General features: G+C 47.2%; 2 protein-coding genes across 2 annotated transcripts; one reads left to right on the plus strand and one right to left on the minus strand.

Annotated features, from left to right (window-relative positions):
* The first annotated feature begins 12,823 nt into the window (after nucleotides 1–12,823).
* On the plus strand, nucleotides 12,824–44,948 carry LOC144139539 (cytosolic Fe-S cluster assembly factor NUBP2-like). Its single transcript, XM_077671850.1, has 9 exons — nucleotides 12,824–12,898; nucleotides 13,359–13,483; nucleotides 15,268–15,356; nucleotides 17,843–17,952; nucleotides 22,764–22,918; nucleotides 30,580–30,690; nucleotides 31,684–31,753; nucleotides 38,139–38,293; nucleotides 44,756–44,948. The coding sequence occupies exons 1-8, from the start codon at nucleotides 12,883–12,885 to the stop codon at nucleotides 38,267–38,269; spliced, it is 807 nt and encodes a 268-aa protein (XP_077527976.1). The 5' UTR covers nucleotides 12,824–12,882; the 3' UTR covers nucleotides 38,270–38,293; nucleotides 44,756–44,948.
* Nucleotides 44,949–55,344: 10,396 nt separating this feature from the next.
* On the minus strand, nucleotides 55,345–65,906 carry LOC144139540 (uncharacterized). The gene is made up of 3 exons (XM_077671851.1): nucleotides 65,405–65,906; nucleotides 59,916–60,387; nucleotides 55,345–55,532 (listed from the first exon to the last, which is right to left on the minus strand). Exons 1-3 carry the CDS (start codon nucleotides 65,837–65,839, stop codon nucleotides 55,393–55,395), a joined length of 1,047 nt encoding a protein of 348 aa, XP_077527977.1. The 5' UTR covers nucleotides 65,840–65,906; the 3' UTR covers nucleotides 55,345–55,392.
* Nucleotides 65,907–71,716: the final 5,810 nt, after the last annotated feature.

A 71,716-nucleotide genomic window follows, 5' to 3' on the forward strand; every position in this document is an offset into this window, starting at 1 on the left:
ACAATATACGTTGACGAGGCACATATAATTTTGCATGTATTTGGGTTTCCTTTGAACAACAATGCGTAGTTTTGTGGTTTTTATGAGGCGGTCACATCACTTACTCGAAGCTCCAGATTTCCAGCCGATCCCTCAAGTGGTTATGTGCCCGAATAAAGTATAAACAATGACTTTTGTTCTACCCCTTCCAACATGCCGTGATAGCGCAGTGGTATCGCACTTAGCAGCTACATTGCAGACTCGGAATGAAACATGATCGGATGATATACGCGGTGTTCGTATTAACTGTTTGTAGTGGCACCCATTTTTCTGACCTGACAGCAGGGACGGACTCTTGAAAACTTTACCAATGAAGCAGTTTTTGTTCCTCTTTGACTGAGAGTTACAGAGCGTGTCGTATTTTTTACCGAGAATGAAACCGCCGTCTGTGGCGTACAGCAACCGAGCGGCGGAAACCGAGACAGGTCTCCCCGCGGGCCAGATTCGCGTGCGAAATTTGTTGTTTGTTTTGCATGCGGTCAGCACGGACATTGCAAGACACTGCAAGTCGGGCCGGAACGCACACACAGACGTTCTAAGGGTGGTGCTTGGAAACCTTGACAACCTGCCACAGAAACCCAAACGTGTAAGTCCAACAGAGACTTCAGACTCCCAAAGAATGGTCCGTGGGGAGAGGTACTCATTGGGGATGACTGATGATCCCTTCAGGCGCGAAGGAAATCTGGAATGGTGAAAAATATTTTTCCTTCATATTGTGAATATCTAAGGCTCTTAGATATTCTTAATACAATGATAGATATTCTTAAGGCTCTTAAAACAACGAATCAAGAAGAAGTGTAAAAAATGTTTCATGGTTAAAATTTTTCTTAGCGTCCACATTTGTGGGCATCGCGCCTCAAAGCAGTAATATGAGTGAGAGGCGACGAAGAAGATAGCAGACGGTCCCATTTCTGAAACTCGCAAGTTATCATTGCAGGAATACTACTTGTGTAGTCAATTTAGCACTAGTTCATCAGAAATTGTCTATTTAGAATGAAATAGGTAGGAGCAGTTGCTCGGAGACATCAAACAAAGAAACAAATTACACCATCTTTCCGTAGGGGAACCCTGTGTAGTATGCGAAGCAGCCATGGGGTCGACTGAAGTTCCCATTAGTTTTCTGTTCGTCGTTTCCGTTGACGTTCAGCTTCGCGTGCCTCCGTTGTATCAGTAGCTTCTTGACGTAGTTTGAATGAGTGAAGGACATAAGGCGCGTTCGTAGCACATGCTCCCGTCTCGGGTTGTAGCGCAGTGCAAAGAGCGACACGTACCTCCCGTTGTGGCCAGAGAGTCGCGGGGTCGAAACCGGGCGCCGCCTAACTATTTCTTTTTATAGTGGACTGCGCTGACGTTAGCCCAAACGCTGACGGGGCTGAAGAGAGGCGCATGCGCAGTAGAGTGCGAACGGCAGAAAACGACAGCGAGGGAGGGAGGGACACAGCCCCGAGCATGAGATGCTTCGCATCTAAAATGTCGCACTTCCTGCAGCGGACGCGCCTCTTGGACGAGCATTCCTCTTTCTTGCAGCGTTACGTACTAGGTGGGATCGTTTGCTGTGGCCAGTGACTTTCATTTGCTGTGGCCAGTGGCCATTTGGAACATCTCCAGGTCGCCATCTGAAGCATCTCCATTGGCTATTTTCATCAATACTTCTTCTGCTGTTGCATCGTGGACTTTATGACGTTTCGATGAATGATCTCGAAGTCCAGGAAACAAAACGTATCCGCTTAAACACCATTCGCTGCTGGCGGAACTGAGAAACAGCGAAATAGCAGGCTTTTAAAAAGGAGGCACTGAGGCGCAACGTCCACGATCGTGGACGCAAAATTTTGCCCTGCCTTTCAGTCATTCTAAATAGTTGCCTATTGCCAGTATCTTGATCAATTGCATGCTAGATATCTTAGCTATTACTGAGAAATGCAAAATTTCATGCCCGCTTGAAAGGTACGACGCAAAATACAAAAATAAGTGCCTTTTACGTGCCCCGACATAAAAAGTGGACGTGCGAATTTTTTTACTTTGGTTTACGATATTATTTTCAAGTAGCGCAACAAATGGCGCCACGGGTTCTTGCCACAACATGTAGAGATTAGGGAACCCTGTTTGCGCGTGAAAACCTCAGTTCTAGATACGGAGGTGTGAACTTGGCGTCCACTAATGGGGACATTGCGCCTGAAGGGGTTAAATTATGAACAGCTCGTTTTGACTCGGGTGCTGACATCGCAGTCATCAAGGTTGGCGACGTACCTACCGAAGTTTTGGGGCAGAATAGCGCGAAGGTGCCGCTCACCGGTGATTTCGGCAAATCAGTCACGGCAGATCTTATGTATATGCATCTGGGGCTCCCCGACACAATGGGAAGCGCCAGTGAGCGGATGCGAGTGCTCTGCGCGTTGACCGGAGAACTTGACCGTAGTGGAGGAGGCACTAGCCACACCCGATGTTTTTGAAAATCTGTGTGCGAATTCCCTGGATATGGCCACCGAGGTAAAGGAACAGGTGCGATGGGAAGAAGAAACGGTAGCGACGCAGATGACGCAGGAAGTTGCCGAAGGCGTGCGCATTAGAGATGGCGTGGGCTCACTTGCATCGGGGTAGGTCTGCGAGATCCATTTGGAAAGTGGAGGATTAAGCGGTACCGTTGGCACAACAGCGTCAAGCGGCGGCTCAGAGGCGCATGCGGCTTTGTACAAGCTCACTTTTCAGCGCCCAGCAGACGGGCAAAGCTTCAGGCCTATTGCAATTATCCTTCCTACGACTTCTGAGGAGGAAACAACTCCCAAAGAACCGGTGTCCATAATTATTGAGAAGAGGATCGTCACCATCATCATTATCATCATCACCAGCCTACCTACGCCCACTGCAGGGCAAAGGCATTTCCCATTATTCTCAATTTACCCCGGTACTGTGCTAACTGCGACCAATTTATCAACGCAAACTTCTTGATCTCATCTGCCCATCTAACTTTCTGCCACCCCCTGCAACGCTTGTCTTCTCTAGGGAGAAGAGAATAGACGTGGTTAAAATGCTCCCAGGGAATATTTTGTTAGCCGTTTATGGTGAGCGGCTGACGTGCCGGGGGAGCGGTCCTGGTGAGATCGAGCGCTTCCTCCCCGAAACAGCGGACCTAGAGCCACTAAATGAGCTCTAGGCGGAGCAGGAGAAAGACGAGCCTCTCGCGGAGGCCTGGCGTCAAAACGGGGACGCATGGCATGATAATTCAAGAAGCGCTGCTCTACCACAAGGATGTGTCAAAGTGCAAAACTTGTTTACAGCTCATGGTCCCAAAATCTCGGCGCGCCGAAGTGCTGAGATTAGTGCATGATTGTCCGTGTGTGCCGGCCACATCTGTAGTTTCAGATGTCTGGAAGCTCAGCCAAGCTCGTCACGAATGCCAGGTTCATTCTCGCAAGCTCGTGACGAACTGAGTTCCAGTGCCGCCACTTTCGAGACCGGGTACACCATTCGAAGTGGTATACCTGAATTGCATAGGGCCGATCGAGCCAGGTTCAGCGTGGGGTCATAAATACACACTAAGATTGGTCGACCTCTTCACTGGGTGGGCGGGGGTTATACCGCTAAGGTTGTTAACAGCAAAGGCCACATTCTAGGGTTTGATCAATGTGTTTTTCACGATGTGGCACACTGCAGTTAATACGTAGCGACCAAGGCACCAACTTCACCGCCAAGTTGACTGCGGAACTTATTGAGAGGTTGAGCGTGAGTGTGCGATTCGCGACACCAGATCATCCTCACATAATGGAATTGTGGAGAGGTGGAATGGTACCTTCAAGGCGGTGCTTCGCCATGTAAAAGATGTGCATGGTAGGGACTGGGATCGCTTTGTCCCGTGCCTACACTGAGCTGTTATGATTGAGTTGCTGACCCGGCATATACCCAATCCGGGACGTAGGTGCTGATTAGCGCGTTTTCGTCCCCAGCCCCCGAATCGGCCCGTACAACGTGCGACTCCTAATTGAAGACCGACCGTCAACAGTTACCAGCCACTGGAACGTCACCAGTAAAATCCGAGTGCTACAGTGACCCAAAAAAACAGTGTCTCTGTTACGGTTACTCCTTTCAAAAAGTATCTGATTGAAGTTATTTATGGGAAAATAATAACGCCGTTATTTCCCGTTGCGTACAAAAGTGGACCGAGTCGACCACAATGGACTGGACTGGACTGGAAAGGACTTTATTCACATCGATCCTGCAGTGGGCGAGGGTTTGTTATGACCCCCGTCCCGACGCGGCCGGACGTCGCATCTTCTTCGCTACCCTAATAGGTGCAGGCCCCTTTACGGAGTCCGGGCTTTTCGAGTGCAGTGAAGACCTGCTGGATGGCCCACTCTTGCTTCGTCTTGTCTCTTGATTCGATGGCTTCCTGTAGTTTTGCCGGGTACTCTTCGAAGCTGGCGCCTTCTGGGTCGGTGGCGCAGTCCCACATGATGTGCCACCGTTTGGCCGGCCCCTTTTTGCATACCTCGCATAGGCTGCTTGTGTACTCTTCTGGGTACATGCGGTGTAGTGCCGCCGGCGACGTGACCGACGTCGTCTGTAGCTGTCTGAGAATCGTCACCTCTTGGCGGCTCAGGGCCCGATGGGGCGGGGGGTATTGTCTTCTGGACAGTCGCGCGTTTTTTAGTGCTTCACCGTAACCTCGGGCCCTATCTTTGGTCTCTCTCCCCCATTCCCACTCGGGGCGGCTTTCCACTCTGGGGGCGCGGTGTGTTAGTGCGCGCGCCTCCCTGTGGGCCGTCTCGTTGTGGTTCGGTGCGTGCGACGAGCATTCGCCCGCGTGCGCCGGAATCCACCTGACTTCCACTCTCCGGCCTTCTCGGGTACTCGACTTCTTGATGATCTTGATTGCTTTGCTGCTTACGCGTCCGTTCGCCATGTTTCGGACGGCTTCTTGGAAGTCACTCAATATTGCGACCACAATGCAAAACAATTATTTATTCGACAAAAGAGCGACAAAAGGCGCGTAAAGGATGAAGCTACAAATGCTTTTCTGTCGGGCGTCTGCATGCCGGCTTTTAAGCGCATATTTTAGTTTTAAAAATCACGCACAAACTCGTCCGATGTTGTCTAAAGGATTCGTGAGAGTTTAGTAAAAGTCTCTAGCTGTTTGTTTGTCATACGCTGCTGTTTTCAGTGTAAATAAATAAAAACCGCGAAAGAACTGTAAACACGAAAAAAAAAACGCAGTTACGAAGCCGAAACGTTAGCATGGACCAGCACAAGAAGACGAACCGGAGGAAATGTTTTTGGATCTCTGAAGCTTCTCGGAGAACTATAGACGAAACTGAAATGAGGAAACATAATTGTGAGTTAAGCCAATTCAAAACCGCGTTTTCTTTTCTTTGACTCCGTCAGAGTATACTAGTAGCGACACGTAGTGCCTGTTTCAGTTGTTTTTTCGCCATCGCTGTCGCTTGGCGTTTCCGCATCTTCGTTCTTCACCAGTGAGCGGCTGCGCTCGTCGCCGAGTCATTGCAGTACCGAAAGTACTAGATGAGGCAAAGCTCCGCAACGAGCGAATGTGCCGCTCCCCTCCACGTAATCGCTGGTATCGCAAGGGGCACTGACGTCGGAAACACGCCCAGGCGCGCATCGAGCGGGCCGCTTTTCCCTGCAACAGAAATTCCAGCCATTTTCCGGCGATTTGTCTGTGACGTCACGGAATCTTGCTTACAGGTGTGATTGGCGGCCGCCGAAATAAGCCGCAGCCAAGGAACATGACTGGTCCGTTGTAGCTGGGCTTCTAGTTCCGTTTAATGATATCACTCGAACGCGAACGTGCCGTCAAAATACTGATAATAATTGTTCTATTCTCCCATATTACGTAACTGTGTCGGAAAATTTGAAAGTTTCCTGATATTTGTTTCGCTTTTCGGTTAAATAAGCGTATTTCGTGGCTGCAATGGAGCTGAGTCAGTCAACAAAAGCCACTTCTCTCAAATTTAACAAGGTTGTATTGTGTCTTCATGACCCCCTTTAAACAGGCGGTATGCGAAGAAATTAAACGTACGAGTCACGCAGCGAAGCCACCATTTTTCAGTGCGAGCAGTGTTTGGCAAAAATGAGAAAAGAATGGGGGAGGAAGTGTTTAGGGGAGGGCTGGCCCCAACTGAGAACTGCTTGCCGTTCCAGCATTTCCAGCGGCCTGCGGGCTTCATGACAAGGGTCCAATCCAAACTGGCCGGACGTACATTCTGTAAATCGTTAATTTAATATGGTGTCACGGCGCACACCAAATTTCTGTGACAATAGGCTGCTGAAGACCGAGACAGCCCAAGCTCCTTTTTGGTAGTAACGTAATATATCTGTGTACGCCAATTCAGAGTGCATTCGTGTAATATTACCATGTATTTTAAGGAATTAACCTGGGGAATGGTATGTTTCATGATAACTGAAAGAAATGGAGACTGCGCTATCCACCGCAAAAACAAGGAGTGCACGCGTAGCCAAGAACCGACCATTCACCCAAGCCTCTAAGGCGCATAAATAGAACTGCAGACATGGGTACAGCGGGTGGATGTCTGGCTGAGACGGCAAAAAACAATGTCGTCAGCGTAAACGTACAACTGAACGTCCGGATTTGTGTGCATGGAGCTCATGAAAATGTTAAAAAGCACGGTAGACAAATCAGAGCCCTGGGGGACACAACACCTCGGGTTTGACGGTATGCCGGAGAAGACAGGCCTTGCTGCGAACAAAAAAAGTCCGTAGACAGAAAATGACTAATCAATCAGATGATGTAGCCTGGGAAAGGATAACGCTTACTACTCAACGCTATCGTAAGTTTCGGCAACTTTCAGGGTGACCAGCACGGCGATTGCATTTTCGTAAGCTTGCCAACAGAATGCGGCTTTCCAAACGAATGGAGGCAGACCATATTGAACATCCCGGCGTGAGCCGTATCTCTTTTGAGCTCATGTTCTCTCATCCAATGATTTTTTTTCATATCCATTGAGTAAAATTCTTTCTACCAATTTTACCAAACTGCACTTTGGTGCAATGGGCCTAAAAATATTGGGAATCCCAAGCCTCGTTTTTTGAGGAGGAGACCAATCTTAGCCAGCCGCAACTCAGGTGCGACCCACGAATGCCGTAAGGAGCGGTTACCAAACTTACTAGAGTGGCGGCGAATTCACGGAACAGAAGTTTCAGCATATTAAATGTAATGTCATCATGTCCTGTAGCCGCGTCGGGGAACGACGCAATTCCTCCTGGAGTTCATTCAAAGTGATTTTTTTTCAAATTTGTCCTCCCTATATCCCGTAACGATGGATGGCCTTGTCTATGTGAAACGCAAGCTCAATCCTTGAGCGATTTTGCTGAGAAGATGTAGGGTTTCATCCGGGGTATCGATAAAAAAAATTAACGTTTGGTCGGAAGGGGCCACTTTCCAAGTGCGTAACAATTTAAGAACGGCACTTTGTGAGTCTTACAGAGGGAAAAAACGGTTAGCGAAAGTTTGTTTAAAAATGGTGCGAATGAACTCAAAGCTACTCCGATTCTCGACACACGTGGCTGCGAAGCATCCTCTTTCAAGCAACGCCGTTGCGTTTGAACTCTCGCGTGCACTCAGTACCAGCAGAGACTGCACGGACCATGCCTAGCCGGCGAGGCTGGGAATTTAAATTGTACTGATGCAGCGCTAAAGGGATTTAAAACCCCCGTATCCAAACGCGCTTCGCCAACTTCGGCCATTGAAGAAATATCAGTATGCAATTGTTTACCAAAGCGAGTCATATTTACGAATGAGGGGACATTGTGGTTGGGTATTCGCACGGGGCATAACATTTCGAAGAACACAGTAACGTGCTCACTATTTGTTGCATCAGAAATCGTTTCCCGCTCCGTTGCAAGAGTAGATCGAGTCAAGCCCACGACCTAATGTGATTGGCTCCTTTCCCTTGATCCATTGGATCCATTCCCTTGATTGCCTATCGCATGCATCCGTGGGGGAGCCCCAAGATACGTGGTGAAAATAACCCGCTTTAAATACTCCGCAAAGACGCCAAGGTGTGTACATGAGGCAAGAGTAGCACATAAGGGTTTCGTTGACCAGGTGGGAAATATGCATTAATCACAGTGAAGGGAAGACAGAGGTCAACTTCTAAAATTTCGCATTCCCTTGACGACAACGTAAAAGAAATAGACGACCTGCAGCAAAATGCGGACGGCGACAGATTTTTGGAGAGATGGCCGTGTTTCTCGAAACAGAAAAAAATATCCGGGGAGATCTTGGAGACTTGATCGTAAAGGTCAGGATTCCAGATGCAAAGATCACGCAAAGGCAGTTAATCTCTAGAAACAGGATCCGCCCTACGGCGACTCAAGCTCTGCAGAAGCGACTACAGTCAAACCTCGATATATCGAACACGGGTATATCGAATTATTGCCTATATCGAACACTTTCTATATCACGCGGGAAATCACATGCATTTTTAATTTTTTATTTCGAACTGGGACGGACATGAAATGGGTATATCGAACTCCGCCACCCCAGACTGCCCAGGCCGCTCGCGCTCTGTTGACAGGCGGCGGGCTACCCCGCAGTACCCTCGAGGATAGCGGTGGCGCGATGGGCGTTCCCGACTGCTGCGCATCGGTTGCACCGAAGCTGAATTAGACGGTGCAAAAGAAGAATGCGAACTTGAAGAAACCTGGGCCAGCTGCAGTGCTTTGTTGGGGCTGAGCCACGAAGAATGTGCATTGATGACTTAGTTGGCGGTGACGACAGCACCGGTACGACGGCGGAGTTGACGGGTGTGGAGATCCTAGCGGAGGTTACTGCTGAGCGCACAAACGAAGGCGCTGCCGAGGTTGTAGCCGCAAGCGCTGATAGCGCCACGCTCCCGACTTCGACCGAGGCTTCAGAGCTTGCGGCCCTACCGAACCGCTACTGCAGCGCTATAAAAGGCACCGGCATGTCGCTTGTGGAACGTTTGGACTACGTTGAGGAAGTCGTGTATAACACGCCAGGCTACCCTGCTGCAGTACTTTAAGCCAAAAGAATAAATACTTTGAAGCACCAAGTGAGTGTTTACTGCACAATTCGTTCATTTATTGATTTGTACCAGTTTATGAGGCGTTTTCTGCGTGATTATATATATCGAATTCTGGTTATATCGAACTATTTCGCGGGCACCGCGCTGTTCGATATATCGAGGTTTGACTGTACCTGTTTCAAAAATGCCCCAGAAGGAGAAGACCGAGCCATGCTTTTTTTTTTCGTTTTTGCTTTGATCCCATTATCTATTTTTACATGCATAAAGGCGCGAGTCCTCATGTTTCTGGATTTGGACTAAGGAATAGCAGTCTCCATCTCAGAAGAGCTGCCATCACAGGATAGGGATACCGGATGGGGAGTCATGCTTGAAAAGACTGTAGAGCTGGGTGGTTTATCTCAGTCTTGTGCCATACTAGTAACGCGTTACCGGTAACTAGTTAACTTTTTCAGTAACTTGTAACTGTAACTATAGTTACTTTTAAGTTAGAGTAACTTGTAACAGTAACACTGTTACTTTTTTACGCAGTAACTGTAACAGAAAATGCCTTTACAGTTACTCCCTTTTATGAAAGATCATCCAACAGATGCGAGGTGCACCACATACTCCAATCATTCACACGCCCTGTTCACGTCCTCTAGACCCGTCGGAGCACGACCACGCATGCTCTCACGGGCTTGCCCGCTCATCCGCAGCGAGTGCTGTACCCGCTCCCGTATCTGCAGCTGTCGCTGGAGGACACCCTACTCATCAAAAAAGATATTCTTCGGAGCTCCACGCCTGCCCTTCTTTCTCCGGGTAGGTCTGACCTTCCTCGCGGCTTAACCCGCCGTGAAGAGGTCGGGTTTCGGAGAATCCGCCTGGGCGTCGCACTGACGCCTGCTGTGAGAGCAACGTGGACTTCTAGTCCTGCAGACCCTTCCCCGACCTGCCCATACTGCCCTGCCCCTGCTGCTGAGGCGACATTGGGACACTTGCTAGGGACGTTTCCAGGGCTCCAACCGGCCCGAGCTCAACACATAGAGGCCACAGGACATCGCCCAGGCCGCCCTCCTTATATTCATTGGTTGACGTATGGCCCCCCTTTACAAGAAACTGCTGGAATACATTTCCAAAACTGGATTCTATAGTTTCCTGTAGTGCACCCGCATCATTGGGTTTTTTTTTCTTCCTTCTGTGTCGCACCTCTGTCGTGTTTTGTCAATTGTTTCCCTGTTACTTATGCCCTGTGGTAAAATGGCGCAATAAAAAAAAGCAGCATGCAGACTCGTTAAAGGCCGACGTGCAGTTTGCGCTTTCCACATTTTCGGACTTCCTTATTTCCCACATTCTCTCCAACTTTCTACAGCACGGCTCCCCTCACAGTTTATGGGAGAAGGCCGCTAAGAAGTTTTTTTTTTTCCTGCAGAAGACCAGCGTGGGTGTTGAAATTTTCCCGTCACCTTGAGTCGAACGGAAACAAAAAAAAAAATGAAACCGGCAATTGGATTCAGCCGAGGAGGAAGCTGGCCTACCCTTGTAAAGAAAGACCACGGCAGAGGGGCCTACTGAGAATAAGGTTGCCACCTTCCCGGTTTTGGACCGGCCCGACCGGTTTTTTAAACAGCGGGCCGGTTGCCGGTCCATATCTAAAACCAGCCGTCATCAGCCGGTTTTTTGGCTTTTGTGCCGTGATTATGCCCGTTTTGGCGTTTTATAAGCGTCAATTCAACAGCTAAGACGATAAATACGTGTCGACAAGCTGCGCAAAGACACGCGAGCAGAGAAAATATGCGGGCGAGCGCGCTGCCTCAGATGGAGGGGGACCTAAGGGAAGAACAAAATAACGAAATTCTACCGCCGCGGTCAGCAATTGCGGTTACTTTTCAGTGAAGCACATGCAGAGCGATTAACCAAGCTCTCAATCACTTTCAGTACAAACGTTATGTTGATTTCTCTCTAAGAAAACACTACAATAAATGGCACTGCATGTTAAAAAACATGGCGTCTTTTTTCAACACAATCCCCCCTTCCCCCCCCCCCCCCCCCCCGGAAGGCCCTTTTTTTTTTCGGGGAAAGGTGGTAACCCTAACTGAGAACGGGGTACCCATAAGGACACCCGGGGTGCATCAACAAGAACGTTGATGGGACAAAATGGGGCGTACACAACGATTCTTGGTGTCGGGCTTGAATGTGCTCCCTTTTTAGATTCCCTTCTACCGCCTGCACTTTTGACTTCCCGCACACCTTCATTGGTTTCTACTAAATAAACTGTCATTTGGTGTATCTATTAGTTTTATACAGTAACAAAAAAAGTAATACCACGGCACTCCTTCACAGTAACTGTAACTGCAACAAGTCTGTTTTGGAAACTGTAACTGTGACTGTAACAGAGCTACTTTTTGGCTTAGGTAACTGTAACTGCAACACTATTACTTTTTTCTGAGAATGTGCCCACGGCTGGTTTATCTAAGACTCTAATGAGACATAAGGGGTAGTCAAAGGGGCGCTGGCTCCAGAAGATTTTATTTCCTGACTACCCTAAGCTGAAGATGGGGTAGAAATTGTCGGGCAAGTTTCAAACGTAATTTAGCATACCCCGAAGTTTATTGCAGTATATACGCTTTTTAGCATTATACTTGTACTTTACCTGACAAAGGTGGCGTCGTTACTTGAATAAATTAGTATTGCAACTCGCATTAATATCCCTTCCGCGAGCGCCGTGTTCTTATATAAGAGCTCGTAATATAAGAACTTAATAAGAACTCGGCATCGTTGTGTTCCTACAAAATTTACTTATTTTTTATGGTACTAAATGGCGCGTAAATGATTGTAGTTTTTTTTTGTTTTTTTTTTTTACTTTTTGCACAGTAGTGGTGTGGTGGTGGTGGTGGTTGTGGGATCAGGCGGCGTTAGCCTGGCTGGATATGCCGGCAATTGCTCCGTCCAAGCTCCTCCTAATTAGCCAAAGGTAGTGTCCTTTCACCACAAGTTTGCCAGCTCCGTCTCCTCAAGGAAGCTCAGGAGAAGGCGTGACACGTCTCTTAGCAGTAAAATGTGTGTTTGTACTGTTTGACCATAGGCATTACACACATGGAACCTCCCATGTTAAGAAGTTTGGCGCGAATTCCCAAACGCCTTACCAATTCCGCTGATAATATCTTGCACCAGAAAAAATATGGTCTAATTTCATGGCGAGAAACCGTAGTTGTACATTAGGCAATTCTGTGGCGGGCCTCAGCCTCACTGCGTTTGTCGCATTGTGTACGGAAGTCACAGTGCGACAAACTTGATGTCGCCTTGATGCACTGATTCTCTGCGCTTTCGCTTCTCACGCACATGACTCTGGTCAAGCGTGGCCCGATGAAAACTGGCCAAGGATTATTTAACAGTGAGCAGGTCAGTAAATCACAGGCTTCTCTTGCTATCTCAGATTCGGAGTTTCTTGCCTTGTATATACTGGACAACTTTGTCCAACAGTGCCAGGTTTGAAAATAGGGTAATTTAGATAAGTCGTTTTATATGTGGTCGTGCGTACCTGAAACATGTAAAATAAATTAGCGCCAATGGGGCAATATCTTGCCCTTGAGTTCTGTGGCTAAAAGGTATATTCAAAACTCGCGCGTTGAAACTTAACAAAACGACAAATACTAGAAACTTACGATTGGTACTTTTAAAACCATTTTGGGTATTATAGCTAATAAAGTTGATATTTTTAGCCAGTGAGGTAATAACACTAACGGTTTTGCTTCTTCTAACGGCAAAAAGGACAAAAAGCGGGCGAACACCACGAGCGCGTCGTGAGACTTTTGAATCCAAATCCACAGCCATAACGTTCTCAAACATGGCAGGAGCAGGAGGTAAGTTGATGTACTTGATGTTAAAGTTTACGTTCAGTCCTGAAGTATTTAGCTTCTGCTCACAAGCATCACAAGCACCCTCTAAACGCTGTCTGAGCTGTGCCACACGTATTGTCTCATTGTACGTTCCGCCATTTATTCGTTAACCCAGAGAACCACCCGGCAGAAACCGAAACCGTTTCTAGCGTGACTGCACATGTTGCAAAAGTTCAAAACAACCAAATGTTCGATCTATTCGTAACTCTTCACGTACGAAAGCGATAAATGAATGTTGTCTTTGCGCGAGCCATCCTGTGAGGACTGTTGTGTTTCGTGTCATTTGACCGTCTCTTGGTTAGTCGATTTAACTGCATCGAAGAGTGAAATTTCACATCGTCTGCCCTGTTGTGTTTGTGCATTGTCGTGCTATTCGCTCCCTAACAAAGCGTGGTGCAAGACGAACGGTGATCGTGCCGTACAGGTGATGGCTCTCGAATCCTGGCCGGCGTACAGCACGTCATCCTCGTGCTGTCGGGAAAAGGCGGCGTCGGCAAAAGCACGGTGGCCGTCGAGTTGGCGCTCACACTGGTCGCCTCGGGAAAGAAGGTATAGGCCGGACCTGCGTGCAGTGCATTTAGGGGTCTCGACCAGACGTTACGAATCTAAGTGCGCTGTTGCTTTTCCATTTACGACTTTGTATTCTAGGGTATACTTGCGTGTTGAGATTAACTGCAGTACGCTAAGATTCGGGGGGTAGCTTGTGTTTGTTCATGTTGGATTGCGCTGACTTTTTACATGCGACGAAGAAAACTACGGACAAGCGCACACGACCAACTGATTTATTCACACGAAGTACACACGATTATATGAACGTGAGCATGACAACAGCAGAACAAAATAAATTCTGTTGCTAACCCATCCTATTATTAATCTCTGCATTATCCAGTGGAGGCATAACGCTATCAAAAACGGCGTGGCATAACGAATCGCGCGTGCGAACACGATTTACAGCAGAACCTCGTTGATACATTCCCGGTTCATACGATTTCCCGGTTAGTACGCTCTCAGTTGTGAACACTAAAAATTCCCCGTAGTACGCTTCTGACCGGATAGTACGTTTTTCTAGATGGTACGTTTCTCCCTCGCGTTTTTTAAAAGCATTTCAACGAGGTTCTATTGTATTTTGGTGTTGTCTTTTCACCCTCACCCATACCTTGATATAATTGTCTGGACCTTGTGGGACTAATCCAGCCGACAGTTTGCGCTTGTCTTGTAAATGTCCGCTGTGTGTCTTTCTTTGTCGTATGTAAAGAGTCAGCATAGTCCAACATTGACTATAATAATTTAGATTATTGGACGAGCTCTAAATATAATGGGCACAGTAGTGAATGCGCGCTACATCCATTTACGTCCTGCAAACCTGGAAACTCGGGGAAATTTTACAAGCATGTAGCAGTGATGTTTAATGCATTCAACATTGTGCGGGAAAGATTTTATCACTGCTTGCTTCACAAATTCTGTTGGTTACACACAAAAAAAAGGCCTAGCTTGTAATGCAGCCTGACTCGTGTGGAAATACTAACTTGTCTGACTGACTCGTCTGACTCGTGTGGAGATACTGGATTTGTGAATCCAGGCCAATCAGCTGCAAGTAATCAGTGCATTCTGACATTATTTTTCTGGATTGGTAATGTTGAGGTGTAAATCAATGTGTCACGTTACATTGAGCAAGGACTTTCATCTGATATTTTATAAAATACACACAGCCCATGTCCTTTTTTTGAATTCTGGCACGGCAATTTTGCATGCAGCAGCGCCGTGTACTGAAGCTAACAAGTGTGCCATAGTGTCTCTCTGTAAGAGAAGTGAAGCCTTAGGGGGAGGAGGGGGGGGGGGGGGCAGCTCAGTCCCACTTGTGACGGCTCCACTTTTTGAACAAGGGAGATGCAACTGGTACATTGAACACTATTGCTGCGATGAAAGTGTGCGTATTGTGAACTTGAGGTATGGCGGGGTACACAGTGGGCGACAACTGAGTTTGCGACAACTGGGCTGTCCTGTACATACAATAATGGCTCAGAAGTGCCTGCTGCCGCAGTTGCTACCAATTGCGAGGGCTGTTTTGGTTTTGTGCTGTCGTAAGGCTCGTAAAGATGCCAGTGTCTGCTTCTCTTCATCAACCAGTTTGTCAGATAGTGTGCTGGGCAAAGGATCGAGCCAGCCTCCAATCAGGCCTAGCAGGCCAACCACCCTGTGTTGTTCTGTGGTAGTAATCTGTTGATCGCCTCTGGTCCAGAAAACCCCCAATATTTTGTCAGAATAAAAAAAAAAAAGAACAGAACTGAATAAATAATCAAATGATTCATTGATTGTTCGTCTCCCGTGTTCAGGTGGGGCTCCTAGACGTTGACCTGTGCGGGCCCAGCATCCCCAAGATGCTCAACTTGGACGGACACAGCATCCACCAGTGCCCGCAGGGGTGCGTACTGCCGCCAATGCTTTTCATACATTGACCATGCATCAAAGCAGTCATAATCCACACATGTGACTGTGCTGCAGGGCAGTGAGTCACGGTTCTTGTAGTTCATTAGGATCTCTGAGTCAGCTTTCTGTTGTAGCATGACACTAATTTAAAAAGAAAACAAGATTTCTATGCCTCACGGATGATGTTTGTGCACACTACAAAATACACTGTAGTGTCCATGTCAGTAAAGCAGTAGGAAGCACCATTGCAGTGCCGTAAACCATCCCGATATGAAGTTTTTTGTGTGTATGATAAGGTAGTGGGGTGTGGGTCCACGCATTTGTTTGTTTGGTGATGTAATTAACTTTGGAAAGCTTCGCATTCCCCTTCATTGTTGTTCCCACTGAGGGGTTGTCTGTTTTTGAGGCAAAAATACCTTTGGTCCTGCCTTCTTTACTTTCATTGGTTTCAACCTGACATAGCTTGGAGCAGGTTTTGTTTTCCACCTTTTTATTGTTTTTTTAGGGTGAATGGAGAATAAATGAAGAAATAGAGGGTTGAGGACCTCTAAGTCAGCTTTCTGTTGTAACAGGGCTCAAATTTTTTGAAGAGCCAATTTCAGTACCACAGAAATTGACCAGGTCAAACAGCGTTCATCAGAGGAGAAACATTTCCTTAGCATAACCCTTCGAAAGAAAAATAAAGTCCTTGTTTATGTTGTTTGGCGTGCTGAAGGGACCTCTGGGGAGGAAAATGCTATGAACCGGCTCCATGGCTGTTCATGTACTGATGCATTTCAGTGTCATACCTGCCAGGTTTCCCGAATTTTCCGGGAGACTCCCGAATTTTTATGGTTTTGTAGGATTGTACGACCGAAACGAAAATCTCCCGAAAACGCACCCGTCTTTGGCCAAATCTTTTTCTCAGTCTGGCCACAATGCGCCGGAGGTATACCTGAACCCGACACCATTCGGCATCGTTATCAGTGAAGTGCTTAAAAAGCGTAGTCGGCCATGCACAGACGGTGAACCTGTTCGTCCCATTGTTAGTTTACTGTTGATAGAAGTGCAGCGCGACCGCTGCTTTCATTTCCGCACGAGCACGGCTGCTCTAGACGGCAGTTCTGAAGATTTAGCAAGTCTCCAGTGGTGTAGCTTGTTGTTAGTTTAGATGAAACAACAAAACAGTTCAGTTCCTGTTGTTTTGTATTGCGCTTGCAGTACTATTTCCAGGACTTTCTGAAAGGGTCGGCGGCAGCCACGTGGAACATTTAAGTGTTGTAGCTTGTTGGTAGTTTGGACAAAGAAACCGTTCATTTCCTGCTATGTTGTAAGTAAATAAAAAAAGTCTGTAAGGTTACCCATTCTGTTGTTGCTACAACACCCCCCCCCTGCTCAGATCTCCCTAATGCCATCCTGGCAAACCTGGCAGGTATGCAGTGTACCAAGTATTGACAAAGTCGAGAGCGCAAGTAGCTTTCATCATTCACAAATACCATTTCCTAGCCTTGCTTCACAGAGGACCTGGGCAACTGTGCTGCAGTTCACACCTAAGTGGCAGTACTGTTAAGAGTGCTTTCCAGAGTTACGAAGATTGGCCAGAGGGGGGTGCATGTTCGTATGTTAATATACATGTTGTTGCGACTAGTACTGCCACAGACAACACTGAAATCTGAACAGATGGGGTGATGTTTATTTGATCGGGAAGCTGAAGCCAAGCAAGGAACGGCTGCCGTGCTTGCCCATTGGGCTTCGTCTGCCTTCTTCCCTTTCATCCCCCTAGGATAAGGTCTGATGATGATCGCTGATAGTTCATTGCCAAATAATGAAAAGTACGCTACCTCTGTCACTCAAAAGAAAAATCTACAACCAGTTCATACTGCCGGCTATGACATACGGAGAAGAAACTTGGCACCTTACTAAACAACTAGAAAGCAAACTCGGGTTGGCTCAAGGGGCTATGGAATAAATGATGTCAGGATTAAAACTCGGGGGCAGGAAATGAGCTACCTGGATCAGAAAACAAACTCGAGTTGACGATATCATAGTTTAAGAAAAGAAAAAGAAATGAACTGGGGCTGGCCGTGGGGTGAGAAGAACCGACAAAAGGTGGACGATCAGGGTGACAGAGTGGATACCAAGAGGTGGGTCTAGGAGAAGGGGAAGGCCATTAATCCGATGTGGGGAGGAAATAAGAAAATTCGGGGTAAACTGTTGGCTCGAGCAGCGCAGGACAAGAGCGGTTGGAGGTCAGTGCGAGAGGCCTTAGTCCTGCAGTGGGCCTGAGCAGGCTGCTGCTGCTGCTGCTGCTGCTGCTGAAGATGATGTCATTCAGGTGGCCTCAAGATTGATCCGGAGCCCTCCACTACTGTGTGCCTCGTAGCCCAGTTGTAGCTTCGGTGTGTTGGGCCCTTCAGTGGGCTGGCAGCATGTTATAAATAAATGAATTAAATCACGATGGAGTTATAGCTGGGCTGCCTTTTTCCCCTTGGTTGCCTGCAGCTGGGTCCCCGTGTACACGGATGCCAGCCAGCGACTGGCCGTGATGTCCATCGGCTTTCTGCTGCCCAACAAGAACGACCCGGTCATCTGGAGGGGACCCAAGAAGCACGGTCAGTCACCCCTCACGTGCGTCACGCACCCTGACCAGGGCTTTTCGCTAGGGCTTTTAACAGCGATGCTTTTTAAAGGAGCCATGAAGAGAAAACACAAGTTGGGTTTATTAGAAAGACTGCTTAATCCCGATAACAATGACACCAATATCATCGCAATCTTCGAACAAATAACGGAGATATTAAGAAAACATGTGAAGCAGTCGCGACCTCCTAGCCAATTTCTCGCAACTTTTCTACGACATCACGGAACCTTGTTTGTGCGATTGGCGGCCGCCTAACTGACCTGTCACGACAACACATGACTGGACGTCTGTAATGGGGCCTCTAGTTCCATTTGACCGCATCACTTGAATGCCAACGTGCATTTAACGCACTGAAAATTATGTTTTATTGTTGGCCCGTATGACGTCATTCTTGCTCATAACACGTCACTGTGGCACAAAATTTGAAAGTTTTGAAATACTTGGTGCTTTTTTTTCGTTAAAAAAACATCTTTTCCGGCTGTAATGGAGCTGAGTGAGATACTGAATCCTAGTTCTTTCAATATAAACAGTCGTCTTTTCTCTTCATGGCTCCTTTAAGCTGGTGGTTGGGCCGGCGAACAAGCGCAGGAAAACCTCTTGGGGCAATCGCATCATTGCGCCCGCCGGGACTGCATCATAGCTTTGCCTCGGCGCACTCAGGCACGACTCGTGTCGCCACCTGTCGGAAGCGCGATACAACTGGTACAAGCGCGGCTTTGTAAATGCGTTGCAGGGTGGCTCGCTCTACATCACTTGTTGCAACAAGTGGTGCAATTTCGACGGTGCGAAGAGAAGAATCAAAGCCAAAGTGAAAGAAGCCAAAAGGCCAAGAAGCGATACCGTTAATCGACCTCTTTAAATAGCATCCTGCACGCCAGACCACGCAAGCCGAACGGTGGCCACTGGACGAGTTGAAAAATTTTGAGCAAACGTTCGTCCCGCTGCGCCCTACGCTACTTTTAGAGTTTCACCGCAAAGTCGGTGGGCACGCGTACATTGTACATATTTTAATGACCGAGTGTTCAGCGCTCTTTGGGGGCCAACGACCACACCACACAGAAAGCTTAACCGAGTCTCGAAGCGTAACCACGTGTAAACTTTGTCGACTTAAGAATAGGCTAGGTCTTGTGCAGCAGCCAGGCATCACCAATGGCTGGCTGCTGCACAAAGAATGACGACTTTAAGCTTTAGCTCAAGGCGATACTCGGCATTTGACGGCCCCTATATAAACTTACGGCAAACATTCAGCATATACTTAGCTCGCTTCTCTCTCTGCTTCGCCCCGTTACACTCAGTGTTCCCTCACCAATCATATACCAAATAACCGCTCAATTCCCAGCGGGTCGCAAACCTACCAGTGAACTCACTTGTAACATTTCTGGCTGAATCGAGTGACATGCGGACAAAAAACTTTCGCGTTAAATTATTCGCAAACAAACAAGGTAGCCCAAGAAAGACCATCTCTTTTGTAGTAACCACTGTCAAGTTCTAGCGTTGCCCTAGCCACTTACTAGTTCGTTTTATTTCTGGCCTCGTTACTTTTCAGGCCTTTTTTGTTCAAGCAGGCATTGCCCGTCAGTGCTTGTTTTCATTACTTCCTTTCTACATGCTAGTGCCAGAGTCTCCTTTATACAGCACGTGTTTTGCATTTGCAGAGGGCCTTGACAACTTTTTTAAAACCACCCATTGTTGCCAGGTGTGAAAACAAACGTTGACCATGCCCTCGCCACACAGGAGATGATGATAATGGTGGTGATTATGATGATAGAGGCCCTCCCTTTGTATTGGGGCATCGGTTGTCACCAAGCGACTTGCCTGTGTTATTCTACTTATTTGCCGCACCCTTCACTAACCTAATGGGTTACCCCCCCTCCCCCCCTCCGGTTATAAACAACTCCCCTCTTCCCCTGCTTTCCTGCCTTTGCATCCCTGTTTACCCCCTGCCCCCCCCCCCCCCCCCCCCCTTCAGTTCTAAATTCTATTTCGGTGTATTACTCATCCTACGTCCCACTCTCTTCCCTACTTTTCCTCCACCACCACTCCAGTCGCCTCTTCGTCACCTCTATGGCCTTGAAGTTGAGGTTCCCCCAGCCCCAAATCCCAATGCCTCCGTCAACGTCGCTTCCCCATCATCTTGCCGAGGTCGTATCTCTGTGCAGTCTATGACAATATCCCCTACGGTTTCCCGGTCCCTGCCACAGCATACACAAGTTTCGTCCTCTTGCCTGTAGTTAGCCGTGTATGCCCGTGTTCTCAGACACCCTGCCCGTGCTTCAAAGAGCAATGCACTGCCTCACGTATTGCCATAGAAACCTTCCTTCCTGATTTCTAGTTTCGCTGTTCTATAAGTATTCAGGGTTTTTTTTCCCCTTCCATTCTCTGCACCCAATTTGCCGTCTCTGCAGCTTTTACCTGCTTTTTAACTGTTGTGTAAACCCCACTTTCTCCTACGGACTTTCCGTACCGCTTGGTCAGCTTTCTGGTCCTCCGTCTCCACTGCATGTCCATGCCCCTCATATACAGGTACAATGTCACGTAGTCCATGTCACGTAGTCTCCAGGTCACGTACTCTATCTTCAAATTTTATCTTGCTCTGCGCCTCTCTTACGTCAAAGGACGACCAGCCCATATCCCCCTGTACCACTTCATTCGTAGTTTTGCTATGGGCCCCTAGGTCCAGCCTACCTACTGCCCTCTGATTTACCTCCAAGCCCGCTTGGGTCCCTGACTTCATGCACAGAACCGAATTTCCGAAAGTCAATCCTGGTACTATGACCCCAGGATTGGCGCCCTAATCCCAGGAGAACCTGGGATTAGGGCGCCACCAGAGATATCGGCCGAATTTCTGGCACTGAGCAGTCGGAAAGGCGTTATACAGGAGGCTATGGCTCAGCCAAGCCAAGCCAGTGTCAGTGGCCTTGTTTTTTTTTGTGTGTGTGTGTGTGCGCGACCAGCGGCATTAGCGGAAGGGTGGCTGATTTCACTGTCGCCTAAATGAAGTATAATTAACGCTGTCGAGCATTGGGTAAAACAGGCTGACATTGCCAGAAGTAGAGGCCTGTCTAAGCACACGGTCCTCTCAATTGTCAAGAACCAGGCCGCTGCCAATAAACGCGACTCCGGTGAGATTGAACGGCGCTATCGAATGTGCAAAGTGGTGCACCTAGAGTCGAGTCTGCCCTCGTCAGTTTTTTTTTAATGTAATAAAGAACTCAGGTTCAGTGAAGCTCGGCATTTGTTATTCCCACGCATGCATCCTTCCCGTTCTGTTCGGTGAAAAAGGTATGCCTCAGGTAGGGGTGTTGGTTCCCATACGTTGTGTGCAATCTGCCGGTGGCCGTGCGCAGTCCAGCTGGTCTAACTTTCGGTTTCACAGCTGTCCTTCATCAGATTATTTTGTATCGGCCGTTTTAATGACCAGACTAAAATCATAAAAAAATGTGGAACCTACCTTGGGGGAACGTCAGGCAGTGATTTGATTTGTTTGACGAATGGTTTTGGGGAATTCTGCCTCGTCACAGACGGATTTAAAAGAGCCTTGCTAATTCTGATGGCCACGACTGATTTTGGTAGCTGGTTAATAGTTGCTCGTAGTTATATTCTTGTTGCTTTATTTGCTCAGCTTATCATGCGTCTTTACACACTTGATCGCATGCTCTAGGCATTTTCCAGGGGCCGGTGCTAAGCTTTGGAAACGGTGTTTAGGCAGTTCTTTGCCCTTGCGCGAACACTGCGCAGAGTTGCTGCAGGCGTGTAGAAAGAACAAAGTGTCTATAGTATGTATATGCAATATCGGTCAGAGTACCCACTTTTGCGCTCATATACCCCCTCCCCCCTGGGTCGGATACTGCCTACCGTATTTGCACGATTCTAACAAGCACCCTTTTTCGCTAAAATTAGCTTTCATATTTGTGTGCGTGTTAGAATCAGGCTAAAAACCGAAATCGGCTCCAAAGAGGCCAGCAGCAGCTTTGCCATGGACACAAAGTGCTCCCGAAATCTAATTCTAGGTTTATGCGGTAGAATCAGGGTGAAGTAATTTTTTCAGAATTTTCCTATGTAAACATAGATGTGCGTTACAGTCGGTGGTGCGTTAGAATCGTGCAAATATGGTACTTCAGCTACAGCGGACGTTTTTTTCCACATTAACGTGCGTAGACTGAGCATGAAACTCTTGAGGTGTGAACATACCTCTCGGTGCCATGGACTGGGCATTTAAAGGGACAGACACCGGCAGTATACATAGAGGTTTTATATAGAGTGGTTTATGTAGAGGGGTAACCACAAGGAGTCCCTAAATAAACTGGTGGAAGTATTTTAATTTGGCAGTAAACTTTATGAAACCTGAAGGGTGGATCCATGTACTAGTAGTAGCACAAGCAGCTCCATTTTGTTTCAATGCGTGGTTCAAAAACTGCAGAAAGAAATAGAAAAGACTGTATTTTATTGTTTTATCAGAGGAAAAGTTTTTAGACACCGCTTTTTTGCCTTAAACCCTGTTAAACATATGTTGCCGCAAGTCTTGCTGTCACGGTTTCCAGCATTCCGTCTGGCAGCATACTCAAGGCTGGTACTTCTAAAAATTCCACTTTCAAACCTCTGTAGGGCCGTATCGGGGAAGCTGTTTCTGTTTAAGTGTTTCAGGTGATAGGCTTTCCTTTTGATTAGAAAGTGTATACTCCACAAAAAATGGGTCATCTGTCCCTTTAAGAGGCATCGTTTGTGAGGGGAGGGCTTTCAAAGTGAAGATGTCGATGTCCTGTCTGTGTCTGTCTGTGTGTGCAGCCATGATTCGGCAGTTCCTCGCCGATGTGTGCTGGGGTGAGTTGGACTACCTGGTGGTGGACACACCTCCTGGGACGTCTGACGAACACATGTCCACGGTGGAGGCGCTACGCGGCCTGAACCCGGACGGCGCACTCCTGGTCACCACGCCACAGGTGGGTATACCAGTACCAGTAGTGGCATACCGACAGCTCCTGAACAGAGTAAGAGAATTAGGTACTGCTGCTACCTGGGTGGCTGCCAGAATCACAAAAGTTGTGATGACTAATTCATGGTGCGGCCCAATTCGGCATGCAGTGTTGCCAACACCTTATGTATTTATTCATTCACTCATTCATTTATTTATTTGATTAGTTATGCAATACTGTGGGCCACAAATGGGCCAAAGCAGGAGTGGGGTGTTACAGTGAAGTTAGACGAATTATGCAATTTCTTGTGGGGAACCAAAATTGTATAATTTTGTTGTTTCCCAAACGGTAGAACCAGTGCTGCCACTTCACTTAGGAACCCAACTGGTACTCCCCTAAAGCACTGCTGGAAGAAAGATAAATGTGCTGACCAAGTGCCAAATAAAAATGAAATTCTTGGGTTTAAAGTGCTAGTTGATGCTGTTAATAGCACCAGCTTTGGTGTCATTGCCATTGAGCTGCCATCCACATCTCCCATGCGAAAACAGTTCTTAACAGTGGAGCTTTTGGTGGCTGTAATGTGTCCAGCGTTATCAAAGAACTCCGGGTCATAGTCACTCCTCGCATTTGCCACACTCGCGAGCACGCGTTTAAGGGGGCAGTTGGGTCTTTGGGGCCGAAAAACAGTCAAAAAAAGCGTTTTCTCAAAAATGGCATTTTTGGCCTCCACGGCCATTTTTCCATCAGTCTAAATTTCCTCACCAAAAGGCACCATATTTTGTTGTTACTATATTATAATAGCATTTTAAAGTGCACTCTACAGCTCAGCTCAGCGCAGAATTCGATGGTGAAATGGCACTTTTCTTGCAATGCAAAGCTAGCATTTCATCCTCAGATATCTTGGTACCCAGAGCAGGTACAACTTTAATTCTTTTTGCTTCTGATACCGAAATGTGTGGAGAATACAATGTTGGAAACAAATTTTTCAAATGGAGGCTTTGGAAAATTATTATTGGGTTCAATTGGCACCACCTGCGAGCCATTTCTGGCAGAGCGCAGGAGAAGCGAAGTTCCCTGTGGTGTAAAACAACCAAAAATAGCTGAATCAAAAAAGTTCTTCCTATGTTGTATTCTTTAGTCATTTGTCTGCCTAGCCACATGGTAATTGCCATTATGTATGGAGTGGTTATTTTGTAACTGTGACCCAAAATAATGTCAATTAATTCATAATTAACTCAAAATATAATCAACTTACAAAAACTCTAATGGCAGATTTGAAATCAGCACAAAAAACTCTATAATGCAGTGCAGTTTCATTAAAATTGGCTGGTAAATAAAAAAAATAGCTCTAAGACCAGTCTGCCCCCCTTAAAGAGGAGCGCCTGGTGTTGTCCAGGCTTGCGTGTGGCACTCACAAAGAATGTCAAGAAAACAGTTCATGCGCGTCCATGCCTCAAAAAGGGAGCACAACTCAGCTCCCACTACAGATGCCCAGTTCGCGAAGACAGTTATTGCTGGTTCTAGTCCGTGCTGACGTGTTCCACTCATGGAAAAAATGTGAAGGCGTGTGGACAAAGCGATCCGGGCCTGCCAGTCACGCATGAGGCAGACGACGATATAGATGGATAGGACGATTACTACTACAGTCTAGTCCACTTATAACAATATCCAAGTGCCAAGGAAATTCCATCGTTATAACCAATAATTGTTATAAGCATGTTGCAAAATGAAACGACGAAACAGAGCTCAAAACATTTTATTCGCATGCCAGCAAGGTCGTACTACTGCTAATTTGCGGAAAAGAAGCCACAGTCGGTCACCTTTGTTTGCCGCGTGTAAAGCTAGCACAATTTTTTTCCAAGAGCATCTATAGGTGCTTCACCTAGCTGAGGTAAATGTCCTTGGTGGAAACAAAGTCCCCGAAGGACTGTGTTGCGCATTGGGCCTCCTACGAAGACACTACCTGAGTTGGCTGTGCAACCGCGTCATTAGAGTCGCCACTGTTGCATTTTTGGTGCACAATACAACCAGATTCAATCGTTATAACCGATATCGTGGCACTGGAGCATTGTAATAAGCGGTTTATTTTACCATGGGAAGAATACAAAAGGTGACGGTACCATAGCTGTTCATCGTTATATCTGATATATTGTTATAAACGGTATCGTTACAAGTGGACTTGACTGTACTACCACAGCAGAAAGCGACGACGGAACATGTAAATGAAGAGTTTCAAACCTGATTGATTAATTGTAGGGTTTAACGCGCCAACGCAACGCAGGCGATGAGGTGCGCCGTAGTGGAGGGCTCCGGATTAACTGTGACCACCTGGGGTTCTTTAACGTGCGCCGAAATCTCGTACACATGGGCGTTTTTGCTTTTCGCCTCTATCAGAAAAGCGGCCGCCGTGGCCGGGAATTGAGCCCGTGACCTCGTGCTCAGCAGCGCAACGACTTAGCCACTGAGCCACCGCGGCGGGTAAAACCTAAAGCAGTGCAGGATGGTGTTTCCAATTCAGTGCTTACATAGAAATAAATCCTCCAGCTCCACTATAGTTCAAACCTTAACCAACTTAGTCAAAGCTTCGCCAATTTTTTGTCGTACTCCTAGGACTAACTACAAGTAACAAAGCTTTCACGAGGCTTCTGCATTGTACATAGGCACAAAATCACACGCACGCACACGCAATTGCTGTATAAAGGAGGAAAAGGCAGCTTTTGCGGTGAGCCATTATTTGTGTAGCAGGGGTCAAGGAATGACTCACAGTCCACTCCAGCATTTCTGCAAGCACCATATGCCACGTTCCCACGACATCAGGTCTCAAAGCTGTTGGTGAAACCACTGGAACAGAGTCCTCCCCACGGTGGGCAGAGGTGGAAATGCCACCCACTGCTCCACTCCACTGCCCAGTGCTTACAATAGCACCCCCCCCCCCTCCCCTCCTTCACATCTCCAACTGACCCACTGGAAATGCGCGCCTGGGGAACCAAAAAACAGCCACTGGGCCAGCAGCTCAAGGCCGCCCCTGCACATCTGAAAAGGAGTCTTAAATAGTCGCTTTGCAACTTCAGATTGCCAGCTGCGTGCAAATCAATACTTGTGCTTGTTGCATTCTTGTTTTGTTGAGGAGCTTCGACTCTAACCACGCTGTGGCACCACAGTACCTAACATTTGAGCATAGTTGTTTAATGTTTGTAATGAAAATTTAGTTACGGTTGAACCCGTTTACTAGAGGCACGTACGGGGGAGCAGTTTCTGTCTCTTATATGAGACGTCTCTTATAAGCAGGGAACCATGCTTTCACTAACTGATCAACCCCTAGTTCAATGTGGGCACAGTATGACTAAAATAAGCTTTAAAGAATGCTATAGCATGCTGCAAAAGGTTCTATCCAATGTATGTTTAGCCCCAGAATTCATGATATACAGTCAAACCTCGATGTAACGAAGTCGGTAAAATTCGCAATTCACTTCGTTACATTGAAATTTCGCTACATTGAAATTCGCGGTTATAATGAAAGATTAGCCACGTAAAGCAGTACCTGCAAGCAAAAACGTGACACGCATACACGGCTGGCGCACTGACATCGCCGCGAGGACCACCTGCACGATGTGGCAGCCGTGAAGCGAAGCAGGTGCAGGTAGCTCAAACTACTTACGATTGCCAGAATCGACCTCTTCACTTAAAAAAAGAAAAGGGCAACGCGCCGTCGGAGCTTAATCGTCTACACGGGCGTCAGCGTGAACTTTATGGCACGTTTTCTGCACGCAAAAACGCACCACGCAAGCCACAGGCACGCTGACGCGCAGCTGCGGCGACTACCTGCGCGGTGCGGGTAGCTCCAGCGACAGCTTCTAACCGCTCGCTAAAACGCAATAAGAGGGGTAAACGACGTTGTTCATGAGGGAAAGAAGCTGATAATGTGGGTGAAAACTGAACTGCAAAACATCGTACGCCCCACTTAGGAAAGGGCCCATCAAATATTGTCTGCAGTGTGAGGCCTAATCGTCTCTGGCATCCCCGAGCCGGCCGTGCCTAAGTGCTTCGAATTTCCCACCATGTGGTGCATGCCTCCCCATTGGTGCAAGTCGTCAGGCTGCTCCCACTGCCGTGCGCAGCGCTAGTAGTTTTTTCAGCTGAGGCAGAAACCGCCATCGGCGCGTAATCACGGTCATGGGCGTGAAAAAAACTCGCGCACAAGGCTCGTTGCAATCCACAAATGCGATCCACGCTCTTGCTGGAATGATGAAACACAACAACCACAAGCGAACACGAATGAAGGACAAAGTGGCGGCGGCACCTTACACAGTTTGTAGGCAAGGAGCTTGTAGGCACTACGCTCGCTCACGGACTCCGTGACTCGCGGCATTGGGCGGCCTGTGTAGCCGTTCGCGGTTTATTGAGACCCCGTTCCAGCGCTTGCGTCTCACCAGTTATACTTCTACAACCAAAATTTTGCGCCTTTTTCGGCAATCGGCACTTCGTTACGCAGTGGTTAAAAATGCATGGTGTGCAAACACTTGAGGTTAGAAAAAATTATGTGGTTCATTACATCGGGGGTTTCATTACATCGAGGTTTGACTGTAGTTCTGAATCTTTGTTTGCTTCATGACTGTACTTACACTGTTTTCTACAACACCTTCTTCTAGCTTTATCTTCTTTCACTGTCTGCAGAAAAAGCATTGTAGATGTCGAGTTCACAAGCCTGATGAATAGCCAGAGCGCACAGCTTCTTCCGATGTGTGCTCTGGCTATTCATCAGGCTTGCAGTTCTCAACGTCTACAATGCTTCTTGATTGGGAACCCCGCAGAATGCGCTCAGAAACACTCTGCATTTGTTAAAGTTATAACAAACAACGACTGCAGGCGTCTGTCGTCCCCCTGTGTTTCCACAACGGGCGCTGCTGCACTTAGCTCCACATCTAAACTTAAAATATCCGTTACAAGTGAGATTGTTTACCAGAATTCAAGGATAACTTCTCCTTTATAAACAACTGCGTATCTTCTACATCCAACGCGTGTCATAAAAGTGGTCAAAGTATTGGGGAAGATGGGGCGGCCACCCATGTGGATGAGTAGTCTCTCTTATACTTGACTGCCTCTTACATCCATGTCTCTTATAACAAGGTTCGGCTGCGTTACAGACAATTGGGCGATTAATAACTTTATTTCTAGCAAGAGCGAAAAGAGCACGAGACAAAAAGAAGAAGAGGGCACAAACAATGTTATTGAATTTCTTCCCCCCCCCCTCTTACTCTCCAATAACAAACTGCCCACCCCTCAAAATTTCCAGGAAGAGCTTTGCACAGCAAAGTGGAGTAGAAAGGGCGTCCCAAATGTGTGTGACTACATGGGAAGGCTGTGTATGCAACGTGTGACTGGTGCACACAGGCTGTGATTGGACGCTTTGAAGACAATGCAACCATGGGAAGGGGGGAAGAATGGAACTATGACTGTTGAAGTGTGTTTTTGTTCTCTACAAAAGTGTTTGGATACACTGTTAATGGACTGTAAATACTTGTGCAAATATTCGAATATTCATGCGAATATTCAAATGTTCGAAACGATTGCGAATATTCGAAACGAAGAAGATAACGCAGTCAGAAACTTTGGCTTTGGTTTGAATTGCTCTGTTAGAAAATTTTGAAAAAATTTTTGAAGTAAAGTTTGGAAACATGCAGTCTCCGCTAATGGTGAAGGGCTTTCCCGCACTGATCCGGTGACGTGCTGGTAAGCGGCAAGCAAAAGGTGCTTTGGGCCAACTCTGCCGTCCTGCTTCTGTTTTGGCATCCTGATAAGATAATTTGGCCGAACCTTTCCCGGTGAACATTATCTAGATAAGAAGGCTTAGCTGGGTACAATCTTGGAGCCCTTGGTTTTTTTTATTAAACAATGCGGTAATCAATTTTTTTTAACCTGTAATGTGCCCCCCTTTCCCTTTTTTACGGCGAAAAAAAACAAAATGAATTTCACAAGCTTTGTGTTTCTATACACCAATATATACAGCCTTCTTGACAAACAGGCATTGACACTCATGCACTTCCAGTTTGTTGCTTGCCTTGATTTTTGTCTCAACTGTTTTGCAAGTTTGTTTTAGGCATGACCCACCCCTCGATGAAACCCATATCTGAGGTTCTTGTGCACGTGTGCCGACATTTACGATGCAAGTGCTTTTTAAAAATAAAATTCGTGTGTTGTTGTACAGGGAAAAGGCCCGTGAGCGAGTTCATTGTTAACGCAATACCACCACATCATGAAGGCATGCAGAGGAGGTTGTATGAATCATGCTGTGAGTCAGGCTAACTGGTGTGACCAAACATGGTACTGTCTTTGGTTTGTTTTTTTTTTGTTTTTTTTTTAAGAGGAAAGTTGTGAATACCAGCAGCAGATTGTGTTAATCAATTGAACCAAAATGCTCATGGCAATGGTATCAATTCCACCTAGCAGAGCTATTGTTGGGCTACCTACATCACTGGCATCCACAGACCCCCCCCCCTCCTCGAAATGTTTTTAGCTTCCGAAAGGGTTATGCAAGACCATTAACTTTGCATTTTATTACACTACGGCTGTTGATTATTAAATTTCTGCTGCAAGGCACACAGCAGCCTTCCCGCGCTTCTATGTCTGCTCTTACCTGATGTTCAGCCGTTTTGCAATGTCGTTGGAAAAACAATAACAGAAGTGGGTGAAATGATTGAAAGGTCCTGTAGAGTACGCCCAGTGGCATACTGAATATTTTTTACTCTTACTATCGAGTTGCCTGACTGTGTCTTGTGTCAAGGTGCATTTTACGACCCAGCGAGTACTATGGAAAGGAGGTAGCTGAGCTCCAAAAATGTGTGAGAAGCACGCCCGCCCCACTTGAGTGTCTCCGACAGCACAGAGCACTGGCATTCAGTCACTGTATGGAACGATACTTTCTTACTAGAGGCAGTGCTAGAAGGTTTATCCGAACAATCACTGCAGTCAAAAACACGTGAATGGCGGGGCAGGTCTTAGTGATTCCTGAAGTATCTGTAACGTGCGATTACTGATAGCGTTGAAACGCATGGACATGTTGCACGGAACCAAAACCAAGACTGGTTGGAACAACTGTCCCAAAAATAAATCACGATGACTACATTCCAACGTGTACTTGTTGCAAATAGCACTTAAGTTTTTCCTAACGAAAGTGATAGCGTTGACGCAAACCCAAGAGCGTATGCATGATGTTTAAAATCTCGGACATTGTCCAATCACATCACAAGACGAGTTCGCATCGTATGAAGCGTCATGGGATATCGGGAAGGAGGGCGCTGAAGGGAGGACAGCGCTTTCAAATTGATTTTTCTACTAAATAAGGTTGCGCAAACGCGCCGAGGGTGGTCGAAACATGGCCTAGGTATTCCAGACTTCAATTCGCGAAAGTAATCTCACGGTGTTTCCAAGTCACTTCAGTGCCCCTTCAAGGGAGAAGCAGATTGAAGCGAGCAGTGATTGCCTGCGTGTCTACAAGCACACATAAACTATCAGCATACTCCGTGCTCTGAAAAGGCAGAACGAACCGTGAAATATTTTTGTTTTCGTCTCCCAGTGTTCCTCTTAGTTCAGGTGCCTTTAAAAGAGCCCTTAAAATCGCCCTCTTTTTCTTCCCCTCATAAGTGCCGTGTCTTGCACAAACCAGTCAATGCATGTGTGTGGTGGTGCAGGCCCTTTCTGTCGGAGACGTGCTCCGAGAGGTGACCTTCTGCCGCAAGACGGGGCTGCCCGTTCTGGGCATCGTGGAGAACATGAGCGGCTTCGTCTGCCCACACTGCTCGGTGAGCACATTGCTGCTGTTCGTTTTTCCCCCTTGCGTCCCTTTGCGTGGTGGACACGCCGTGTGAAGTTCCAGTTTATTTTGAGCGTTGTTTTATTTTGCCATACTTTGTATGCACTGTAACCCATTTATGACCCTACCAGCCGCTGCAAACTTTCAAATGTAGCAAGCATCTATTTGCAGTTTCCGTTTCTGTTGCGGGGATTCTATGTTGTAGGCAACTCTTCATATAAACCAAAAACGATAGATGTATTGCGAGTAATGATGGAGGAAATGTGCTTGGTGTATGTCAGGCTGTTTGGGGGGTGCAAGAGACAATAAAGTTTAAAAAGTTGAATTGAGGTAAGCAGGCAGTTACCCTTGCCTTGACAGTGACTGCCTGTCATGGCAAGGGTATCCCTAGAGAAGGCAAGTGTGGCAGGGGGCGGCAGAAAGTTAGGCAGGCGGATGAGATCAAAAAGTTTGTGTGGATAAATTGGTCACAGCTAGCACAGGACCGGGATAATTGGAGATCCATGGCAGAGGCCTTTGCCCTAGAGTGGGCGTAGGCAGGCTGATGAGGATGATGATTGTGATCCTTGCTGTTAACTGGTATTCTCAGCGCATACCGTTAATGGAATATCACTCAGGAAACAAAAGCAAAAAGGAGAGTCAGCATACCCACCTTAGCCCAGGCAGCGTAGAAACATGAACTGCAGAAACTAGATGTTTGTGTTTCTCGCATACAGCCAAAAAGCAAAAGTACGTCATGTGGGCGGGGTTTAGGTCTTGTGCCGTTTGGGAAGGCCATGCCCATGGCGGCAGTTTCAAAGCACTTGATCAAATGGGACCCTCCGTTTCCGATTAGCGTAGAAAGGTTTGGATTTAGCATCATAGTGGATGTTTAATCGCCGCTTCTGCTGGCAGCGTGGAGGACGATCCCTAGTGCAGTAAAAGAGCTGTGTATTGCATGCCCAAGTCTGAACGAGTGCTTCCATTGGCATTCCACCTACAGGAGTGCAGCAACATCTTTTCAAGTGGAGGCGGGGAGGAGTTGGCTAAGATGGTCGACGTGCCTTTCCTGGGTGAGCTACTGTGGTCCTTTTCCTTTTTTCACCTGTTCCATGATGTGGGACATTTATTGGTGTCAAGGTTGTCTTTGATTTGTGTTCGCACTTCAGACATTGAAGGAAGCAAAGTTCTTGTGCTGGCTTTAGCCAGCAGAAAGTGTGGCTGTTTTGGATTCTTTGTGATGCTGAAATGAAAGTCAGTACGGAAATCAAAGTTGGTGGTGAGTCACAAAGACATTTCCACAGCTGTGTCATGCTGGTCTCTAGTGAGGACTGCTCCCAGCATATTTATAGATCTGACTGAACACAATACAGCTCATTTGGCTGTACAGCAAAGCCCATACATGGTTTGACATCCATTGTGACTAAACAGTATCATCATCGTCCATCAAGGGGACCTTTCTCTCATGCTTTGGAGCTGTGCGGGAAAGCCAAATCTATTTATAAATGGATGCTGCAGCTAGTAGTGTTCCTGATGCAGTCATGGTTCAGAACCACTGCCTCGAAAGAGCCATGAAGACAAAGAACAAGTTTGGTTTATTTAAAAGATTGCCGTGCTACACGTATACTTCGCTGAAGTAAGCCGTATAATGAGAAAAACAGGCAACTCATTGGCTAACTACTCACACTAGAGGTATGACACAATACAGCATGCTTGTGCGATTGGATGAGGCCAACAAAATCAAACGTGGAATAAACAGGGAATTCAAAGTTGTAAAATGAGGTATATGCTCTTGAAATCAGTTTGGATTCCTTTTGTAGCAGTAGGGATGACGGGGTAAACAATAGAAGTTCTGAAAAAGCACGTAAACATATACACATTGCCCCCCGCCAACAATGTGAAACAGCATTGGCACACAGATCATTTTCTGACAAAGCACTTAACTCGCATAGGTGACACTGCCACTTACGTGACCCTGTTTGTCAAGTCCTGCCGAACATTTCACGAAACGATTATTATGAACAGTAACAGAATGCAGCGTGTAAAGGTACTGTCGATAGGAAAAGTGGGCAGTAGCTGTTAATTGAGTGGCGTTGTGCCTTCTAGGAAGGCTAACAGGAACTAAGCACGTTTTGGTATGGCTTCCTGTGTGGAAGAAGGCTCAATTCCAGTTCCTTTCCGATTGTAGCATTTGGATGCTTTGTGCAGTCGACACGCTAACTCAATTTTAGGCACCTGCCTCTCATATGTAATGGCTGATGTCACAGTTCTTGCAATGCTGCTAGAGAATTGAAATTTTTGCTGGAATTGTTAAATTTCTTCATGAATAAGGCGTCGTTTGCTGCCAGATAAGCGATGAAGTTACTTTTAGACATGCAGTCTTTTGCATAGAACAAAGCTTTATGCAGGGGTGAGGCAGCTGCGCATATTGCGCAGTTTTGATAAAAATTTGTTTTCCTGCGCCAGGCTGCTCCGGAAGCTTGAAAATTGCTAAAATTGCACCAAACTGCTCCAAAACAGTTTGAGAGTCACGGATTTTAATGCTCCCGTCAGTTTCAGTGTGGGAAAGTGCTTACTGATGGCATAATTTTCCAGCACCCCCAAGGTGATGCTGCTTGTAAAGGTTTAATTGATTGATGGTTCAGTAAAAAACCCGCATAAAATTCTCCCCGAGATAGTTTTGTCGAAATTCACAAGTCGCAATGTCGGGTTGCACGTTATATTCTGTGAGTTTTTAAATTTTCCTATCTAAAACGATTCCAAAGTCCTGTAGAAAAAATACTTATGTGTACTGATGGGACAAACTGGTGCCAGTTGATGAAAAAAACGAAAATTTTCGGAGCGCCGTACCTCCGGAACGACATCATTGGGAGCCGCCATCTTGGTGGGGTGAAGATTGGAAAACATGACCGCCGGGCAAAGCACGTGCTCGTGGTTCAGGCAGGGTGCTCTTCGCCAATTTCTACCATGGTTTGGGTTATGGGGGTGGCTAGGTTTACATGTATTATTTGATCTGTGGCGGGAAGTTGCGCGGCTCAAAAGACTGGAGTTCATCAAAAACAATGTGGTGCCTGTGAATTCACCGCGTTTTGGACTTGAATGTGCGGCGCGGTGCGTGCTTGCGTTGAATTGAAATTTCGGTCTGATTGCGGTGTAATAAAACGCGGAGTTATTGCTGCCTTTGACAGCGAGTGGCGGAAATGGAACGATCGACACTGGAGAAGTGGCAGCGCAGGCTACTTTGCCATAAAATGTTTAAGCAGTGTCCCATAGTGGGACATGCTATTATTGCATGCTAGGAATAATGGTTCATCTATCTAAAGTGAAATTTTTTTACCAAGGGGTAGGTGGCTAAACATACCAACGTCACTCAAATTACGATCGTAAGGGACATGCACCTTGGGGAATGAAATGGGAGAGCTGGTGTGGTGCGACAACTGTGACCTCTCTTTGCGCAACTTTTGCCGTGGCTCTACACTTGTGCGTATAGCCCAGTCTGGGATTACAGAAATAATAATTTCGGCATTCACATGACAATAAAAAGCCTTACAATTGCTTAGTTTTTCAATTCAATATTCTCAACGGTGCTCCACGCTATCTATTACTATGTATAAGCCTAAGAATTTAAAAATGGTTTGTGAAAAGTAGCGCAGTTCCTACCTTGTCATACTATGGTAGAAAAGACTTCATTGAGAGACTGTTTCAATGTTATGCACGTTAAAAACCGATTAAAAAGTGCACTTTACCCCCTTAAGTTGCCAAAAAATTTTATTTTTAGGCTCCTTAGGTGACATAATAAATGTCGTTTATCTGCTCCAAATCAAGGTTCTTCTACTCCAAAATGGAGATTTCGCTGCTCCAAAAACTGCCCCCAAATCTGATTCACCGGTCTCACCCCTGCTTACGTTGTATTCATGACTGCTTTATGGGGGATGAAAAGACAAAAAACAGCCTAATCCAATTTGACAGAACTAGTCTTTGGTTAGTTACTCAGCTCTTTTCCGGCCACAAGAGAAGTTTCTGAACGAAAAAAAAAATGAAAGAAATAGTGGAAAACTTCCAAATTTTCATCTACAGTGGTGCATTACGGGCAACAGGGTTGCAATAAAGGGGATCAATAATGACGTAGTTGTCAGTATATTAGCGGCATGTTAGCGTTTAAGTGATCCTATAAAGTGGAACTAAAGGCCCAACCATAATCGTCCCGTCATGATTTTTCGCGGGGGCTTTGGGCGGCGACTGCCTACAGTCAAACCCGTTTATAGCGAACTGCAATATGCACCGCGATTTGTTCGATATATCCAATAGTTCGATATAGCCGAACTCGCCTATAACGAGCTTATTGTTACGAGTTCGCATTGCGCGGTAGCCCCCCTCTGCAACTCCACCATCCCCGCATGCAGAAACGAACACAGTAAAGTAGCCATTAACCATACTCAAAATAATCCATATATTGCAATTAATAAAGCTTCTTGCCGCCTTCACTGCCGACTTTGCAAAAAAAAAGCGGTGATTTTTGTTTTCTATTTTGTTTTGGCAGCTACAACTAGCATAGCATTTTCTACACGAAACATTGTTTGGAGCAGTACAAGTCTGCGTTCTCCAAAATCGAGGAAGCATTGGCGGAGCACATCGACTGCTGAAAGCGCTTCGGACGGCTTTCTCTCTCGACATTATTGGCAACGTTGGCGAGCTCTTCCTACAGTTCACCAATGCTGCTGTCTTGGTCCGGACTCGCTGACTGGGCGGGTTCCGTCATAAGTCCCACGCGTCGGAAGTAGTTACGGAAAGTATTGGCCGTCATGTCGCTCCGCGCAAGGCACAATGTCCCAGTCGCAGGTCTTGCTCCGTGATCGCGGCCAATCCACATCTCAATCGCCGCTCCGAGACCATGCATTTCGGCGGCCATTCTAGGCGCGCGGAGTTCGATATATCAGATGTGAACTTCGCTATAAGGAATATGTTTCCCATGTATTTCCGTAACTGAAATATTTTTGTTTGATATATAGCATAATTCGCTCTATCCGGGTTCGTTATAGCCGGGTTTGACTGTATTGCCCAAACTAGATTCTGTGATGTTGGGGAGACCTCGCTATAAGGTGGTGGGGATGTCACCATTGGCTCATCTGTTTTCCTTAATATCTCTAGGGATGGGCGAATAGGGAATTTGAGGCTAGAAGCGAACAGTGATTTGGTCAAATAATTTCGAATTGAGCAGTTTGAATAGTACACATCCCAAATTAAAACGAGCAAATTGTGACCCAACTAAGAATTAGAACTGCCGTAAGCACAGCATTTTGTGAAACTATTGCCAGTTGAGTGTTTATTCAGAAATTCCATGCACAGCTTTCCTTTACTGTATTCACAAGATTTCGTGAAGAAATACTAGGAGCTTGACACGCGCCGGCAGAAGGAGCTCCCGCCGGCTGCTGACAAAATTTGCTACTGTCAAGAACAGCCTCACTCCTTGCTTCCGTGGCAGGAATCGAAAGGTACTTTCGTGCCTTCTAGCAACGGCAAAGGCACCAACACAAAAATAAGTAGTCACTAAAAAATAAAAGTGGCATGCAGTTGGTTCCAGAGTTTGTACCACCACCAAGAAGCTCAGCTAAAAACAAAGCACTGTAGCCATTAGTATCCGCGGCCGTAACCAATTAAAGTGCAAGTTACAGGCCGCCATTTTGAACAGTGTCCCGCTAATTCCGCTACGAATCGGCAGTACAAGTGTGCCGGCTTGGTGCTGCTGTGTCGGCAGTGATGTTGTTTCAGTGCAGCCTTTGAATGAAAAGTGTGGTGGCGGCCAAGAAGTCGTCGAACCTCTAGGCAAGGCAACAACTTGGCACTAATGATAAAAACGTCCACATTGGTGGAGTCTTGTGACAATCCTGGGATGACATCTCGGAAGGCTTGGCTGCCTATTCAGGAACCCCAAATAACTCAAAAATATCGAAAACTTGCATTTGGGTGGAGGCGAATAACAAATACAGAGCAATTCGATCGAATATTCGACGACACCGAATATTCGCCCATCCCTAGATACCTCAGTATGGTTTCCTTCCCCTCCAATTCGTGTCCTCGCGAGGCGGGCGGTGGTGATCCTTGGAGTTCCTTTTTGACCTGTTCTGCATTTTGGTGCAACGCTGTAGCAGTGATGAAGGCGATGACCCGTTGTGACGAAACGGAAACTTTTGTATTTACACTCTTTACAGTTGTTTACAAAGAGGATACTTCGAGCCCGTCGGTCGCTATTGCCCACCCGGATTGCCCAAACCGCGCACCTTTGCAATCAAAGGAAACCTCGTATTCGGGGGAGGAGGGCAAGCTCCTTCCGGCTGTGCTTCCCATGCAGCTGCCTGTTGCAGGCCTCGTGTGCAAGCGCGCCCAACAATACACGCCGCCTCAACCTAGCGCTTGCTTCAGCATGCCGGCGCATTGTGGCCGCCGCGCACAACTTCACTCAACAAAGCGCGGTCACCCTACCAGCAGCTCCCGTGATTGCCTCTGTGTTGCACTCAGGGCCAAAACACAGTACACAAGGGGGGCCCTCTGCGCCTGCGAAGCCGTTGCCCCGTTGCCTGCCCGGGCACGCAATCGTGACAGTAATGACGGGAACACCCGACCCTTACAACCTCCATCATTTGTTTGAAGTTTGTGATTGTATTGGTAACGTTGTGATCAGGACAATGTGGTCTTTTGAATGCACTAAACTTATATCCCTGTCACACGGCAAATCTAATGTCATTCAAACTGAATGACATTAGCTGTTAATGACATTCGGTCCGGTGGCACAGGTCTACACGGCGAAACAAATGTCGTTTGATTGTGATAGCGGTGATGATTAGCGGGCTCGCAAAACCTTAAAATTATATTTCAAGCGCATCTAGAATGTTTTCACGCATAATATTTCATAAAAAAATGTAACAAAGGAATATTTTTTAATAAAAATACCAAAACCACCGGCTTAGATGACATCAATAGACATCCCAAGCCGAGACAAGTCCGCAAAAAATCCGTATCAGGGTAGCGTGCGCACTGGGGCCAAGAGTTTTTTTGTTAGTACTTGCTTGTCTTTCTTTGTTTGAACAACGACACAAAGAAAAAAATATAAGTTTACTGACAGTTTTTAGAAACAGTATTCTTTGGTTTATTACTGAATTTTTGTGCCTAGTGACGCGCCACTGCGGTAGAGACCACTCATTTGGTCACTAACTGAGGTCCGCGACCTCAGTTAGCCGCTAAATGTCATTCACCTGAAATGTCATTCGGTATTCTCGTGTAGCGCCGAATTAATGACATTTAGAGCCAGTGACATTTGCTCTAAATGTCATTAGATTTGCCGTGTGACAGGGGTATTATATGTAGACTTTGTCTCTGCTTTCAGCCCCAAAAAGCTCTGCCAGTGGCTAAGTGGGCCTCATTGAGAGACAAAGCTCACCGGCGGCACTGTTCCCCTTGCAGGCCGCATTCCCCTGGAGCCCAGGCTTGCAGAGTGCATGGAACGGGGGACCAACTTCGTGGACCAGTTTGCGGACTCGGCTGCCGCCCTGGCCTTCAAGGACGTCGTAGACAAAGTGGTGGCTGCCAGGTGATCTGCGACTGGTCTACTAAACTGGGTACGTTTCCCCCTGGTGTTCAGACTCTGCGACGCACTCGTTTTAGTGCACCAGCAAAGACCACAGGCAGTGTGTGCAGGCAGTGGGGAGGACCAGGGTTGTAATTCATAGTCATGGCTGCCCTAGAGGTTTGTATTAATATATACTAGAAGCAAATCTGCCACCACTATCTAAATGAGCCACTGTTCAACGAGTGTGCCGTCGGCTACCAGGTAGGAAAAAGATCCCACTTCTCTCCGGGCATGGCTCATAGAAAGGCTGAAAAGTTGTCTTTGGCTGCGAAAAGGGGTATTATTGTGAACATTGTTTAAAGTTGCTTTAGTAGCAGAAGAGCGGAGCTCCAAAAAATTTATTTGTCAGGGACTATTCAGAGGCTTCATGTAGTGTGAACTAGAAAGCAAAATGTCACCCATTTTTGTTGGTTTTGGCTTCAGAAGCACGAAGAAGCTGTGTGGCTAGCCAATCCAAGTAGAAGAGGAACGTTGCCAGCTGCTGTGGCAACACCCAGTACAGCAGGTGATTGCAGCGGCAGATTTCTCTCTAGGATATTACATTATGAAACCCCATGGTATCCCATTTTTATACAGTAGAACCGTACTGATATGTCCCCCGGTCTTACGACGACCTGCTTCTTTCAATGGATCACCGTGGTCCGAGCAAACTCCCCATAGAAACAATGAATTAAAAACCGCGATTATATGACGCTCAGGTGTACGCGGTCCGCTTCATACAACGGACCCTATCGCGGACAGACCGGCGTTTTTCCCTTTTTTCACACCGCTTCGCTGCCTTGTCTCTACCCTTTTTCTTTATTCTTAACCCCCGTTTGACGCTGCTTGATCTGCGAAGGTCCACAGGTGGGCCAGACCACTTGCTGAACAGATGCAAACAAGCAAGTGGGTACTTGTGAGCAGAAGTTAGCTTTCGACGCCCCATGCGGCAGCAGTACGCCAATGCTCCAACCGCGAGAAATCGAAGTTCAGGTGGCTGGTGGAGCGTGAATTTGAAGCTCCCGTTGAGCCGCCACTGCCGAACATGAGAGAAAGTGTTTATTGAATGCAGAATATTTACATGGCCAAGTTTTGCCTCTCAGCAGAGGGCGCAGGTGTCCAACGAACGCAAAAACACATGCAACGCAACCCCACGGCAATGGTGGAACACCCGCTTTCCTCAACGACTCAATCCGAATTTCTTCCTTTCACGACACTCTCTCTCCCTCTATCTCTGCTCTCTGCTAATCAGTGTCTTTCATATTCGTGTTGTCACTCCACTCCTTTCCTTGCCGCTTTTGTTTTTCATCAGTGTCTCATACTGTCGTCGTTTCGCTTGACCTTGGCAATTTCACTGTCTCCTTTTCCCCTCTCAGTTTGCTTGACCAATTTCGGCCTTATCTTGCGAGCACAGGGTGCGGCGCTAGCGGGCTACCTCAGAGCCGTAGTGGGGAGAGGGGCACAAAATAGCCGTTTCTGTTTTGGTTTTTTAAACGAGGGATTTTAGCTGTATGTTCAGAAATGACATAAGAACACGCTAAATATGGCAGTTTAATTAAATAAGTTCTTAGCCTGCCTGTTGCGTGAGACCGTCTACTAAGCCGGCATTTACCCCCACTCTGGTCATAAGACCCCCCGGTCACACAACGCTTTCACACGGTCTGTTGAACGTCGTATTATGGGGGTTCCCCTGTATTTGGAAGCTTGGGCATGGCTGAAACAAAACAGTCAGCGGAATCAGTGGCGCCACACTATAGAGTTGCTTTCCCTGCATCGGCACAATGCTGGTGCTTATGAAATGGACAGAGCTCAGAATTCTGCCCCTGGTCTCTTTAAACGAGCACTGAACAGGGACCTAATGAATTTTTACTTGCGGGCTCATGTTATCTGTAAGTACGCTATGCGGTGCAGAGGCTAGATTATTTGTAAGGTATGGGAGGGTGTCTCTTGGGAATTACTGGAGTTGTAACGGCCTGTTCCTCCATAGATGCAGAGCCAGCAATTCTTGCACGATGCAGGGCTTTAATTAAATGTGGCTACAAAGCTGTGCCCCACATCTAAAGCAACCTAAACGATACCGTTTTTACTCGATTCTAAGCCGGTAGTATTTTTGAGAAAAGTGGGGCGCAAAAGTCTTGGGTTTGCTTACATTCAAGGATTTGTATTAAAACGAGCCAAGTGCTCATCCAAACCTGGAAACTAACAGACATTTGGTGCCAGAGCTCTTCAGTGTACACCAGTTGCGAAAACTCTCCTTCAGAATCGAGGCAGTGCGAGCACCCCTGCTTATGTTGAGGTTGAGGGGCAAGACCTAGGGGACAAGAACTGGACTCTGCAAAACATGTACTTTAAGAACGCAACTTAATAAAAATAAAGGTTGCTTTTCAAATCAGAAAACCGTAAATTAGGTATGTTTACTTATGTTTGCACGGTTTCTCTTATTTATTTTGGTTATCTATTTTTATTTTTATTATTTAATTTGTTTGTAGCGTATGGAGAGCCCACGTGTGCATGACCAGGCGTGGGCCTCAACGCTGAAGAAAATTTGTTTATTATCGTATTTACACGATTGTAGGTCGACCCCTTTTTTCAAGTTTGACAATCCAATGGGTCTGGCAATCCAATGGGTCAACTTAGAAGCGAAATCAAACTTTTTGCCGCTTGTAACGGCAAGAGAAATAAGAAATCAGGGGTGCTATGAGCTGGGGAGAGCGTAACACCCTCGTTTCTATGGTTACGGTTTAAGTGTAGCGTTGCATACATACTGGCCGACTTTGAAAGTTGGCGTTCCCCATCTGTGCACTTCGTCCACCATAACTAGAGCAGCTAACCTTCCACCAGCACGTTCGGAAGTGTATTGAGCATGGTATGATTGTGCCTACGTCAGCGGTGTGCATTAATTCAGGGGATTCGGTTTGTTTTGTTTATTAGAGGCAAACAAAAGGCTTCTTGAATGCGAGTAACGTACTCACCAATCAAAGGACATCGTGAGCGGCCGCTTCTGTCAGCTGCCATGTTGTTCGTTTTGATATCGCGCGGCAGTGGTCGCTGCCGCTAGCTTCGATGGTTGTCATCTCGCAGCCAATGTGTTCTCATGATTGGAAATAAAGTTTCCCGCTCAACCCACAGCGCATGGTTATTCCGTGTGCTTATACTAAAGCTTTTCTTTTTTAACATCTACTGTGCGCACCACGAGTGTACGGCTCTCGTGAGAGCATCAATCCTTGATGGAAGAGCTGCCGTAGGGGGGGTATTGGTAGTGGACGGAAGAGCTCCTCTTTGTGATACAATTTTCTAGGCGGCCGCGTTTCCACGTGCTTGTGCGACTTCTGTGTTGTGCTGAACCTTCCCGCCTGTCATGAGTGCCCTGGGCCCGAAGAACTCTCTATGCTCATTCACAGCAGCGTTCAAACAAGCTGCTATCTGCAGTTGCTTTTTTTTTTTTTTTTTTAGAGATGCAATTTTGGGGCGGTTGACCTACAATCGAGTCAACTTACAATCGTGTGAATACGGTATATTTGGTTGGGTGCCCTTCAGAGCGGGAAATCAGATGGAGCATCTAGAGTGATGCGCACCACTAAGAAATTGAAATGCGAAAATTTAAGGTAAAGTAGTGCACGTACTTTCTACTTCACCGTATTCAGTTCTCGTCACATTGGTGTAATGATAGGGCGTATTTTTAATTCTGAACCACCATCGCCTTGTTCACCAGATTTTTTGCAACATCACGGGGTTGTCTCAGGCATAAGTTGGTATGCTGAGAAAAAAGCAACCTTGTGCAGTGGTTGCTCAGCAGTACTGCTTCTCTAGCACGCGAGTTTGAGTCTCGGCCATGGCAGCCTCATTTCACTGAGTGCGACGTGTAAAACACACGTGTGCACAGACATAGGTGCAGCACTGCAGGTCGTCTGAATTAATCCGTTCTCTACTTCCACAAAAGTGTGAAGACGGGCTAGTTGGTTCATACTGAAGGCAAAAAACAGCGCAAAGAAACGACGCGGAAGACGAGAAAAAGACAAGCACGGGCGCTCGTGTTTGTCTTTTTCTCGTCTTACGTGTCGTTTCTTTGCGCTGTTTTTTGTCTACTTCCACGTTCCTTGTATCGTATCCTTGATATGTTATATACCTCGAAAGATGAAATCATGATGCAGTGCATAAAATTCCATTAAAGGAGCCATGAAGAGAAAATACAACTTCGTTTAATTTGAAAGAACTAGGATACAGTATCTCACTCAGCTCCATTGCAGCCCCAAAAGATGTTTTTTAACGAAAAAAAAGCAAGAAGAATTTACTAACTTTCAAATTTTGCGCCACAGTGACGTGTTATGAGCGAGAATGACGTCATACGGGCCAACAATAAAACATAATTTTCAGTTCGTTAACTGCACGTTAGCATTCAAGTGATGCGGTAAAATGGAACTAGAGGCCCCATTACAGACGTCCAGTCATGTGTCGTCGCGATAGGTCAGTTAGGGGGGCGCCAATTGCACAAACAAGGTTCCGTGACGTCATAGAAAAGTTGCGGGAAATTGGCTAGGGGGTCGCCACGGCTTCACACGTTTTCGTTAATATCTCCGTTATTTTTTCGAAGATTGCGATGATATTGGTATCATTGTTATCGGGAGTAAGCAGTCTTTCTAATAAACCCAACTTGTATTTTCTCTTCATGGCTCCTTTAAAACAAAGAGTTCAGTTACTGTCAGTTCCTGCAAAAAAAAAGAGGTTTTTGAAACAATACATACAACTAACATCAAGAAACACGTGAAAGTAAACTCTGAACATTCTTTGCAATGCTCTTAGTCACACTTCACATTGGAAATATTAATGGCCAGAGCCCGTCACTTTAAGCCTGATCCCGGCCAGCGCTCATGGCGTCAAGCCCGATCCCTACCCGGGCCTGCATAATACGCTTCGGGTTGCTTTGCCCGGCCCGTGGGCCGGGGTTCAACTTTGCCCGGACCTGTGCAGTGGTCTAAATTTTGGTAGTGTCTATTATCCTGGCAACCGGTAGAATTACCGTCAGAAATTTCTCACGGCAGTCACTTCTCATTGGCTAAGCACGCTACGCGGAGATTCAACCTGATAAATATCTCCCTAAAATGCCTTGTCTGCAGCTGCCCCTGTAGCGCTGTGGTATAGCGCTCGGTATTAAACGAGAAAGCTTAGGTTCGAGTCCGACGTTGGTTTTTATTTTTTTTTTAAGCTTTTGGAATTTTTTGTCATCATGATTTTGTTAGTGCTGTTTTTATTTTACTCTGGTTTTTACTATATCAAGAGATCGACGCACAGGACTTCTAGAATTGGTTGAATTATGTTCATTACAGGTTGTGTTCTGTGTCGTTTGGCTGGGTTAGATTAGGTTTGTTGCAGTTTGGCAGGATTTGGGTAGGTTATGACGCGTTCAATTAGGTTACATAAGGCTTGGTCAGGTTATGTTACGTTACGTTGGGACATAATAATATTCAGCAAATTACCGGCCAGCCAGCTTTTATGGAAACTGCCGTGAGAATTTCCCAGAGGTAATTCTCACGGCTGCCGTGAGATTAGACGCAGCCGTTTTGTTGATGTAATTTGGCACCAACTGATAACCACAGGACCAGATTTATGGAAAAGCTGGATATCCTTCATAAGGTGGACCAAGACCCAAAAAACAAATGCACTGACCTCGCCAAGGGGTTAGGTTTAGCTCCGTCAACGACCACGGCAGCAGCCACGATGGCCACCGACGACGGCTGAGATGCACCTGGCGCTCGACATGCTGAGGCATGCAGTGGTGGGCAAAACATTCGTGAAACCACTTGCACACAATTTTACGCCTTCCTTTACGCGTCGGTCATTCACGATCTCAGAAGAAGAAAATGCAGGCGGATATAAGGAATTTTCTCTCCCGCAAATCAACTTATTTATCTTTCATTTTGTGTATGTTTTTGATATTAATTTTGGATGATACAAATATACAAATATTTCACGTGACCTCGTGAAATTCATATTACGGAGATTTTACTGTGTAGAATTCTTTTAATTCAGCATACCAGTTGGAATTGTTTTTGCAATAGCGAATGAAAAAAAAAAAAAACAGCAGTACAGGGGCTGTATAGAAGAGAGATGAGGTAAAAGCAAACAGAAAAGCAAAAGGTGTTGGCTCGAGCTGCGCCAAGTAGAGCAAAAATAAAAATTAAAGAAAAATGTACCTGCTGTCCCAACAGATGCCATGCGAGCAGTGCAAATGTGGGAAAATTGAATTGAATTGAGCAGGCTATCTTTGCACTCATCAAGGGAGGAGTGAGAGGGTACGGGGTAAGTTTTAGTGTTTGAAAGGCAAGTTATGTGTAGTAAGTGGCAGAAGGCCGTCTTTCAACGACACTTGCAACAAAGCAAGCTGTTTCATTCAAGCAAATTAGGGACCTAACTTTCTTCTTTATGTTCTTTGTTTTCAGGTGCTAACTTTCTTCTTTATCTTCTTTCTTTTCAGGTGGTGGTTTTAAAACCCGCTATATTGAGGCCATTAGGCCCTGCCTCTGAAGCGTGGAGTTTGTGACAAGAACAGCAGGAGATATCTTAACCGGGTCAAGAGAGCAAGAACCTGCCAAAGAGTCCCGGATGACTGACCACACACCATTGTTTTTATATTTCATGCAAGGTTTCTTGTGTTATAGTGTAAATATACGTAGTTTTTCATCACAAATATTGCTGTGCTGTGCCTTAGTGCTTTGCCAAGGGCACTGAAGGGAGCTTCTTCAGAATGAAAACTAATGCATTTTTGTAGCCAAAGAAGCTGAAGTGGCTACAAGCTGTCGGTTAGCAAATATGGTAGCTTCTCGCTTATTTGATCGTGAAGAACTACATTTGTGTCAAAAATTAATCAAGTAGCAGAGAAACATGGTGCTCAATCCTGACAAGACCACTAAAAGACCACTCTCCCTCATGCAGTTATATTGAACTTATTTCGGCTGCACGCACAGTTGATTGGGTAGGATACCGTAGCTGCGGTCTACTGTCTTTTGTTTTAGTGTGGGAGCTTCAACACCCCAAAGTTGCACCTTGTCTGTGAGGTGTTGCATAGCAGAGTTCTCTGGAGTAAGTTAGACACATGAGGATCCTTAACATGCACTGAAATCTAAGTGCAAGTGTTTTCGCTTCATCGGCTGGGTGTGAAACGTGGCCACTGCAATTGGGATGGGAACCGCATCCTTAGGCACACCAGCACAATGCCTTAGCCACTGCACCACCACGGGGGGGTTCAGTTTACTCTTCAATATACACCTGTTCAACGTACACCCATTGCGAAACTCCGCTTCAGAATCAGCGTTGCACCATTCCGAAGCGGAGTTTCTCATTGAACCTGAGGGGCCAGTGTAATGGCACAGCGCCTATGAGACAAACACTGGAGTCGCTAAGCGCTTACCTTTAATAACAAACCTTGCCACGATGGAGTAACAACGAAAGCTGGGCAAGTTGGTAAGGGGGCTCATGGTGAAAGGCAGCGCGAAGAAACGATGACAACCAGGAGGAACAAATACAATGGGACGGAGCGCTGTCAAGCTTGTTTCTCCTGGTTGTCATTGTTTCTTTGAATCAGGTACTGGCACTAATAAAATATTCCGAATATTTTTTTGAAGTGTTTCAAAGTTCGAAAACACCAACAGACACTTGTTTCAGTTAACTTGGACCATACATAAAATTATGTCTTGTTGAAAAAGAGAAACTACAAGTTTTAACCAGCTAAGCGTGGGTCATACTATTGCACTTTGAGTGCCTCTGGTCGGCTGCTCCAAACGTGCACCGGCTTCCTCCACTAGGGATGACAGGCTTTCCTGCACTGCACCGATATCGTGCCGCAAAGGTGCAGGAAGGAGGTGCTAGCCGCTCTTATCTCCTTGCCATTGGGCCAACTTCACCCTCCTGCTTCTGGCGTCGTGATAACGTAGTCGTGCTGAAGCTGCCCCCCACCGACACACCCAAAGCCTAGCTGCATTCTGACATATTCCCCCCTGTTTAACTGACCTGATGGGGGCAGAAGTGATGTTTTTTTTTAACCTGCAATGTTTTTATTTTTTTAAGAGCAAAGCTGTTTAGCACATCGTAATTCTTCGTGTGTACAGCATAAAATACAAATAAATTGCCAAGCGCGTGCATGCTCACGTGGGCCATGTGGCAATCACCCGGCAGTTAACACAACCAAGAAAATGCCTAGCGCTCAATTGTGCGTGCCTCGCGACGACCACCCAGCGTACCCTGCGCACATTCGTCAAGCCAAGCATAGCCACTAGGGAGATTGGCCAAGAGTGGCCGTGAAAAAAAACTCCAGCGTTCGTCGTAACTGTGGAAACACTTGCTCAGAGGAACGAGAAAGACTCCAACGTTTGCCGTAATCGGGGCAACACTTGCTCGGGAGGAGAAAGACACGTCATGGCGTACGGCCCTCCAAGGTGATGCGCAATGATTATTACTCTCAGAAAATGAAAGGAGCTCACACTTATAGCAACAGTGATGGAGTAGAGTTGGTTGCGGCAGGGAAGAAGCAGCAAATTTGCTGCAATCGTGGACTTAACCCTTTGTGATGGTTCAAGACTTGCGCGTTAGTGTGAGCTTCCTTCGTTTTTTTATTTTTAAAAAGAGCGATCACCTTGTTAAGCTTCGTGCTGCAGGCAGGGAGGTAATGCATTCTGCCTCAGAGCAGTGGTAGAGCCTGCTGACCAGACCAGTCCGGGACTTGAATGCCAGAGGAGCCTGGTCTCCCGGGCAGTGTGGCAGCTAGAACACAAGGATTCCTGGACTAAAAAGTCCTCCCACTGGCTAACGGCCGTAACACCTTCCGCTATGCACAGTGCGTTTTTGTCATTTCTTGACAGGAGGGTGATGATACTGGGACACTTCAGAAGTTTGAGGATTAATTGACTCTTCATGCTTGTCACCCACTTGCACCAATTTTGGCCTCAACTCACTTTGTACGTTTATACTAGGCATGAAAATTCCCTTTGCGGAAGTCACGTGCATGCATGCAGGGTACAGTCATGTGGGGTGCAATTGCTTTTTAAAAATAAGATTTATGGGGTGTTAGTTGTACCGGGAAAGAGACCCATCAGCTGAGAGTTGCCAAGTAGGGACGGTATCACTGAGCCACCGAGACTTAAAAAAAGCATGGTTTAAAAATCAGGCTAATTGTTCATGCCTTGCACTGACCAAGTTTCCTTTCTAGAACTTATGGGAAAGTTAAGAAAACTGCCGTTCACATTCTTTTTAAGAGAAATGTATCAATCATAACGTCTTATAAAAAAGAACGAATGTAAATGGCATCAGCATTTAGTTATATACTCTCATTACACTAGTACTGTAGTACTGTAGCACTTTTGGTGGAGGGTGCCATGTGAGATGACGGTTGTCGCCATACCAAATACAGTGGAACCCTGATTATATGTCCCCGGGTTTTGCGGCACCCCGGGTTTTTACAATGGACTAGTCGAGTCCCGATGAAGTTCCCATAGAAATTGTGCATTAAGAACCCCGGTTATCCAACGCGATTTTTGAGCCTGGTTATCTAACGACCATGGTGTAAGAACGGACAAGTCACGCAATGCGCACGACCAACCTTCGGATGAAATGGAAGTGCCGTGGGCCTCTTTGACGGACCTTGAGCCCACTCAAATCTGTCCGGCATAGCTTTCATCTCCGTCCCATCTTCCATATCTCTACCCTCCAGCAGCGGCCCGCTTCTCTGCACAATCGCTTTCCCCCTTTCTTTAATGGTGTCTCTTTTTCTCTTGTTGCGCAGCGGTCGCAGGAGCAGTGTGCGGGCAGTGGAGGCGTTCTTTTTTCCCTCCAAGCTGTTAAATCTCCCGTTGGGTATGGGCCGATTATCATCATCAACAAACTCGCCGTGTCCTTAAATCTGTCATCGCCGCTAAGGGCAGCCATGGCCCCTATCTTTCTTCTGTCGTTCTTCCGCTACATTTTTTGGTGCCATTAAAGGAGCCGTGAAGACAAAACACAAGTTTGGTTCATTCAGCAGATTGCCTCGTTAGAATCACACTGACACCACTTTTAACGTAAACTTGGCTCAAATATGCGACATAATTAGGGAAAAAGGGAATGGCCAGGCAACCCACTAGCTCATTTTTCGCAACTGAACCGATGATGTCATACCAGACAGCTCTGCAATCGGCGGAGGGCGGCAAAAGCAAACGCAAATTAGGCAGAGCTTACAAGATGGCCGAATGGGCTATTTGCACTTAAATTTAGCGCACTTTGATTTTAAAGCCGTAAGCAGTGGAGGTTACGAAAGCAAACGCAAACATAGAAGTACCGATGCGTACTGCTGTTGCTACTGCGCGCACAGGAGTGCGGGGCTTTGGGGTTGTCTCAGACGACACTGGCCGATTGACGCAAGCGACGATGTCTTACGTGACCGTATTTGTCGAGCGAGCACCATGTTTCACGAAACGATTGTCTCCATGAACAAAGAAGCCAGGTACAAATACTTTCACAAACAAACAAAAGGCAGAAAACGGCTTGCCGCGGTGTGGTGGCGCCATCTAGGTTAACTAACGGTAAACAAGGCCCTGTGATGTCACATCAGACCACGAAAATGCACGATTTAGCGGGAAAATCAAAATTCTAACTTACATTAACTAATTTCTCAGTGAATAAAGCATCATTTGCAATCGGACAAGCGCTAGAGGGACTATAAAACACGAAATCTTTCGAATAACACAAACTTGTGTTATGTCTTCGTGGCTCCTTTAAACCCGGGAGGATGGCCGCACGCGACGAAGGAGACCACCGATGTCCCCTCCCGCTTGAGGTACCTGGAACCCCGCGATTTTGACTTGTTTCTGGTGATCAGCCCTGCCCTGGGCCGGAGGTCCGAATGGCTGGCACTGACTGTCCAGTGACAACTGACAGTAAGTGTGAAATGGATAAGCTGCACTGGCAGCAACGCATCCTTCGCGGCGCTACTGCGAGACTGCTGAAGGCAGTGAGTGAGGTTCTGCGAGTCCCTCGTACTCCCCTGCCGATATCGACTTCACCTAATCTACCCTTCTTTGTACCCCACCCCTTTGTGCCCCGACTGCGGGTCCCTCGACACCCAAGACCACTGCATGTGGCAGTGCCCCCAAAACCCATTCCCCCCTTTCACAGAATGAGAGCACTGGGCGAAGGCGTTGTGCAGCTCGGACCGTGAGGTCCAGGCTAAGGTCATCCAGCGAGCTGCAATGGTCACCGGCCGGTTACCACCGCCAGTCACCCGCCACCCAGACTAGCCCCATGGGGCTCAAATAAAGTTTTCTCTCTCTCTCTCTCTCTCTCTCTCTCTCTCTCTCTCTCTCTCTCTCTCTCTCTCTCTCTCTCTCTCTCTCTCTCTCTCTCTCTCTCTCTCACCATCTCCGCAAAACTTGCAAGAGACCATTGATCTACTTGGGAGAAGATGCCGCAATGTACGAGATAGACCAGAAAATCATCGATCTTCTTGACCATGAGGAAGTCTAGCGCAAATACTTTGAGGCCTTGGCGTACCGAGGAGATGCCGTGCCCTCAACCGGCTTCGTAATGCCTTGAAAGTCCCGAAGGCGTCCAGCATGAAGGCACCACCAACGCCCCTTCAAGCAGGCCCAATTTCCCTCGATCGACCACTGACCATTGTGGCCAACAGCATCCTCCCGGCAACCAATCGAGGTAACTCTCTCGTCCACTCACGGGCAGTGACCTCGCCAATTGTCGTGCCAAGGCTCAAGGATGCAACATTAACGGTGAGCCATGTGAATGGGAGGGGTCTGGGAACCATTTCGAGTTGACAACCTGTGACCAAAGGGACTTTTCTGACATCGTCAGTGTGAGAATCAATGCGGACCCTTTGGAGCTATGCCCACTATCAACGAATGATCCAGCGGGGGAGCAACCAGACACGATGTTTCCTATGATGCCGACAAAATGACGGAAGAACGCGTTGTATTCCTTTGCGCACATCACGACATTTATGCCCTTGTGGAAGGGCATAGACAGGAAAGAGGCAGCGTAATTGCGGCGGAATAGCAGCAGCCGGCGACAGCGATGGTGCTCCAGCTGCGCCTGACGTGCAGACTCGGAGGACCGGGTCGGTGCTCCATTCACGCAGGTTGTACTAAGTAAGTGCCAGTGCCGTCGGTCGACTGCCGCAGTGTTCTCATCCCTCGAACCAGGCATCCAACAGGGAGCGGAATTTCGACGATCAGTCTCTTCCTCTTGTCTTCCGTCTTTTTTTTTTGTGTGTTATCCAGTCACTTTTACAATTTTTTATTACAGAAGTTTGCTATTCAGCATAAGTTGAAATTAAAAGCTGCCGACGAATCAGAGTAAATTGTACACTGTGGTGAAGCGTGGTTGATTACCAACGTTTACAATTCAGCCTATTCTAATGCCGGTTGCCTTGTGGCGACCTCTGGGCAGCACATAGCCACAGGAGGCGACAGCCCATCTTCGGCCATGGATCCCATGACAGCAAGCTAAACCCAGGCATGGATGCCCCCTCTACACTACACGATCTTCGGACAGCTTTAGCTAAGATGCGCCGAGGTACATCCCCGGGAAAAGACCCTCTACACTACACGATCTTCGGGCAGCTTTAGCAAAGATGCGCAGAGGTACATTCCCGGGAAAAGACGGTGTAACAGTCTATTGGCAAGCCTCCCGGACTCTGCCTACCCTCAACTGTTAAACATAAATCAAATCTGGGACGGTCGTTCACTGCCCCGAAGATGGAAGACCTCCTTGGTCATTTATACCCAAACCAGGAAAACTTAACACAGTGGAATCATGTTAAGACGAACTTGGTTAAGACGAACACTTTTGCTCTCTTGTAATGTCCACAATGCAAAACACCTCCGCTTAAGACAAATTTTTGATAATACGAACAAATTTTTACGGTCCCTACGTATTCGTCAAAACGGGAGTCTACTGAATTGATAACAGGCAAATTTCGCTCGCGTCAGGTGCGGGTAAGCTCATGGAGGCGATGGTCCGGGATCATCTCTCTCCACACATTGGGTCCGAGGGCCTCTTTGCAGACTATGTTCGGGTTCCGCCCACATATGTCGGCACACCAGCTACACCGTGGTGTAATTCGACCAACCACAATGCAACAAAACGATAAAGCCATCCTTGCCCTAGATCTAAAGGGAGCATTGGACAACATCCAGCACAGCAGCATACTGGTAAACTGGAGGGGGACACGGCTCTTGAAACAGCTTCCTTTAATGGTTTGTTAAACTCTGTGAAACTTGCCAGTCTTGCTGCTTTTGTTTGCCACTGATTTCAAAAATGCCATTATTTCTTGAGTAAGTCAATTAGTTCCCTACATAATTAAAGATAATTAGTCATTTTTAGGGACAATAGGCAAAATAGTGTTAGCCATAAAACTGTAATCCGCATGTTTTCAAATGCTATGAACCGTGGTGAATGCAATGAGAGAATGGTTTTTTTGATGCACCACTTGTAACTAATTTTACAGCTCATTAAACTTTGGTGGCACGAGTGGAAATCGGAACTATTTCGAATGCCCATTTCAAACACCACAGTTAATTAAGCTGTAAAATTACCTCCAAACGGTGCATCATAAACCGATTCTCTTATTGCATTCGCCAGGGTTCATGGCATTGGAAAATATGAACATTACAGTTTTATGACTAACACTGTTTTGTTTATTGTTCCTCCAAAAATTACTAATTACCTCCTATTACGTAGGGAACTGAATGACTTACTCAAAAAATGAAATTTTTAAAATCACTGGTACAAAAGCAGCAAGACTGACAAGTTTCACAGAGTTTACTTAAAATTAAAAGAAATTGCTTTAAGAGGAGTGTTACGGATTGTGGTCGGACTCGGAAAGCCTTCGCGTACGTCAGAGATTTCCTCTCCAAACGTCAAGCACTACATAGGATCGAAAATGAGGGGTATGGTTCATATAACATGGGTATCGGTTCGTTGGCATTCGCCGAGCACCTTATGGGGAACGGTGCGTCTAGGCGGCCAGGTCAAATACGCTACAGGAAAGTAGCAGATCACGTACGGCGCACATGTGCACATCTCTTGCTACCGAATACGCCTGCGCAGAGATTCCGATTCTGGCAGCACTCACACAGCATTTCATGGCGGCATTTATTCAAATTCCACAACTTGTTTTCACAATCTGACACCACTATATCAACACCATTTTTTATTAGCATTCTTATGGCTGAAGTAGCCAACTGTGCATTTGAACGAAATAAATAACCATCTCATTATCCACGGGACTCTGGTGCGGGCATCTCAATCAGGTGGCCCGACTTTGGGCACAGGGGCTTAGTTGCCTGTAGAATGTTCCCTGGCGAAGATGTCCAGGTTTGGTACCGGAAGCATCGGCGGATCCGGGTTCTTCAGGGCCGACGGGGAGCATTCCTGCGTACAAGTATCCCGCTGCGAAGCGCCAAGCTTGGGGCCGCCCGTCCCGGTAGCCCAGCTCGAAGGAGGTGCGACATCCTCGTGCCAGCCGCCATACTGCACAATGAAGGAAACCACTATTTATCCCAGGAGAAAATACCTGGGGCTCATCAAAGTTGTAAGCACGTGGCAATGTATAGTCTTCGTCAAAACTTTCTAGGCCACGCCCGAGGTTTCGGGAATGCAAATCCCAAGTAAAAGGGTGGCTCTTAAAACAATTTCCTTTAATTTTTAAGTAAACCGTGAAACTTGTCAGTCTTGCTGCTTTTCCCCCACTAATTTCAAATATGCCATTATTTTTTCAGTAAGTCAATTACTTGCCAAGATAGTTATAGATAATTAGTCATTTTTGGAGAAACAACACACAACTGTGTTGGTCATAGCACTGCAATTGCTGCAATTCTTACATTTTCCAATACTATGAACACTGGCGAATGCAATAAGAGAATAGGTTTTTTGATGCACCGCTTGGAACTAACGTTACAGCTCATTAAACCTTAGTGCTTGAAATGGGTGTTCGAAATAGTTCCTTGCCACTGGTGCCACAAAGGTTTAATGAGCTGTAAAGTTAGTTCCAAGTGGTGCATCAAAAAACCGATTCTCTTATTGCACTCGCCAGGTTCATAGTATTGGAAAATATACCGATTACAGTTCTGTGACTAGCACTGTTTATCTATTGTTCCTCCAAAAATGGCCAATTATGTCTAATTATCTTGGTAACAATTTGACTTACTCAAAAAATAATACAATATTTGAAATCAGTGGGGGAAAAGCAGCAAGACTGGCAGGTTCCACAGAGTTTACCTAAACTGTCAAACTGTGACGAAATTATTTTACGAGAGTAAGGAAGGTATTTTGTCTAGATTTCTAGCGCGAGTTGTTTTGGCCTCGTTCGAGGGCTAAACTTGTACTTCGAATTTTTCACGGCCTGTATACATTTAACGTGGCCTAGGAAATTTTGACAAAGGCTGTACATGCCCTAAGTGGTTTCAGAATCTGGCATGCAGGTTAAGCTTTGAACTCAATCACCCAGCATGTCTGGAGGGACTGTGGCGTAAATTGAGCTGTCGTGTGGGCAGGTCGCAAGTTATGAAAGGCTGAGAGGTTATCCAGGCTTAGAGCCCGGATTGCTACTCCACACTGGGGAAGGGGTGCGCAGGGGATGAAAGAGAGGGCAGGCGAAAAAGAGGGGATAGGAGCGGGTTCAGTAAGGCTTGTCGGGGCCGCGCACACACTTTAGTCCCTTTGGGGGCACTATAGTCTTTCAGCTAAGCCTGTGTCCTTCATGTAGCCTTCTGCGAAGTCGATTGTTGGGGTCGATGTCCTAGAATAGTCTCTACTGTGAATGGTTTATTGTCCAATCGGCTGAGCCCGGCGGCCAAAACGCGTCTTTCCGACGAATACTGGGGGCAATGACAAAACACATGTTCGACTGTCTGTTCAACCTCGTAGGCGTCGCAGTACGCACTACTGGCCTTCCCGATGAGGAAGGAGTAGGCTTTTGGAGTAGGCTAGCCAACTTGTTAGGCGCAGAAAAAACGCGCCAACAAGTTGGCTAGCATGTGCCCCAAGATCCTGAAAGGAATGGAACAGACAGCAGGTTGCCTAAAACGACATGCGACGCCATACATGAAGTTCACAACCGGCCAGGTGTACTTGATCTCGCTCACGTGCGGGCGGGTGTACATCGGACAAACGGGCCGCTTTCTTAACGACCGTTTAAGGGAACACCAGCTGAATATGTGTAATAAATCAATAAAATAAAACGGGGTCCCTAAAACGGGATCCCACCTTCCACACCATTGCATGGCTTGTGAAAACAAGCCATGCGAGCCAGTTTTGACTCAGACGAAAGTACTGAGCAAAGGTAGAGAACAGGTGGCAAGGGAATTAATCGCGGCCTTCTTCATTCGAAAGCACGGTGAACAGTGTGTAAGTGAACCATCTATATCTTTGTATGGAAATGAATATGAATTTCTAAACCGTTATATCATGTGATAAATGTGGTGACATGTTTGCGCATGTGCTGGTGTGGGTATATAAGCATGCTCCATTGTTCAATAAACTAGTTGTGAGTCTGCGCTCGTCCTGTGTCTTCTTTTCCTTGCCCCGCCCGAATGCGCAGTTTTAAGTATGAATATGAACCAACTAGCCCAACAACATGCTATGGCGGTACTTGTTCGTGCTAAGCACATGATGTGTGTTGGGCGTTCCAAACTCAACCCCACCCAACGCGAAGTAGTGCCTCGACTCCAATGTGAGTGCGATTAATAACATCTATGTTGACACCACCGTCGAGAATCGGGTTGAAACGGAGCATGCGACGAACGCCGGTGTTCTTTTTTGTTCTGCGTGCGGGCGCAGTGGCTCAAGCCGCGCCATGCCCGCGGCGCATCGGCCATGTCCGTGGCCGTTTCCAGTGTTGCCAAGCGAAGAAATTGGCAGCTAAACTTTTCAGTGAATACGACCTATAGGTAATGCCAGCAGTGAGTGGCACTCCGCGATTCACTCGTACCCACACAGTCAACCTCTACACTGTGACCGACCGCCACCTCTACACCGAAAAGAGATAGATGCATTGGCCCGCGATCAAGTCTCACTTACGGTCATTGCGCAAGAGGACGTGCTCGACCCCTTCGAACCAGTGGAGGGCCGGCGCTACGCGTGCGTTGAAGGAAGCGCGGCGGCCGACGACTGTTCAGCATCTGCGGACGACGTGTCTTTGCCAGAGGTCTCAGTCGGCGACTTGGCCGACATGTCGGGGTTTCGCTTGTGCTTTCGCTTCGTGTGCGTTACACCTGTTGTGGGAGGTAGAGCGAGTTAGTTTTACCTGAGACATCGCTCGCAAGGCAAGACAGGGAAAGAAGGAAAAGACACGAGTTTTCATTGGGGCATACACCTTGTCATGGGACTTGCCGTATTTTCGCGCGTATAACCGCCCCTGCGTATAATCCGCATCCCCACTTTGAGCCCGCCCGAAAAGAAAAAAAAATTCTCGCGTATTGCCTGCAAATTTGATACCGGAAAGGCTGCACCAAAGCTACTGCTCAAGCAGCACATCACATGCTATGTAGGCAGAAAAACCGTATATTTAGCAAGTAGAATTCGCTGACCCTCAAGGCGAAAGTCAGAATTCGCTTATAAAATTCCATTCTTAGAGTGCGCTCGCCCTTGTTTTTTCTTCCTTGTCCTTGTATGACTTGCTCAATCGCTGCCATGGAAGCCTTAGTCAGTGTTACTGCGTAGGAGCTTCACGGCACAACGCGCATCGCCGTGACGCGGCACTAATAGGAAAAAACCCGCATATTATCCGCACCCCTGCTTAGCCACCGAAATTTTCGCATTCTTGGTGCGGGTTATACGCGCGAAAATACGGTAGTTTACGCTGTCGGGTGGGCAGTTTGACGGTTTGATGCTGATGCTGAACGTTAGGATATTTGTAAAGGACGGACATCTTCGCAGCAAGCTTTTAGGATTCTCAGATGAAACTGGAAACCTGTGCTTTCAAAGCAGGCAGACAACAACGCAGATGAGTCAGCATCAAAGGTTTATGGCGCCTCTGAGTGTCCTTTTCTTCCTGACAACATCCGCGCAAATTCGCAAGGGGAACATACCTGGAAGCGTCCATACGTGTACAAAAAAAAATGGTAACTCATGGCCTCATTGTGGCGATGACACGCCCAAGCATGTCAATACGCTGCTCCTAATAGGGAGAACATCTCACGGAGTAAATAAAGATAAAAAAGTACTGTGAAAAAATACACAATTCACACTTACTATCGTGCCCATTTCGCTTGCGATTACAGTCTAAGTTGGAGTATCCTGGCAGCCGACACACGTCAAACAGGTCGTTCGCGCGGGGATTTAGAAGAAAGCAGTGCAAAAATGCAGGGATTCTCATGGAATCCATGCAACCTTAAATTAACCAAAATCGACTTTTGACAAAATTTAGGCTCTAAAGCACTGGTTCCGAATGCTATAAAATATCCGTCAAGCAGATGAGTGATCTGGCGTTGAATACAGAACCTAGGTATTACAACGTTTTCTTTTTACGCTCAATGTTGATCAGAAAGCAGCACTCGAATTGTTAGAAAACGAAGAGAGATGGCAAAGATATAGAAAACAAAAAGGTAGCCAAAGTGAACACAAGGCAAACACTCGCACGATAGCGAAGAACGCTGGAAATTTTGTTAAGTCACCCTTCTATGTGGCGCTGTTGCAGAAGAACTCGAATACATTAATGGCGCGTGGCAGTGATAACAGTATCGGAGTGGTGTTACCTACAGCGTCGCGAACATAGTTTTCTGTATACGTATGCACTTTCGGTCTTTTTCTTCCTTTCTTTTCAGTTTTCCTAACAGCGAAGCTCTTAAGCGGAGCGTCTGTGTATGGTGTCGGCAGTTAAAAATAGCAAGAAAATCCCCAGCGCTCTTACACGCGTGCCTCTAGCGCACGTTTGTCAAGCTAAGCATACTGACCTAAAGAATTTGGTCAGCATTGGGCGCGCACACGCACACACACGTGCGCACACACACACACACGTGCACACACACACACACACACACACACACACACACACACACACACACACACACACACACACACGCTCTCTCTCTCTCTCTCTCTCTCTCTCTCTCTCTCTCTCTCTCTCTCTATCTCTCTCCAGCGATTGTCGTATCGTGGCAGCCCCTGCTCTGAACGAGAAAGACACGTCATAGCGTACGCCCTTCCTTCGTTCGTCCTCGTGTTGTCGTGTGCACGCGCTCTGTACCGTAGAAGAGACGAGACTTGAATGTCGAAGCTGCTGTAGGTGAACACGGTCTCCACATGACCCGGCCGCGGATAGTTCACACGGCCGAGGAAGAGGCCAGCCACCCTTAGAGAAGCTCGGCGTGCAAAACACCCGTAGGGATGTTAAGTCACACTTGCAGGGTGGCGTACGGAAACGTCTGCCAAAACGACAAGCTCACTGTGGCCTTGCTCAACATAGGTAAGGTCATTGAAATGCCATGGCGGCGACGTCAACCACGACACCAAAACGATGCTAAAACTCAACTGTGTCCGTCGGACAGTTGCAAGTTGGGCGAGTTGGTACGTGTTCATAGTTAATCATAGCGCGAAGGACGGGACAGACAGAAAGATCAACCACTGGACAGGTCTTTCTGTCCGTCCCGTCCTTCGCGCTGTGATTAAGTTTGCGGCCGTCAATGATCGCCTACAAGAGTTTCGCCATTCAAGTCTTGCGGATGAGGGCAAGCTTCCCTGAATTCTGTTTAGGTCATTTTAATTTGCTGTTGTTGCGACGCTTTCACTTTTTAATAAAGTTGTCTTTGCCGCATTCACCATTTTTATTTTATCTTAGCGTTGTGACGTCGTTCGTGTTTTTTAAACATGAAAGTGTTTTGTTCCCGGATACACCAAGATTTCGGTCACGTCATATCCGCCACGCAAGTGACGCAAGTACAACGAAGCAAGCGGCCTGTAAAGGGTGCACCCCTGCACACATGGTCTTCTTGCGGGGAAGCAACCTTTACTACTAAAGAAGCCGCCGACCTCGGGTTAAATTTTACCGCAGAAAAATCAGGAATAATGGTTTTCAATGGTGCTACCACTGACGCAGTCTCTATCCAGCAAGGCGAATTACCCAGAGTGAAGGAATATAAATATTTGGGAGTGTGGATAAACGAAGGGGATAACTAGTTAAGAACTCACGAGGAGCAACTTAAGGGTAAGGGAAAGCGAAACGCAGCTATAATGAAACATAGAGCTCTGTGGGGGTATAACAAATATGAAGTAGTGAGAGGAATGTGGAAAGGAGTAATGGTTCCGGGTCTCATGTTTGCGAATGCTGTACTCTGCTTAAAATACGACGTTCTATCAGGCCTTGAAGTGAACCAGAGAACGGTAGGCCGTTTGGCCTTAGGCGCGTATGGAAAAACAACTAACGAAGCAGTACAGGGAGATATGGGCTGGGCGTCGTTTGAAGTTCGAGAAGCACAGAGTAAAATATGTTTTGAGATGAGGTTGAGAGCAATGGATCAACGAAGGTGGGCAGCTACGGTTTTTAGGTACCTATACTTTAAAAGCCTGGACACGCAGTGGTTAAGGAAGACTAGAAGGCTAACGATGAAATACGGAAAGAACAGTGGAGAATCCAAAACAACCAAGGTAACCAAAAAAGAGGCAAGGTAGATTGAAACGAATAAATGGAGAGAAAAAATGAAAGCTAAAACGTCGTTAGAGATGTACAGGGCTGAGACATTGGACATCAGAAAGAAATATTTCTACGATAATTCCCAGGGCAGTGCTTTGCTTTTTGAGGCTAGGGAAGGTTGCTTGCCAACTAAGAGCTTTGTGAGGAAGTATTCACAAAATGATGGGGTATGAGTGGTCTGCGGAAAAGAAACAAACTGCGGCACATAGTGTTAGAATGCGAGGGCATCCATCCAAATATACATGAGCGAAATATTCGGCTTCCAGAAGCCCTAGGATTTGAGGGTAGCACAGAGGGGGTTAAGTTCAAGGCTGTAGAGATGACGAAAAGAAGATTAGAATGCTGGTGGACGAAAAGCAGAGAGGGGAATATTGTCTAGGACAGTTACCACGTGTAACAAAAAAAGTATTTTGTGCCTAATAAGCTTTTTTCGCCTGCCCTAAGCAGCGCTAGTATTAAACCAAGACTATTAAACCAAGATGACATGTCATCATCTCGCTACAAAGAGGAAACCAATAGCAATCATCATCATTAGTAAGTTATAACTAGGCTTGTTTGTTTTCGGGTTTATTTTAACACGCAAGTGTTTTATTCCGCGATACCTAAGATTTCACTGACGTCATATCCGTCACGGAAATGACGCCAGCGCACCTTTGCCGAAGCGACCCGCCAGCAGGACGTCACTCGCCAAGCAGACCCACAAGACAGTCGCTGACCCCCAAATCATGCTCAGCTGGACATTTCGCTGTACATTTCTATTTCGTGCTTAACTGATACCTATGACAGAGGGATCAACCACATGCAGCGTTTTTCTATAAAATTTCAGACCGCAGTAACTATATGCCGAGTTGTTAGACACGCCTGCAGTGCCCGGCATTCCTTCCGTCCCCATCCCTACGCTGTTTTCACCGATATGTCACGCAAGCAACCAGCTCAAACTTAGAGGTCTTGTTAGACAGTCACTCACTCGTTTCTTGCTGCACGTCAGGCTTCTCGAGCGATGGGCTGGTGCAAGAGGAACCGGGAGCACTGCCCTTCTTGCGTTTCTTGCCCTTTGACTTCGTGGGCTCCTTGGACACCTGCTCCTCTGTCCCCCTCCCACCGGACGAGGGAGATGCAGGGGTCGCTGTCGTCGCCTGGAGCTCGCCAGGGTCGTCGCCACCCGGCAGCCCCTGCTTCTCCTTCTCAGCAGCGTCTGCTGCTCTCGGTGCTTCTTTCACGGCGGCTTCGGGATCTTTCTTCTCCCTCCCCGGCTTTTCGGCAACGTTGCCATCACTGATGAACTGCGTGGAAGGTGACGGCTTCGTGTTTCCCTTTCGGTCCGGCGATGGTGACGTTGCCTTGGTGCCGGCCGTGGCATCATCCTTAGGTGGTGCTGCGTCCGATCCTGGTTTAGTCGCTGTGTTGTCTTTATTTTCCAAATCCTCGTCCTTGGGAACCTGCAGGAAATTAAGAAGGGCCTATTTCAGGCGTCAAAGCTCTACTTGGCCGCCAACCTTTTTGTTTGAAACCTCTGCTCGGGTAGTGAAAAAATTAACTAAAAGGCTATTGTCGTGTCATTAGAATTCGTGAGCAGCTTCCCTATGCACGCAAACGGCGACAAGGTGCGTAAGCACATGCTCGAATGCTACCTCAGATACCTGGACCTCTGGTTAATTCGAGCAGCGCCGCCGGTGTGACACTGCCTGTCGCATCAAACCCGTCCCGATGGCAACCACAGGGACGCCTAGCTCGGCCTCCCATCGGCGGTGTGGCGCGCAACGGTGGACGTGCCGCTAGGTGACCGTGCAAGCCTTTCTTTTCTTGAAACCGCCCTGTTCTGAAGGCACTGTCTGATCATGCCGAAAGGCTAGCTACTGACGATGGGAGGAATGAGCAACTGGAGACGTGCATTGACTGGCGTCTCCGGCAACGCCACTCTCTAGATTCTGGAAGGAGGCTAACTCGCGCGTCCTTTCCACTCTATTTTCGTTTTTTGCTGTAGCTCGTTAAGGCACAAAAGGACTCGCATTCACACATGCATTTTTTGACATGCCATATCTAGACATCAGAGATTATCTGGGGGGAGAAAAATCATTGTCCCTGCAATAGTACTACTACTATTACTACTACTACAACTACCACACTACTACTTGTACCACCAACAATCAGAATAATAGTAGCAGTAACGAATCACCGGCGGAATCACCACCAACAGACTGTACATCCACAGCAGGGCATAAGAAAATACACGTACACATATCATCTGAATATTTTCCTGATCGAAGTTTCCCTCCCTATATCCAGCTTTTCTTTGTGTGTTATCACCTCTCCCTTTACATGGCACGCACTACACCACTATTTACTTCGTTTGAGCAAGCGTTGAAACCGCGAGGCTCATACCATACACTCTCCATATAGGGTGATACAAATTTAGAACACATCCAAGCAGAAGTCAAGCCCCCAGGACAGGGAACAGCAGAAGTATCCTTGGGTGAATCGCAGGCTTCAGGTGTTGGTGCAGTAGATGAAGCCCAATATTGGTGCTTGAACAGGCGATGCTGCTTAATTAAAACGATGCTCGGGATGAAGCTGAAGTATGAAAATAGATATTTTTCTCAACGAGGGATTAATGAGGGCGGAAATAAGTTAGTCGAGACATAACAAAAAAAGCCAACAAAACACTTCCGCGAATATATTCCTGGAACAGCAATTCTTCCTTAAAAATTGTCATTAATAACACAAAGCCTGTATTCTTCAGACCTAAAAATAAAGCCCTCTCCTCATCATCCCCCCTTATGCTTGATGCACAGTGCATTGAAGTTCTACAATCCGTAAAAAGCCGAGGTGCAATACTTCAAGAAAACAATATGCTATGGGGTTTACACGTTGATAAAGTAAGAGCTAGACTGTCTAGGATAACAGGCATGCCATCTAGGATTCGTTTTTCGTGCCACTAGCAGTTGAGATCATCATTTACAACTTTATTTCTCAAAAATGTAGTACGGCCACCTGTTGTTGGGTACCAATACCGACACTAACACATCAAAACTCATTCTAATACAAAAATGTACTCCTCATAATGGCAGATGCTTCTTACGACGCACACACAGCCCCAAATTTTAGGTCCTTATCAATTACACCTGTAAATGGCCTCTGTAAGCTGCAGTTACTGCGCCGGTACATAACATGTAAAAAGATAACACGTAATTGAACAAAATGGCATTTGGAATGTCCCCTTCTCCCGCACCAATTACGGCCTACAGATATTGCGTTATCAGCTACCTCAGTTACTGAACACGCGTACGTCAAGTGAAATTTAAAAACAGTGATAAATAATTCCACGTCCATAACCGTTTTCCTTTTTCTCGTTTTTTTCTTCTTTGTTTGCGCAAACCCACGCACAAGTCAATTTTTGCTGACTGTTTAATTTTTGTACAAACTTGAATGTGCCCGTACACTTCTTCGCATCTGTGTAGTACGTTTATTTGCTCTGTAGATTTATAGTTATGTGAAATTTACACTCGAAATTGTAACTTGTACAAAATTGTAACTAGTAAACATTTATGTTTCTCATGCGTTCGCTACTTTCAGAAGCACTCGCGTCCCATTATATTTTATACGTACACTCCACACTCATTTGGCCAAACACACTGGCACTAGCTACCTGCTGGGCTGGGTTCCTGGTCACGCAGGCGTCCCGGGCAGCGAGCTTTCCCATCAGCTCTCCCGTACTGCTTCCCAACCGGGAGACTCGGAGACGCCCTGGCCAATCCCTTTCCATCCGCCCACGCAGGCGCGACAAGCCCGTCTACATCGACGCCAGACTGTGCAACAGTTAGCCAGGGATAGGCAGACTCTTCCGCCTCCCTCTCACCTGTTACCCCGGGCAGATGTCGTATCCGGCAAGCGCAAACGGACAGCTTTCCAACACCACACATACTACATCGATTAGAAGGCCATCGCAGCCCTGCACAGTGCTCTAAGTGTTCTGGTTTTCCCAATAGGCCAAATGTTCTTTGGGACGGTTCTGGTTCGCAACCATTTCTTTCAACTCATCTTAAATCCCTTTCACCTCCTCCCTCTTCTCTCCAAGACTGGCTCGCGCCACCGGAGGGAACGGACCGAACGGCCTGGTGGCGAGCTTCGGTGGCTCATGTTCGTGGGATCCTCTCGTCTGTATAGATATTTCTTTCTCTTTCAGAACCACAGACTTTGGGGGTCTTTTTGTGTCATAAAGTTTATCAACAACAACACTTGCCGTGTATACGGTGCATTCTCATAGTCAAGCCGAGCAAAGGTTTTTTGATTGTGCCCCCCAGCCTAAAGACCCGTGTACCAGTCGCCTCCGAACTGGGACCAATTGCATCCCAACTGGGACCAGTTAGCTCCCAACTGGGACTAGTTAGCTCTTAACTGGGACCAGTTAGATTCCAACTGGGGCCAATTGATCCCAGTTAAACCAGCTGAAGGATTTTCACTAGGGGTAGTTGATCTTGAAATAAAGATTTGATTTGATTTGAAGTCAATTCCGTGTCGAAGACCAGGACGGTAGCTTATTTTCTCTAGGTTGTGGATATTGTGCCGGCAGCCTTCATTTTACCTTTCGCAAATATTGTGCCAGCTGCATTGTATTAGGCACTAATATGTTCAAAAAACAAACGCGATATTTGCGCCACCGTTGGCTGATCACGACTATGAGAACATCCTGCCGGCAGTCGGCAGTCGGCATTTTGCTATCTCCCGCGCAGGCGCATTTTTTCTCGTGCATGCTTTATCGCATAGGTATTTTAAGCAAACATCTTACCTAACCTAACCTTACCTAACCCAGCCCAACACAACCAGTAAAAGCAGCTACCCCAAACTAACCTAAGCTAACATAAGGGCAGGTCACGAATAAATGATAAGACAGAGTGCCGCAAAAGAACCCAATTTCTGAATAAATAAACACAGTGAATAAGGCAAAAAATCACAAGGAACAACTTTAAAACATCAAATGTACACAACTCTTCCGGAACCGGTAGCCACTCAAGTTCTGGGTCCTGTGACTTCTACACTTCGTACAGCAGCCTGAAAGTTTGTGAAAAATACCTGCTCTCCGTGAGCATAGAGTATGAAACTTTGACGGTGAGCGTTTTCAGATCAGCGTGGCGCACAGCCATTCTGGACCTCCAGATGGCATGCAACCTTTCAAATTATATGGGACATCGTATCCGTGGTCAACCGGAAGAAACCGAATGCCTTGCGCTGAAAGGGGTAGGTCTTTCTTACACGCTCTCTGTAGACGTCCCCTACAAATACGGCGTACCAGCACTCCGTGAAAACATGCTCCACTGTGTTGGCTTTCGCATACAACGTACACATGTTAGACCAGCGAATAAACAGACCCTTCTCCTTCACTTCGTTTTACCTGCCAATGTTCCTGTATGTAACTTTTTCACGAATGCTGGAACTGCCGCCTTTTCACCTTTGATAACACATCTTGTCTCGGGCCAGAACTAACTGCGCCACGCTAGCCACATCTGATTCCGCGCCTGGCAAAGGCAGACATGTAAGCCTGAGGTAAATAGAGGTAAATATCCCTACAGGCTAACGTGCCGGCTGCCAACAACATATCCACTTTCTTTGGTCTATTTGCGCATTACGGCCGCTGTGAATACCGTACCGTCATGGTCTAACCTCGTGGTTCTTTCGTGGCACACGTGAACCATTTACTATAGTCAGTCTATTCGGCACTCTGGAAGAAACTGCTGTTAAGTGCTGAAAGTGCCTTGTGTGATAGCCTCACACTAACGAAAAGTGGCATAGTGGCGGTCCCCTTTAGCCAAACATGACTTCCGCTGGAACTACGAACTTCAATTTTCCTTGTTGAGAACCTTCGCAACTGTCGTAGGACCGATTAAAAGGCAGAGAAGAAAACCTCTTTTAGTTAAAAATTAGGTAGTGTCTATTTTCACGGCAACCGTGAGAATTGCCGTCAGAAATTTCTCACGGCAGTCGCCTCTCATTGGCTAAGCACGGTACGCGGAGATTCCATGGAACAAATATTCCCTAAAACGTTGTGTTTGCAGATGCCGCTGTAGTCCTGCGGTATAGTAATTGCTTTCAAACGAGAAGGCTCAGGTTCGAGTCCTACATTAGGCGTTTTTTTTTTTAGCTTTTAGAATTTTTCGGTGTTCGTGATTTTGTTAATAGTTTCTACTCTGGTTTTTACTACATCCAGAGATCGACGCGCAAGACTTCTATAATGGGTTGAATTACATTTAATACAGGTTGTGTTCTGTGTCGTCGGGCTGGGTTAGATTAGGTTTGTTGTAGTTGGGCTGGATTTGGGTTGGTTATGACGCGTCCGGTTAAATTACGCTAGGTTTTTTTGGAAACTGCCGTGAGGATTTCCAGGAGGTAATTCTCACGGTGCCGTGAGATTAGAGGCAGCCTAAACATTCCCTTTGCACTGCCAGCAGCTGCCTCACCTACCTGTGCGCTGATGGCTCCCGCTGACAAGGACTCCAGAAGGGCGGTGGTCTCCTGCTTCACGGCTTGACTCACGAGCAGGGATGCGCGCCGAGCCACGTCCCCTATGCTTCGCCGTTTAGCCGCGGGGCCCTCTGCACTGGTGGCCCCGGACGTGACGCCAGCGGGGCCCCCTGAACTGGTGGCCCCGGACGTGACGCCAGCAGCCTGCTTCCCACCCGGGGTGATAGCCATCGGAGGCTGCGCGGGCGACGCTACCGCGGCCGCTTCCTGCTGGGTCGCCGGACCGGGTTGGGCAGCCTCTTTCTCCGCCGGTCTCTGGGCGGAGCGACCAAGGACGAACTTCCTCACAAGGAGCCAGAGAAGCGCGATCAGGACGACCACGCCCACAAGGGCCGCAATAACGGTGACTATTTCGAAGTACGGGTCCGAAGCCATGGCTGCTGCTACAAGAAAAACCTTCGGGGCAGCAGAGTGGAAGGGTTGGTTCTTGAGGCGCGAGCTAGGAGCGTGCGCAGGACGCGTTCCCCGCTTCTTTCTTCTTCAATCTGGGGCGGTATTCTCGTAACTGTCCCTTTTGAAAACGTCCCTTTTGCGTCCCTTTCATCGTGACGTACTTCCGGTTAAGCAGTGGGCCTTTGATTCAAATACCGTAACTGTTCTTGCAAACGCAGTTTAAAGAACTGAAACCGTATCAGAGTGTCTTTTATGTGTTTATTGTTCCGCCAGCGAACCAACAAAAGGGGGCCACGAAAAATCGTCTGCTCCAAATCGGCTGCTCCGAGTAGCCACGGCTCATAGCTCCGCCGTGCTTGCATGGCGTCACATCCGGGTGTTCGCTGTTAGCCAATCAGGGCTCGCGCAAAAGGGACACTTTTGAAAGGGACACAAAATGGACAAAACACGGGAATACCGCCCCTGGTCGAGCGACTCAGAAAGTACCCGGCAGATCACGATGAGGACCTTTACTGGTTGCGCCACAGCTGCTGAGGATGTTTGCCACAGCTCGCTGGTGTACACTCCTTGCCGCAAGTAATTTTGGCAACCGTCGAAAGTGTGATAGAAGATAAGAAGACCTGATGCAAGCTTGATTATCGTGACAACGGCGGGGAACCAGACAGTGTGATGGGCTTGAGCTGAAATAACTGCCGCAGACTTTTCATTTGGTTTCTTTGTAAAGTCTGAGAGAGAGAGAGAATAAACTTCTTTATTAGCAAAAAAAAAAATGTGGAAGGAGAGATAGCTTTTGGAGGACACCGAAGTTCTGGGCGTATGCGCCATTCCCCATGAAATATCATTATAACCACCACCACCATAATCATCATCGTCATTTAAGAATACGAAAGTACAGGTGGGCTGCATGGTATTCTGAGATCGCTTTGTGGTGTATTCACGCACATTCAGGCGCTATAGCTGGGATAGGATTAAGCTTCACCATTGTTTAGTCAAGCATTCTGGAAAAGCGTCTTCCTTCCCCATCGCCCGGCAAGAAGTCCAGCTCGCTCTTTAGCAGCGGTGACGTGGAATCACGTGACACGTCACAGCTAACGGGGACGTTAGGACGGCGCATGCCCGCGTTCGTCACAAATGGAGCTTTTTCTTGTCGCCGACGACGTGTTTTCGCTCCGTGGGTCACCTATGTCTTTTCATGAAACCTTGTTCGTACCTATGTCGTCGTACCTATAGACGCAGCAGACTAGCCAGGATGCTAACCATCAATAATAATAATTGCGGTCATCGTATTCGTTAACGCGTGGACAATCAGAAGCCATTGGAATCATCGTTATTGCCGTCGCAGCCTTGTTCGAAGCAGATTTATCCAGCATGTGTATGTAAACTGTAGTAAACTATTGTAATTGTCTGCAGTGGTATTGAATGGAGATAATGGTGATGATGACGATGAATTTATTTTGGTCCAAAAAATGAGCAGAGGATTAGCTCGGCTATGCCAGGATATACGTAGCGTGAGCTAAGGTTCAGCTGGGTATTCTTAGGTTTCCTGGTTGTCTAGGATTAGCTATTCCTCATGCTTACTGCTGCTAAAACGATTTCCAATGCAATCAAATGTATTCAAATACAATTAAATCCAAACCAATCTAATCCAATCCAGTCACGGCGGCGGCGGCTCCGGCGCGCCAGCTATATTATGCGCCGTGAGACGTCACTGCTCCTGGCGCATGCAGAGCACGGTGCTCCCGGAGCCACGCGAAACTGCTCAATCTGGGCCAGTGTAGCTAACGCTACGAAACTTTGAAAGCAGACAGGGGAATTTGCAGTCTTCCTGGATTTTCTTCCCCCTCTCAGGTGGCGGCCTGCAGCCCTTGTGCGCGAGCAGCGTCCTCGGCCAGTTGGACGACCTTGATCTGTGCTACGGTGCTGGAGCTAAATTAAATTATACAATTATCACCATCATAATCAAAGAACTATCAAAGATTACATCATGGAGGATACCGGAGCCGTGGCTGCCAAGCCTCGCCGCCTAGGCACAGCCCCACTACCGCCATCTACGTCTTCGCTTAAAACTCTCCTTCTGTTCTCTTGAGCAACGGCCCAACACGCTTTGTTATTTGGCTTCAGTGGCCTAGTGGTAAAGTCTGGCGTTTTCATGCAAACGGCGTGGCTTCCAGCCCGAGTGGTTCCGACCGACAGTTTTTTTCTGCTCCAACTTGTTCTCTTAGGTCAATTTACACGTTCTTATGGAAAATAAGAATGGTTTGTGTACTGTCGCGACGGCACGACGGAGAGACAACGCACACGTTGAAGGTGGAATCCAAGAGTGCGTTCCAATTTCCCCTTTAGACGGCTTCGTTGCCGTCTCCGCAGACCGCCGCCATGTTAAGCACCGTTCCAATTCGAACGAAGCAGTCAACGAAGGCTGCTTCGAGAAGACCGCATCAAAGTCAACAACGATGCAGGCTACTTTCCTGTCTAAACTAAGAAGTGCCGCCAGCGCCACCTTTTTGCGTATTAATGTTGGAACAAAAGCACTTGTTCTTTACTTGAAATATTTCGTATAATTTACTAGTTGTGAAGATGACTTGTTTAATTTTCAAATCACGTAATGTTTGGGATAATAACGGTATAGCGGACAGAACCATGTCCGCGTGTCTGTCAGGGCTTGTTGAAGGCACACGATTTGCCTATGGAGGTCGTGATGGACGGTCCATACCGTTATGTCGTCCGCGTAGGCGAGGAATTGCAGGTCCGGTATATGTAGCCCAGATGCTAGGCAAGTGGAAACATACTAATATTAAAAAGGAGGGGCGAAATAACCGACCCCTGAGGTACACCGCGAACTGGTGTGAGGTGGCTATAGCTTGCTCCGGCAATTCGTATAGAAAAAGACATTTTAGCAGGAAAGGTCTAGATGAAAGAGCACGGCTTGTCTGTGAGGCAAAGACTTCGGAAAGTTTTCAGGATAGCCTCGTGGCTGACGTTATCGTAGGGCTTGTGGATGTACATGGCAAGGACTGTCCGCACTTCGCGTGAACGGCCGCCTAGTAACACCATTGACGACAAGTGGCTATGCCTATCCTCTGTACCCAGACGAGGTCTAAACCAAATCCAACTCTGTGAAGGTAGATGACTTTCGTGCACTTTTGAACTGAGGTACGAACTCTAGCAGCCATAAATTTTTAGGGAATTATTACTCTACGTACAAACATATAGGCAACGCCTTGTACCTGACCTCCAACGCAGGCGCCTCTTGCGTTCAGGGTCAAGCAAGCGCAGATGAGGTTCTTTGCGCTGACGGTAGCGCCACCGACCTAACCAATGCGCAGCGGCTACGGCTTCTGCAGTGAAAGCGTCTCATCCCTTGTTCGTTTCAAGGGAGGTTGCGAAGAGATAAACAGAGGAACGCCGTGCCATAGAAATGACGCAAGGCGAAGGCAATATCTCACATCACTTTGCGTTTGCTCCCACAGCGTCACTGTGCCGATCAGCATCTGTGTTTTATTTTGCCTGGAAATAATGTGCGCCCTGACTCCACCCCCCAGCCTGAAAACCGAGCTTTCGCTCCAAAAATCTGGAGTAACCTCGTCCACAAAGACAAAATTTGTGTTGCACGTGAGCACTTTGTCTACGACGCAAATTTTTAATATGGTGACCGCTGTCCACGCTTTAAGAGATACAACTTGCTCATACCGTTCGCCCGAATTTTGTGCCGCATCTACACTCTTAGCCAATTCCTGGTTATACGGCCCGCATGCAGGCTACGCCGCGTCAATTTAAAGCCGCTTATAAAGCGGCGGTTCAGGCGGTCTCGAGCGCAAGCAGCCCGCCAAACACGCGGCCCACCGAACACGCGGCCCGGCGTTTAAGCGGCCCTCTTGAGGGCCGCCTAACCAGAGGGTTACCTATACCCCGGGCCTTGTGTTCGGCGGGCCACTGGCCGTAATTTTTCTACGCGGCCCGTTATGCTAATCTATTCCCGCTTACGAAGCGGCCCCCAAATCATACGGCCCCTCAAATAAGCGGCCTTGTTGCTTTTCACCAAGAGAGAGAAATAAACGTTTATTTGCTGAAAAGTCTAGCCAGGACTTGATCCTTGCCGGTCCGAGGTGTTAGGTCACCAAAAAAGAAAAAAAAATCCACTCGGCCAGAATTGATTTTATCCATTTTTTTTTTTCGCTCGCATTGACAGGCCAACGCCAGCACCCCGTGACGAATGCTCTAACATGTTACATCATGCGAGGCATGTAAGCACATAGACGTAACCCTACGGAGAATCGTTAACCTGGGTCTACTACAACACATCAAGAGGCGGATATCATAACCACTGCGCCACGAACCACGGGCTGCTGGGGAGTGCAAAACAGGGGCTTATAAGTATTCTGCATGCTGTTGCGCGTCAAGCAGGAGTCTTAACACATTCGGCGGCGTGTCTTAACACATCCGACTGAAACCACAGCCCCTTGAAAACAGTGTGAAGGAAACGGAACCGAAAACGAAACCGAAAGCAGTAGGTGGCGCCCCGCGTGCACGAAGACGCTGGCATCGAGGCGCAAACTGTCGGCTCTCATTAGTGTCATGACACGGCCGGGCTGGAGGAGCGGCGGGCGCGCGCGCGCTCGCCGCTCCTCCAGCCCGGCCGTGGTCATGATGAACTACTTCGCTTCACTTCTCCTAGACGGCAGCATCTCCTAGACGGCATCTGAATGAACAATGTAGTGAGAAAGATATAAGGCGCGTTCGTAGACCTGCTTCCGCTTGAATTCGTCGCGCAGTCGGCAGAGCGCTGGGTACCTCCCGTTGCCGCGAGAGAGTTCCTGGCTCGAATCCGGGCGCAGCCGCGTCGATCTAACTTTTTCCGGCGACGTCAATTACGTGACGGATATGACGCCTGTCAGATCTCGGTGTACCCGGGCATAAAACACTTTCGTGTTAAAACGTTTTGCAGAGCCCCTTTGAGGCTTTCACCTTTAGTAAGTAGGTCATCTCTAGCGTGCGGTAATATGAATAGTAATATACTAGCTTAAAAGACAAACTAAGCATCTATCCCTTCTGGCATGCTGTTCACGCGATCGACCCAACTTACGTTCCGAGCCGCTTGAGGAACCCGAGAGTGTCTCGTCTAAATGTTTCTAAAGCAAGGCTTTACTAATTTGTACTAAAGCTTTACTAATTTTTAGTAATTTAGTACTGAAGCTTTACTGACGAAGTTGTAACGCCATAAGGGGAGCTTTTTTATTGATCCGGTGTAAGGTGCTAGGGGAGACTGGGCAATGGGGTCAGAAAAAGAGGAGAGGCAACACTTGGCAGTCGATGGGAACGAAGCTTCCTTGGTTAGCTTTGGTGGCTTCCCCGTGTAATCCAACGCGCAAAAGTTCGAACGAGTTCTGCAAACCCGTTGTCCTGGCGAAAAAAAAAAGTGCAGAACAGTATTCGTTGCCTTTTTTGTCGTTGAGCCCATCGCTGGTAGGCGCCTGACTTAAATTTTGTCCAAGTCCTCGTACGCATCGCCGAAGCGGCGCAGTTGGTTCCCGTCTTGCTAACCGAACTGCACGTACTGCGGCTTGCCTGAAGATACCGTGGAAGCCGGAGCACCGCCCGACGAGTTGCTCATCCGGTCAGACTCGATGTTGGCCTTCTCAAGGAGAGCCATGGCAGGTTGTGCGGCGGCGGAGTCGGGCTCACGTTCGGGCCGCTGCTTCTTGGCCCCGCCGAGTGTCACGGCGGTGATGAGGACTACGAGAATGAGGAGAGCCGCAGCCGAAATTATTATCACGGCCTTCTTCAAACTCAGGCGGTCTTCCGCAAAGAAGCGGACGCTCTGGCGCTGCCCAAGCAGCTCGGTAGCGGAGGACGCCTCGT

The sequence above is a fragment of the Haemaphysalis longicornis genome, unplaced genomic scaffold (genome assembly GCF_048455015.1).
Source record: "Haemaphysalis longicornis isolate Haplotype H1 unplaced genomic scaffold, Haemaphysalis longicornis Haplotype H1 scaffold_5, whole genome shotgun sequence".
NCBI classification, from domain to species: Eukaryota; Metazoa; Arthropoda; class Arachnida; order Ixodida; family Ixodidae; genus Haemaphysalis; species Haemaphysalis longicornis.

Coding starts and splice junctions, on each gene's coding strand:
- LOC144139540 (XM_077671851.1), bottom strand. CDS start 65,839: ATGGCTTCGGACCCGTACTTCGAAATAGTCACCGTTATTGCGGCCCTT. Junction 60,388..65,404: donor CGGGAGCCATCAGCGCACAG/GTAGGTGAGGCA, acceptor AATTTCCTGCAG/GTTCCCAAGGACGAGGATTT. Junction 55,533..59,915: donor TGACGTGCAGCAAGAAACGA/GTGAGTGACTGT, acceptor CTCCCACAACAG/GTGTAACGCACACGAAGCGA.
- LOC144139539 (XM_077671850.1), top strand. Junction 17,953..22,763: donor GAGGGGACCCAAGAAGCACG/GTCAGTCACCCC, acceptor CTGTGTGTGCAG/CCATGATTCGGCAGTTCCTC. Junction 22,919..30,579: donor TCCTGGTCACCACGCCACAG/GTGGGTATACCA, acceptor GTGGTGGTGCAG/GCCCTTTCTGTCGGAGACGT.